Source organism: Python bivittatus, unplaced genomic scaffold (genome assembly GCF_059951505.1).
Source record: "Python bivittatus isolate LINGU-HERP-01145 unplaced genomic scaffold, Pbiv_v1 ctg000000_np1212, whole genome shotgun sequence".
Taxonomy (NCBI): Eukaryota; Metazoa; Chordata; class Lepidosauria; order Squamata; family Pythonidae; genus Python; species Python bivittatus.
The window spans coordinates 5245903-5299176 of NW_028277028.1; the positions used below are offsets into that span (position 1 = coordinate 5245903).

General features: G+C 38.6%; 1 protein-coding gene across 1 annotated transcript; it reads left to right on the plus strand.

Annotated features, from left to right (window-relative positions):
• The first annotated feature begins 7813 nt into the window (after positions 1-7813).
• AREG (amphiregulin) lies at positions 7814-22491 on the plus strand. Its single transcript, XM_007427609.3, has 6 exons — positions 7814-8038; positions 9514-9699; positions 16123-16309; positions 17269-17427; positions 19453-19552; positions 20835-22491. The coding sequence occupies exons 1-5, from the start codon at positions 7984-7986 to the stop codon at positions 19538-19540; spliced, it is 675 nt and encodes a 224-aa protein (XP_007427671.1). The 5' UTR covers positions 7814-7983; the 3' UTR covers positions 19541-19552; positions 20835-22491.
• The last annotated feature ends 30783 nt before the right edge of the window (positions 22492-53274 follow it).

Here is a 53274-nt window from a genome sequence, read left to right on the forward strand (position 1 = left end):
GTCTCATTTGGCTTTAACTGGAACACTGAGGAAAAATAACTCATGTTTGAACACTCAGGTCAATCATGTGCCACACCCTGAGGAACTTCAATTCTCATCTACATGATTAGACTAACTTATCTGTAGGCACTTGTTTCACTTCCTTTCACTTTATACATTCCTTTATAAACTGAATGATTAATAACCTCTTCATTTTTTATACAAAATAGTAAATAGTTTGGCATCAAGAATATATTCACTTTAGAACACCTGCATCATAGCAGAATACTGCCAAATGGATAAGATAATAAACTCTGAGATATCATGCAAGTTTATATTTTCAGAAACAATACAGTATTATAAGCAGCTCAGGAGAACTTTGATTTTTCAGTAAAAGAATTAGATAATAATTTTCTGGAATTTATCCTTGAGGACACTGGCTCCATTCATACATAATACTGAGTCAGGAGTTTTTAACCATGGTTTGTTATACGAGCCCTAGTGATCAAGTTGATGCACTGTGCCAAGACATAACAGGAGGATTCACATGTCATGCTGAGCCAAAACCCAATAAGCCATATTATGATTTAGTACTGGCAAAGCAAACCACTGAGTCTATGAGTCAGGTAACATCCTTGATAGTGCACTTTTCTACATTGAATTAAACAGGATTTACTCTTATGTAAACATCAATGGGATTTCATTTGAGTTGACTATCTCCATGAAACAGCCTTAAAGTAGCATGGAACTTCCACTGAATGTATTAGATACAAAATGTGGTGACAGATTTGAAAATAAATACCTCATTACTTAAAGAGATAGACACCTCTTTCTAATGGAAAGAGCTGGGTTTTTTCCATCTCTCAGATATATATGGCCTGAAAGACTGGCTTTAAAAAGCAAAAAGGGTGTGCAACAGAAATACGGCATCTCTACAAGCTTCTTGATGTTCCAAATGGTAACTTTCCTCCCACTGTAAACTGCAACTGTGGACAGTGGCCCCAATTTTACTTATAACTCTATTAAGGTTAAATTCTTTCTCCTCCCAGGTTCCAGACCTGGTCATATATATAAAAATATATATTTTTAAATTTATTTTATTATTTATACATCACATTTATATAGCTGCCCATCTCATACAAAGCGACTTGCTTTGCTCTGCTACGTTGCTTCCAGCACACCCAGGTCTCATTATGACCACCAAAATATGACAAACTTCACCTGGACTGCATGTATTCTAGACTGAGTCTTCAAGGTGAGCAATAGCAAAGTGTTTTACAGTAAGACAGGGAAACAATAGGAAATCAATACAATTTTGTCTGATGTATTACTAGGAGGCTGGGGATATAAGGAATCAAACAGAGATTAGATAGAAAATACTTAATAATAATTTTGAATGTCAAGTTCAATGTATGATCAGTTAATCAGTTATCCCTTTCCTGTTTGTTCAAACATTGATTCATAACAAATTGAAATCTATGTGGAATAGATAACAAAGTAACTTCCTAACAGAACAATCTTATTCAAGTTGCTAAACAATTCTGTAAGATAGAGTTAGGTTGAGGCAGGTTTTGCCCTCTGGTCCCTGGTTTACAGCTCTGACTGCAGGAATTTTCTCATGCAGAATTTTCCACTCTTCAAGGTGTCTCTCATATGGAGCCTTGCCAAGGGTCCTCAGTTCTGCCCAAGTGAGGCAGTCAGATCCTCTTCCACCACTGTTCTCAAAGGTATTTGTGAGTTCTGGATCTCTCTCTCCCTGCCTAGAATAAGCTGAATACCTGCTCTATCATCCTTTATTACTGGCCCAGTTGATCACTGATCAGTACTGCCTCAAGCTGTTGCCTAGCCATTTGGCAGAAGGGGAGACAACATTTGCAGAAGGAAAAAAGTAGGAGTCTGTTTCAAAAAATTAGGGAACAGATGCAGTCACAGATACAGAAGCCAAAGTATTCCATAACAAACTCAAGTCATACAAAATGTCCAAGTATTTTGGTTACCAGGGATAAATTGTATCTCAATGTTTATCACAGAGTCAGATTGGAGAGAAAAGGAGATAACAGAAGAAGAAAATTGTATTGATTCAGTTTAAATTTAAATATGCCCTGAGACCAGCATGCTTAGAAACAAAGAAAAAACAATTAGAAATCAAAATATTTAAAAACCTATATACCTAAACATTATGATATGTAATTATTAAAATGAGAATAGTAGTAATGATGAAAGGTAATGGAGAAAATCTATCTATGTGGTTGCTAAGAGTTGACACTGATTTGATGGCACATACAGTAATCAATCAATCAGTGATGAAAGGAAAGAAAAGGAATATATGTATGTTTGAGTGTGTGTGTATAAATGCATATGTATAGGTATACAGAGATTTACATAAAACTTTCAATAAAGGATCATCATATTTCATCCTAAGTGTCCATACATAGCCTATCTCTGTAAGCAGCAGCTCATTTATAAGTTACAAGTAATATCAGGTCTTCAGTCCACTAAGTAATTGAGGCCATAAACTTATTTTTCCAGTGTTGAGGAACAAGTCTCTTAGCCATAAGAAAGACACAAAGAATCCATTTATATTGTCTAGCCATCAATTTTAATGTCATAGATATGTAATTGAAAAGAATATGCACATACAAAAATATTAAAACCTGTCTCAAAATCAAATTAATATATGTAATAACTTTTTTCCAGAATATAAGATTTTTAGGATATCACAATAGCATGTATCTGAATGATGCATTATTCTCATTATATTTCCCATACAATGTTTTACTCATTCCTTTTCTGTGCAAATACAATAGGTTCCAATAAGTCCAAAAATTTTGTTGTTGTTGTTAAAAAAAGGTATAGTCTAGGATTGATTGAAAATTTTGATATGGAAACTAAGGCAGTGTCCCATTCTTTAGACAAAATATGGATGTTCAATTCCTTATTCCATTCTGACTTTAAAATCTACATGTCAAATTGATTTATCAACAAGTATATATAAAGTTTACCTTTAAGATAAGATAAAGACTGTCAAGATAAATAAATATTTATTTATTTATTCAATTTATATAGCAGATAGATAGATAGATAGATAGATAGATAGATAGATAGATAGATAGATAGATAATGAAAAGATTTTCAAAAGCTCAGTTCGGGGGGGTCTTAATCTTGAATTATGTCATTACGCATATCTTCAATCTAATACCAAATTCTGGACAGCTTCATTCAGTATAAATTCTCCTTCATGGAGCCTTTTAGAATATTCATTCATTGGATCTTTAATTAATTGGATAGTTTGGGGTTAAAAATATAATAGGTGAGACATACTCCTATTCCTATTACACTGATTCTAATATTGTGGTATAGCATTTATGAAAAACTGCTAAATTAATATTATGAGGTAAGCAGACTTTAAAATTGATTTAAAAAAAAGTTGTATGGAAAAATTGGATGGATGCTGAGATTTTTATTGTAGACAAATTAGTTTTATCATTTCCTATGTTCAAGGACAAATTTAATTTCCCTTTTGCTGTCTACTGGCAACATTTACAACTACAACATCTACTGACATTTGGATTTGACCAGAAGAATTTTCAGCTTCAGGGACACCTAAATTATTAGAAGTGATTAACAGATTAACAAATCTTATGAGATTAAAAATCCCACAATTAGTCTTGATAAAATTTATGAAACCTTAGTGGTGCTGGAGACACTGGATAAACACTGAGTTCATTTTAAAAAAATACGAAGGAAAAAAGTTTATTTCTGATGAGAATTGGAAGGGCATGTGATAATCATAATGAAAACAAATATTGGATGTAGACTATCCAGGGGAGCTAGAACCCCAATTAAGGCACAGATGACCTCGACAAATATTTCTTTCCACATATTTTTCTAGAGCAGATATTGAATATCCAGGAACAAGTTAAATTGGAGGAGCTCTCAGAAATTGCAGAAGAATGTCCTGCAGTTGCAATAGAGGAAGTTAGTAAATTTATCCACTATAGTAGTAAGAACATACCTGGCAAAGATTGCACATTCCAAAGGCCAATCTTTACAATCACTGAAGATTTAAAGTTTCTTGCTGTGAATACTATCACTAATGATATCAGTCTGAAAAAATTTAGATACATACCAGGCCATCACTTAACCACCAATTTAAGACCAGCCACCTAGTCAAGAGCTTGAAGCTGACCATAATATGATTTTCAGAAAGATTTTGACAATGGAATTGTAGAGTTATTAAAGAGGAGCTATGTGCCAATTGTTGTCCCTGGAACAAGCTACTATAATGCCGTATGGTGATAGTTAATAATCAGCAGTTTCTATTGTTCAGTTCTGAAGGGGAATGAGGCAGGGATGCCCCGTCATCCCTGCTGCTTGCCTCAGTCACCAAGTGTTTGACACAGAAAGAAGTCTTACATCAAAGAACTATACCGTAAGAATGCCAACCCTAAAGCAAACATTTGTACAGAGATTTTTACAGCAACAGCTCGACCACGGCCCCCTGACAGCTTTTAAGCTTACAAAAGAATATGAAGCCCCCTTGAAATATAACTGAAACTTGAACAAAAACAGAATCATATGATTATCATATGAATACTCAAAATCACTACCATTTGTTTCCTTGATTTAACAAAAATGAAGCCATTTAACAATACACAATTCTTCTGTTTTGCAACAGCGTAAACGTATACCTTTTTTTCTGATCTAATCCCCCTTAATTAATGTATCTAGACTGCAGCTAAGCCACCCTTTATTGAAGTAGCCTTGGCAATACGTACATGAAAAATATATCCTGCTTATCTTGTATTTCAGAGATATAGATTATTATTATACTAGAATTCTCTTTTTGTTCCAGATCTTAGCCACCTATCTAACTGACCAGGATCTGACCAAACAAAGGCTGTTACATGACTTTATTTGAGTATGCCAAAGCCCTAGGCTGAAAAGTAATAGGCTAAGATTGATAAATAAATGCAGCATACTCAATAACAAATATGGTATCACTTCATTCTAAATCTACTTTGACCCTCTTCCCTTCTCAAATTCTTTAGCTCCATTTACAGGCCAAGAAAGTGGGCAAACCCAACTGAGGATCTGGAGGAAAAGCTGTCCTGTATAAGTGAGGCTGCTGATTACTCTAAGTCAGTAGTGTCTACATTGGCTGGGCTTTCTAGAGTTACTGATATGAATCTTTCCCAGCTAGGAATGGAATTTAGACCATTCTGCATGCAAAATGCCTGCTCTAAGCCATGGCCCTTCCTATTTGGGAAGAAAAATGCCAGGCAATGCTCTACTGATAGCAGTGAAATATCTCTTTAACAATTGTAGGAATTAATGTCTAGTTATCTGGGAAAGAAACAGAAATAAAAAGTCTGCATTTGTTTTCCAATCTGAGTTCCACCGGTCATCTATCCCTGCAATATAAGAAATATAGACACAGCTTTTAAATGAAGACATGTAACAATTCAACTACCAATGACAAAGTGCCAGGCAGCATGCTAAAGACAGTGTTGATATATGATTCATTCTTGTTCCATGCATTCATTCAGTGCAGAAAACTGATAAGAGTCTCTAGCATGCTAAATCTCAGCAATGCCGTAGATACACGGTTATCAGCAAAGCATCTGACAAAGTACTGGTGCTGCAGACATCCCATGGTGAATGGGGGCTGGATGATTCTACTTTCAGTGAATTCAGTTTGAATCCTGAAAAATCTTGTTAAGAACTGCATGTTAACCTGAAGGAAAGGCGAAGGAAAGCAATAATTTCAAGAGCAATACAATAGGGCTTTCTTTTTGGAGTGGACTTTATGTCCATGTAGTCACCAGGAGTCCAGCCAAACTAAAGAGTTATTTGGAGACAAAAGCCAGGGCCCAGATGAAGGGATCCTAAATGACTATCAAAGAAACCGCAGATAATGGGAGCAATGTCAAATAAACCTGATCTTGGCACCTGGGTATGTTGCTGGATTCACTTGAGACTGATCATCTCAACATAGCATTGTTTCATCTCGGTTGTATAAAGAGTTATAACTAAGGAATGACCAGCCAGCATGTTCTTAGATGTAGTTGCTTATTTCTTATTTTCACTTTACTATTTTTACACACACACACATGTATATGTATTTCATATGTCTATGAAATAATAGTAAGTGGTGCTTATTTCCAAATAAAAATGTGTAAGAGCTGAGGAGTCAGGACAGCAAAAGCAAACTGCTAAGAGTCATGAGAGATGGAGGTATGTACTGTAAGCTAAATAAATACATCTTCCGGTAGTCAATGTACAGACTAGTAGCACTGGAAGCAGCTATTTAGGCAATTGTGTCTAACCACAGGGGCGTCCTTTGGGGAGGGGGTGTCAACAGCATCAAAACTGTGAGTGCACTTAGGTGATCAAAGCACTGCACTCATGTAAAAAGGGGCAGGACTTCAATTGCCTGGTCATGCCAGCCATTTTGACATTGTTGACCCCCCGCCCCCTTGACTCTGTAAGCCAACACACTTATTCAAGCTTAACCAAACAGTAATCTAATCAAACAGGCTGAGTTTGTCCAACACATCAGATTAAAATATGGTGGGTAGTTTGTGGTTCAGCATGTCAAGCTATCAGAGTAATTTGTGAACTCTAAATGTTAAATTGCACGTGTTCCAAATACTAACACTATGGGCCTTTTTCCTTTATCAAGTTATAGCGCTACCTACAGAACTGGCAAAAAATATACCAGAATGAAATGTGCTGGCCCCATTGTTGATTCCTATCTTGCTCAGTTCTCTCTTTCCAGTGTCTGTAGTTTCCTGACATTTCTCAAGGTCACCTATGACAAAACGTGACAGGTTTTACGCAGCTTCATTGCCGCTGGATAGTGTCAGAATATGGGGAAAACATTACTTTAATGCTGGTACAGCCAGGGATATCCCAGGGGGGTGGGGTGCGGAGACACAAAAACTCAAAATGGCAGCTGCAACCAGGCCATTTTTGACCCTCTCTTTTGGACACCCTTGGGACAGGTAAAGGCGACTGAAGCCTGTCTCATTCATGGGCTGGAGAGATGAGGGTAACGTCCTAAGGACAAGGCAGGCAATGATGTTGCCAGGTCATATCTGTACCATGGTTAGGTGCAACTCAGGACACAGCCTATGCTAGTATACTGTGGATGATGCAAAGTGCTGTGTGAGCCTCAACCTACTGCAGGATACTACTGTGCAGCTGCCTCACGCAGGGGAACGATGTGAAGATAGGCAACAGACAGCCCTTGGCCAGTGCAGCCCCCTTCTTACTGCCATTTCAGGCTTCTTCTGTTACAGTAGTGCATGCTGGCTGGGGAACTCTGAGAGTTGAAGTCCACACATCTTAAAGTTGCCAAGTTTGAAAAACACTGAGTTACTCTTTCCATAATGCTAGAGGGAAAATGCCTGGAAAGAAAAATATGACTGGAGCCTCCCCAAGTCTTGCATGGAGGGCCCGTGCAGTCCCCTTCTGAAGAGGAAACAGCTGGTGGACAGCCTTGCTCTCCATCTCCCTTTGGGGCAGCTCAAAGCACAATCTGGCCGGCCCAGGTGACCCCACCTGGCCCTCATCGAGTCGGTCTTCGGCTTCTTTAGACGTGAGGAGACGTCTGCAGCCGCTGGGGACTACGAGAAGAGAGCGTGACCACGGCTGAATCATCAGACGGCTTTCTACTTGCCGCGGCCGGTCCGCCTCCGCGACCTGCTAGCTCTTTGCGCCACACGCAGCTGGGTGGTGTCTCCCGACCGGAGGCGCACCTGTTCCCTTCCCCACCCGGCTGACGTCGAGCTTCATCCGACCGCCCTGCCTGACTGCCGGCCTCCCAGTGGTGGCGACGGCACCGCATATATATCCCTTGCTCGATGGGTATGGAGTGTCCTCGCCGCGCCGCGCTTAACATTCGCCAGGCACCGAGGGAGTCCTCCTGAGCCGCTTCAGCGCGCTTTCCGCTCCGTCTTCTCAGGCAAACCGGTCCCCGACGACGCTCCCTTCCCCTCAATGCGCGCCCTGCTCTTTCTCCTCCTCCTCCTCTTCCCGCTGCTCCGGAGTCCAGGTGAGTGGGCGGGCGGCGGGCCGGCGGGCCGGCGGTCGAGCTAGCGACGGACCCCGTCGAGGGGCGGGGCAGAGGGGCGCGCAGCCAAGCGCGCCCGAACTTGGGCTTTGAAGAGCGGCGGCGTTCCTGGGATTAAGATCGGAGCTCGCTGCAGTTTCCCGAGTGGGGCCTCGCGCTCCCCGATTTTTCTCACTCCTCCGGAAACATGGGCTGGAACTACACCGCTGTTTTGAAATAGGAGGCGCCTGAAAGGCTGGGGCAGCAGCTTGGCGGGGCGGGGGGGGGGTGCCTTCTGTGTCTCCCGCCCTCCCCTTCCCTCTTTCCCACTTCTCAATTTGTCCGTTTTGGGTATTTGAAAGGCACGCGGGCGTTCGATGCGGGCTCGCGGACCGAAACCATCCTCAAAATCTCGATAGTGTATCTGTTATTCAGCCTAGGAGTTCACCTCTACTTTCTTCTCCGTTTGTGTACTTCCTCTTTCTCTCTGTCTCTCTCTCGTTACAAGGACCCTGTTAAGAACAGCTTCACTAAGTCACACATTTAGTTACCTTTTTTGCTGGGTGGGGAACCCAGCTCTCCTTGCCTACCATTCCCTGCACCCTGGGAGCTCTTGAAATAACAGTGTTTTTTGCTGTGGATGCTCCTTGTTTAATTTCCACAACTCTGCAAGGGATTAGTTATTTTCCTATATTTTAGAGGGGTCAGGGTGAAGCAGGATTTGAATTAAGAAATGTTGTTTACACCCCACAGTGCTGAGTGGAGCTCAATTCAAAGTGATTCTTAGTAGGTTTTCAGGTTTTAAATGGTCATTTCTTTGCTGGAGGAGTTTTAAATACTCAGTAACTATGATTTTAGGAAAGGAGAAAGCATGCTGCAAACTTTAAATCAGAATGGCTGGGTATTTGTTCCTGTCAGTTGCTTGGTCAAAACCCATTGTACCTAATACAGCAGCATAACTTGCCCTTGGGAGATGCCTGTTTGACTGATTAATTTCCTTGGGGAAAATATTTATCTGAGGACATTAACGCAGAACTCGGCCAGCACTTCATATTTGCAAGATGGGAAAAATCGATGGATAACTGCTCTGGCAATCAGGATTACCACTCAGTCTTAATTCTATGTTCTCAGAAGCAGTTTTGATAGAAGTATTTTTCTTCTCCAAGTAAGTGACCTCCAGGTTAGCTCATGGACTTGTACCCACTGTAGGGGATCAATATTTGTTAAAGAATACTTGCTAGGATTCTGGTGATGGAATGCAATAACTTGGCACTTGGCCAGACAGTTTTAATACTCTGGGGCAATCTAAACAAATTCACATTAGAAAAACTGAGAGCTGTTTTTTGAATGACTCACTGTGGGAATAAGAGTCACTACATGTGCAATAGCTGCCTAGTGTAATTTTCAGGTAAACACCTCTCTGCTAGTTTTCTTGACTAGTAAGAATGGTGCCCATTTCTTTCATTTCTTTTCTACAGTCTACCAGCATGCTGCTGGATCAGAGCTAAATGTGACAAAAGATGAGCAAAACGTGCCCATCTTGAAGACGTTCAACACATCTTCCACTGATCTGTTATCAGCAGGAGTTGAGTATGAAGAGGCAGAAGAAGATAACGTGAAGGAAGTGAAAACATCTCAGTTCCTTGTGAGTGATGCAGAAAGAGGTAGGTTGAAATGTAGTGCTTGCCCATGATATTTCTCTCATTTGGGACTTTGAGGCACACAAGAGGAGCCTGGTATAATGATGCACTTTTCTGCAAAGAGTTGTTGCTTTGTCTCTCCCCAAAAGGCAGGTGTTACATTTAAATCCCAGTGCTTTCTTAGAATATATTCCAAGCATTGCAGAATCCTATTCTTTCTTTATTTTTATCCATGCTATCCGAAGACTTCAGCTGGATAAAAAGGGATATGTCTAAGAAGGTATTGAATAAACTTATATTTACACTACTGGTGTCTTTGTGAAAAATTCTGTATTTTTTGTTTTTCTTTCCTTTCTAAATAAATCAATAGTCACATGCTTGCTGTTAAACAATTATGATAATATTAATAGTCTGAATGATTGTGTAGCACTTTCCAAGTATCCCAAGATTATTCTGTAGCATGTATGTCATTGGCAAGGACTTCATGCTAGTAAGAAAGAAGTACATCTTGGACGTAAGTATGAAGTTGGCTTCGGAACACCAACCGTACCTCTACAATACAGATTTAAGCTAATGTTATAGTCAATCCATCTCTCCCAAGGAATCCTAGGAAATTTAGTGCTTGGTACTAACTATGTCTTTCAAGAAGCTCTGACAAAGTCTATCTTTCAAGAAACTTTGGTGAAGCTAGAAATCCCAGAGAGTTTTTTTTTTAAATAGTAGTTAATTGTATACAATTACTGTGTTCATACTATAGGTCTTCAGCTTATCACTGCAGTGAAAATCCCTTTCTTAACCAAAATGAAAATTATTTACTAAGGAAGAAATGAATGGATTTTACTATCTCTCTTAAAATTAAGTCTTCAAAAAATAGTGAAATACTGAAACATAATATAGGGAATTCTTCTGTTTTTAACTAGTCTTTATATTGTTGTAAATAGTTCAACCTGTAATCTAACAATGGTGTACTGTAAACATATTTTGTCCAAATCCCCACCAAGTGTGTGTTGGGGTGAGTGGAAATTTGAAGGCACAAAACTTGACTGTGGACTGTATTAAATCAACAGGCCTTTTTCCTTTAATATTACTATATTGTTTATTTTGATTGTTCAAAATCAGAAAGAGGTGAGCATCTTCTAGTATATCCAAGAGGTGTGCAGAGGATATGTCAGTCAAAAAGAGCAGCAGCAGCACCTTTAATTTTGTGACAAGTTCAAAGCTTGAACTATTTCCTCTGATTTAATATTAGGGGGAATTAACCTTCTTCTGATTTATGTTACTTTTGAAGTAGTCTGCTATTAGCCATTCGATTCTACATAATTTGGGCATTCATTTGTAATATTAAAAAGGAATTGATATTCATAATGAAATGCACATTTCTAGGCACATTTTCTGTTAAAATGTGTGTTTAACATTGATGGATACTTACGTGAATGACAAAATGTTGATTAGAATACTAAAGTTTAGAGATGAAAATCAGATTGGATAAGTTTATCAGAATTCAGTAAATGAGAAATTCAATCAAATATAATTTCTTAAGCATCTGAGTATTGCCATTAATCCTCATTTTTCCTGAGCCAATGCATTTAAGCTTTAAAGTATTTGGTTCATTAATATTTTCATTTTCTGATTGATTCAAGTTGAGCATCTTTCTTTTAAATATAATCATTTGGGTTAATAGTTGCAAATTTATGTTGGTTGTGCTACAGTAGTCTTGCCTGTTTCCAAAAAATTGTGGAATGGACTCAATGTCCATTATGGACAAAAAGGTATTCCAGTCAACTTTATTTGGTGAAGCTGCTGATGACCTCTACACAAAGTCAAAGTGAGCACAATTGCACAGTATGGCAAACCATAGTATAGTTTGGTTTACTGTGTAAGCCAAACTTTGGAACATAGTCGCTTCATAATTAGATAATAAATCATCAACTACAAAGGCAACCTTGGTTTGTCTTTGGTTAATAAGCAGCAGCCCTGGCTTAGTGTGTTATTTGAACCTAAATGAAAAAGCAGCCAGTAGTCCTCCAAGAAAACGATAGAGAAAGAAAGATCACTGAGCTGGTCCTGCAGCAGCATTTCCAACTGCTCCATTTTTGTTTTTTACCTCTGTTTTAGAGACAAAGGGAAGGATTAGCTTTACCCCACTCCATCCATAGATGCTCTATCATCACTGTTGATGGCAAAAATGGAAAGAGAAACAGGAAGTATCAGTTAGTTCAAAGATTGTTGAGATATCAACCAAAAAGGAGAGGAAGTGGCAAACCACAGATGGCCATGGTTTGCTGTTATTTGTTGTTCATTTGCTGGGTGAGTGCCATAAGCATCATTATTACTGCTCAGTCATGCTTAGTGTGTCTTTGAACATGTACAGAGAAAAAGGTAGTGTGAACACTCAGTGTTCTTTGGGATTTATCTACATCTCTAGCTTCTAAGCAGTTATTATATTGTAAATATTAATGTTGCCCAATAAGTGTTTGTCAGACAAAACATAAGAAAAAAACCCTATATAAATCTTAATGCTTACATTGCATTTTTTTAACCATGGACATTAACTCAAGTAAAGAACTTATTCATGTAGAATAAAGTTCTAACAAGGAATTAGTATCATATCTGTAATGTGTTCATTTATTTTAGAATGGCAAATTATATTATTTATATAGTATTACAAGTATATACCACATTTCTTCTAAGAGATCAAGATGGCACATATGGGAGTTTCCTGTCACGTTATCTTTACAATGTTTGGGCCAAGAGATAGAACTGTCCCCGAGTGAGCTCTGGATCAAATGAGGACTTAAACCTGATCTCTCCAGTTTTGGTTTTGTTATCCTAATTACATGGCATAAAACCAATTCTCAAGACTGTAATTAGGGCCTGCTATTTTAAAACAATATTCAGCATAAGCTGTTCTATGATCCATTCTGATGACTTGCTGCATAATATATAAAGCTTTCTGTAGGGTGACTAACCTGGATTATATTTGAAACTGAATGTAAGATAGAAGCAAATGTTTTGGAAGTTCTTTCATGCAAAATCAACTTTAAGTGATAACCTAATATTTGGGCTTGCTTGGAAATAATTCCTATAGTTTCTCACTTCAGTCGCATTGAGAAGCTATAGTTACTTAGAGATAGATGTTTCTGTCTTGTTTGGTTGTTTATGTAAAAGGAGCTAAGTGTCTCATTAATCTGGGATACGTTTGTTTAGATATAGTTACTGAATTTGCAGAGTAAGGAGATTTAGTCCACTCTGGATGCTTCAGAAGTTATAAATGTGTTGGCAAAGGTGCCATTATATACAAAATATGCATACAAATTCCCTTGTAGTTAATTTAAATTAATCAGGTTTAAGTAAAAATACATAGCTGAAATTATATACAGTAATTAATAGAAAGTTGCATTCCCCTTGCTCTGTGATGCTTGAATTTTGTAGTTTGTCTCACGGCCTTTTCTCACTAGTTATTTAATGCATAACCTAGCCCTCACTGCATTGGTGAAACTCATATGAAGTAGTTTTACTAACCAGATATACTGTTTACTGGCCTGTGATATATTAATGTTTATCCCACTGGCTAGTGATGTAAGCAGACTGGGGTGTCCATACCTTCCCAAGATGTATATCTGATCACAGATTAGCTGACTTTACCTTCCCATAAAGAGGTTATGAAGAGCGATGGTTCTTTCAGACCTAGTCGATGTGGCAATTTAAACAGGAAAAACAAATTCTTTTCTAGAACAAGAAGGATTGGCACAATCCCTTACATTTCTGGGCTAAAGTAAAATAAGCAGAGGACATATGACCAAGAGGAAACCCTTGGATTGCCAGTCCTGATCCTGACAAACTGCAACTAAAAAAATGCCTCATTCACAGAAAACATTTTTGAGACTCATTGGGCCAATCATGCTCTCTCAGTCTGATCTAATGTAAAGGGCTGCTGTGAGGATAAAAGAGAAAGAGAGTAAGTCCATATTATCCTGGGTCCCTTGGAAGAAGAATGGATTCAAACTTACAACGTTGTGATTATGCTCATATGCATTAATGAGGGAGACTTCTGGTATATAATTCATGAGTTCCCTGCTCATTCACTCTTGTTTAGATCCTCCTATCACAAAAAGGGCTAAACCAGCCTTCTCTGCCATATGCCCTCCAGATGAGTAAGAGCAAGTTCCCATCATTCCTCAGTGGTAACACTGGAATTATAGTTTAACACATCTTGAGGGTATTAGATTTGGGAAGGATGGGCTATAATAATTGAATAAAAAGTGACTAGGGTTTCTGACTCAATGTGCCCCTTCCAAGACAGAGTTGCATATCCTTGATTTATGTCTCATTGCTTGGTTGTGAATGATAAATCACAAGAACCAGTTCAGGCAACTTGGTAAGCCAGAGGAGACAATCTGGTGTCCCCAGATATTTTGAACTACAACTCTCATAATCCTTGCCTTTGGCCATGTAGGCTCGGCTTCTTGGGATTTCAAGTCCAAAACATCTGGAGGGCCCCCAGGTTGCTTGCCCTTGTGGCAAGTCTTTCCTTGTTCGTTTAGCTACTCCTGCTGATGGGAAAAGCCAAATGGGTACATATGGTACTAATAAATAATAGCCAAGAATCACCTGAATGCTAGCTTTCTGCTGCATGTGAACGTACCAAGTGTTGTGAATTGGCCCTAAAGCTTTGAATTTAAAGGCTGTTAAACAAAAATCAGAAGTTGTTTCATTATGTTTTCAAATCACCTTGGAGAAAGAGAATTCAAGATTCAGTTCTAAGATTGACTATAACCCACCCGTAAGTGGAGTCATGTTGGGGAGAGGTGAAGAATTCACTGAGACTGTTTTATGCTGATTAGCAATGAGAAGTTCATTTGCAAGCCATAATCTCAATTCCATAATATGCATTTTTGAATTGGCAGATTGTTGTGAAACCCTGACTAAAACCTCCTAATTATCTACTCTGTTATTTTAAACCCCTCTGAAATGCAAATATCTTTGGGATTTACTGTATTACCACACTTCATTAGAATTGCTAAACTTCTAAGAGAACACTATTTAATTTATCTTTAATGCTGAGCAGTAAAGCTTATGATATTCTGACTTTATTGCAGATAGAAATGAGAAAAGACTGATTATATTAAAATGCTTTGCACATTGGCTTTCTTTAATTACTTTTAGAAAAGCAGAACTAATTGCAGATCCCTTGTCTCTTTCCTGTTGTTTTTGAAATTCTTAAAAAAGAAAAGTGTAAAATAATTTTACCAAACCAAAACTTTACATACGTATTTTTATCAGCATCACCAGTGAATTACTTCTTATTCTCGTTCATTCCAGAGATGTAGTGAGCCCTTGTTTCTAAAGGTACAAGGTGGGAACATGATCTTTCTGCACCAGAAGATTTAACTGTCTAGAACAGTACACTGGCTTTAGAATGTAGAAAACTGCATTTTTTCTTGATTTTTTTTTTTACTTGTTGGAGTAGTAGAACTTGTTGGTCCTAGTTGCACAACATGCTTAACCCAGTTAACCCTTAGCAATGGTTCTGGCAACATGTGATCACATTAACGGGGTCAGAAGTCATCATTTTGGGAATACAGAGTCCCCGTCCATTTTCTTCAGGAAATGCCTGCTGATCTTTATCCAGCATCATGAGGGAGAAAACCAATAGCAAAGGAGACAGCCATCCCCAACCACAATGACTCAGTAGGCTTAAGACAAACTCTGTAGCTCCAAGTTGTGAGTTAAAGCTGGACAACTATTTTGACCAGGTTACAGTGTTTGCATAAAATAGCTAATGAGATTAATGGTTCATTAATGGATGATCAATACAAACTGGGGCTGTTTAAGGTTAATCCCAGAGTTGACTAAGGTTTAGAGATTCCCATGACAAGTGACCATCTCATATAAATGTAGCCATTGTGCATTTGTTGTGTATATAGGCTTGGTTGCCATTATGACAGCCCTTTGCTTTATCCTTGTTCTTGCAGTCAAAGTAGTGTACTGATCAGAGCAACAGGAATCTGAGGTTAAAATCCTTCTTCCATCACTGATCCAATCCAAGCCCCTTTCTTTGTGTAACCTGTCTAATAAGGCTAGTGGATGCGAGTCAAATGCTTCTAGTGAGCTCGCTGCATCTGCCAACGTAGGTCGTTGTTTTTCTTAGCATTTGTCCCTCATCATTGCAGGGCCCACTTGTTTTTGCACGGTGCTCACCTAGTTTTTACAATGAAGCTACCAGTGTGTGTTTGCGATGAGGGTTTTGATTATCAGCCAGCTTTGTGCAGAGCCTGATGCTCATTTGGGCAGAGAGACCCAAGGTCACTCAGGTGGCTTCTGTGCCTAAGGAGAGCTAGAACCTGGGTCTCCCTTCTCCTAGTCCAGCATCTTGACTACAATAGTGCACTGGCTCACTGCAGAGACTAATATAATTAACTTAAAATAAATATTTTTTTTTCCCAGAGAAATCACCCATTAAGAATCCAGCAAAACTAGATGGTGGGAAAAAGAACCCTAACAAATCCAAAAGAAAAGGAAATGAGAAGAAAACTAAAAGGAAAAATAAAACTCCATGCGAAGGAAAATTTAAAGGTTTCTGTGTTCATGGTGAATGCAGACATATCAAACAGTTCCCAGTACCTACATGCATGTAAGTTAAATTACAAATGTTGATTAAACTGTTGGTATCTCTATTTTGACAGCTAATATGTTGGTGTAGATGGCACTTTAAGGTATTATTCTCTCACAGAGTTATTAATGGGGTGATAAAGCAGAATATATGGATCTGCTAAAAAGAATAAATTAATTCCCCACCCATCAATAAATGGGTCCTGGCCATTATCTTGCCTCCATACACATTCTCCATTAATCCAGATAGGGTTCACAAGGTATAATTTGGTTGGTTGGTTGTGTACCAGGCATTTATGGCTGTAAACTATGGTTTATGACAGGGCAACAAATGAAACTCATCACTGAGTGAGTTGCAATGAAGGAATTTGGGAATGAGTGCTGCTAGATCTTTGCCCAGATAAATGGCATACCCCATGAAGTGAATTTCTGTGATTTTCACAGAACTTCTTGTCCCTCAAGGGCGAATCAAAGACTTCTAGAAGCCCAAAGAACTGTATGCCAGTGACAGAACTGGGTTTCCAGAAGGGAAAAAAAACCCTAATGTATGTGAGCTCCATGCACTATTCTGTGGGCTGAAACAGTCCTTTTTGTTATGTTATTATTCCTAATTCAACTAAAATGTCCTATGATGTATGGAGTGTGGAGTTGCTGTATTATGCTGCATTATGGCCACTGAATTCATAAAAAATGAGGGTGCCTTTCCTGGTGCTTTCCATCAAAATTATCAATAATTCAACCTATTGCTGGCAAAGTAACACAGAGGGAATTAAGCAGCAGAATACAGTGGATGTATCTGAAGCAGTGTTTCTCAGCCTCAGCAACTTTAAGACATGTGGAGTTCAACTCCCAGAATTTCCCAGCCAAGTTGAGAAACACTGATCTGGAGGTACTCCAATGTACGTCATTTTAGTGGTGTATATGTGTTTAGAATGACAGTGAATGCACAAATAATTGTGTATTTTCATGGTTTGCTTTCAGATGCCACCCAGATTACTTTGGTGAACGTTGCGTGGAACAGTTTTTGAAGACACGAAAGACCAATGATGAACCGAGTCTCTCAAAAACAGCACTTGGGGTGGTATCAGTTTTCTTCTCGCTCATCAGTTTTGCCATCATTGTCATTATCATCACTGAACGGTACGTCACAATCAGTATACTGTACTGCACTGAGCTTGTGTCACTTCCTTTCCCCAGCTACCTCCTTTCCTCAATCCTTTGTGGTAATGTTTCACTCAAACTGTGGGCTATTTCACAGGAATTTGTGGTTCACGCAGCAGTCTGGCCTCCACCCTATCCCTGCCCTGAATTACTTAAAGAGATTTGTATATCCATAATAATAATAATAATCAGCATCATCATCTAAATGCTTGCCTTGGGACTATATCATGTATGCAACACATTGCCTGACATGAAATTTAATAAATAATTCTGACTTGGGATCAGATGTAAACAGGTTATTAAATTTGGAAGCTTTGTTTCTATGCTGCTGGATGGCCCACCCATTGCCTAGTCAGCCAATGGGCCCCCCAAAGCTCCCAAGAGCGTAACAACAAATGTTGCCACTAAAATGGCTGAATTTCAGCAGCATGGGTTTTAAATAAAAATGTTAAAGATGGGGATGGGAATGTGAGGCCCTGGGGAACTGAAATGCTTCCACTCCCACCATTAAATCCCTTGAAGTCACCAAATCATGAAACATTGGAACAAAAAATGTTCTCCCCAGGAGATAGCAGTGTATCATTGCAAGGCTTTTTGGGGCCTATTGACCATTTGAAACCTAAACTACAGGGGCTTGGCCTGAAACCCGCTCCCCACTGTTCAGCTGGACATACCATTCTATTTATGCAGAAGTTCTGAAACTTTGATCTGCAGTATTTTAATTCTTGCAAATTGAATTTTTTGTTTGTTTGGGGTTTTTTAGAGGAAGAATGATCTATCTTTTGCCAGTTAAAGCCTGCTTTCAGCAGGGTGGGCATCTCATAGGCCATTTATCCACCCCACCCCACCCCCCAGCACTCTGAGATTTAATCCATTTTAAGGAGCTTGAAGGCTTCCATACTTGGTGATCTATCTACTAAATATAGCCTAGCCAGAGGGTCATTAACACCCCTACTCATTTTCTGTGCAGGCCTAGTAACAGTTCACAATAACAGTCTTTGGCTGATCTGCTAGTTTCAAACTTGTGCAGACCATGTATAAAAGTAGAAAACCCCCACCAATTTTAGAAAATTCTATCAAAGTTAATCCAGGTGAAGTGATTGATGGAACATTGTAAGCAGATGCTAAGCACTGCTTCCTAGGTGCACTTGAGAAATGGTGATAACACAATCTCACAAATGACTCCCAGTCATGATCTGCAATGGGGAGAGCATGACTCTTACGACTGATCAGTGAAAGCTCCAAAAGGTTCATAGAATGAATCTATTTGTACATAACTGGACTATGAATCACAGGATTTATATCCCCAAACTACCCAAGAGTATTTGTTGATAAGTGTATTTTGCCCTGAAAAAATCAGCCCATTTGGCAAGACTCCAACTGAACCTTTTTTAAAAAAATTCAACTATACAAAATTATTTCTTCTTTGTTTAGTTTCTGCTGTTATTAAATTAACTAAATGTTTACTAAATGTAGAAATGAATTGCTAATTTTAAGTTTTCTAGGAAAAGCAGATACATTTAAAAGAAAAAAAAAGTTTTATAAAATAGGTTTTTCAGGTAGATGCCAGTATTAGGACCACAGTGATTTGTCTTTAAGAGCAATACTGAGATGGGAAGAGCTCCAGCAAATTTCTCACTGGTTTACCCCCTTGGCCCAGAAACATCAGCCACAGTTCTTTTTATATAAGCCTTTGGACTAACATGCCAAACTTTTTTTTTCTTAATTTAAAGTAGAAGCACCCAAACTTTTAGGCTTTGGGGCACTTTTGAAATGTTGACAGCCCTGTGGTGATAACAGTGGTTGCATGGCTGGCTGGGTTTGCCCATTCACAAGCTTTGTGCCACCGTGGCTTGGCTACTCACAAAAGCAGCAAGGAACTGAATATGTCACCATTTTTCTATATCACGTCTATCATTTAAAATAATTTTGTACTTACGTTTGAACTACGTAAAAACAAAGTAATTCCACCAAGTGATGGAGATGGATGCTTTTATTATTCAGGGTAAGAAAAAAATGCACTAACTATAATGAAATAGAGGAAAGGGAAAATCTCCAACAAGAAAATGGAATTCCGAGCAGTAATGTCTAAAAAGAAATGAAGGTAAGTATTCTTTTGACTATGTCTGACAGTAAGCTTCCAACTCCAGAAGTTTATAGCTGTTTGTTTTTTCTCTTTCTCTATTGGGTCTCTGTCACATTATGATGGCTGCTCTGACTTACCAGCATTACAGCTGGATGAGTGACTGAAGTACAAATCAAGATGTCCAAAACTGAAATCTTGCTACTTTTTTAAACTCACCCAGTGGATTTAAGAAAGTCATTATCTTTTAGCCTCAGCCTGCTATTCCCTAATAGTATGGACATATTTCACAAAGTAGCTGTAACAAATTACAAGGTAAACTTATGCAAAGAATGCTATATGAAGTATTAAGTTATCACTGTTTAACTGCAGAGGTTTGTTGCTGGATAAAAGTTAAATTATAGCATCTGTTCCATTAGCTGGCTCAGTGAAGATAAGAATCATGTTTTTATTTTGTCAGCCTTTTGAGTCATGCTGCTTCCTTCTTTGGCTGGTGTTCTAAGCCTGCTTACATGGAAGTGAACTCCAATTCCTTTGATCCTAAAAAAATGTGCACAGACTTGAAAGAAATAGAAATATAGAAATATAGTCTTTTTATTACTTGCCTAGTATCCCTATCAGTTATTCCGCTTTCTTAGAAATGAGCTTCATAGAAATGTTGGACCTTACTTTGGATACAAATGGGTCTGTGCTGTATGTGTAATGTAGAGCATTTTCTGCAAAATTGTAGATACTAAGAAGCAGGCACTACAATTGCAGAGATTCTTTGGTAACCCATCAAATGTACAACTCTCACTGCAGACTAAAAGAAATAACTCTCCACCTAACTGACTGATAACTACATCCAGGAATTGCCTGTTTTGACTGCAGGAATTCTGAGAATTTGTGCAAAATGTTCTTGGTTGAGATGGATGGCCAGAAATTAGATCAGTTCAGACATAAATGACTTCTATAATTCAAGTTATAGCTCTATGCACATTTTCAGATAAACAGTGTGGAATGTTCAGAATAAACATACATAGGTTCATGTAAGATAAATACCATAATTTTTAGGGGTTTCACACAACTCACTGACTTGTTTATTTTATAATGATTTTACACAAAGAAAAAAACTGAGTTGTGGCAAGTTTATACTGTTGGTTGGTCCGAGATCTCTTTCAGTTTGTACATTCTCCTAAATCTTTGAGTTGTTCCCAAAGACCTGTTAAGAAAAACTAAGTTAGTACTGTATGCAGCAGTCTCCTTTGTTCAGCTTTCCAGAAATCTGTGTCTCATCTACTAATGCCATGTTTGCCTCTTCCAGAAAGTGAAGAAGCTAGTCCTGAAGCACATACTAATTCATGGAGGCATGTCTGAAAAAGTCAAATCGAGAAATCAGGGCAGTTAAGCTGAAACCTTATTTGCCACCAGCCCAGAGGGTGCTGCAAGAAGGGAGTGGTCCTCTGTCCTCCCCCTTGGCAATTGCCAGCATGCTACTGCACCTGCAGGAATGAACATCTCTGGTTTCACAGCAGCCAGCGCACCAGCCAGTGCTGCTCGGTCGTAGGAGAATAACGAATGGCTGCTGCCTTGTGTGCTTCTTTTTTGCACATGTTACCTTTTGGCAGAGATGAACTGATTGAGAGAGTATGTGAGAAAGCATGAATTTGAAAGCCACGTGTGACTGTATTCTTTGCTGTGTTCCACACACACCCATGAAGGTGAAAGGGGAACACGGAACTGGCTTTGAGTAAGTCTCTCACGCTGCTTAAAGAGCTCAGTGACTCCCAACTGGGACAAACGGTATAGGGTGTGCCTCTTTTCTCCCACACCTCCAACCCTGTCATCTAGAGGATTCCCGCTTGCTCGATGAAAATGTGCCAGGCCAGAAGTGCCAGTGTTGAATGCAGTTTTGTCTCACTGGAAAGTACATAAGCAATTGGAGCAGCTTCCAAGTTGCTGCTCTGGTTTTGAAAACATGTGTTTGGGGAGATGCAATCAGCTTGTAAAACTGCCAACCAACAGAATTGCTTGTTGGTGGCTTTGTTTCCTGAGATTAGTCTAGTCCCTAACATCTACAACGTTAATTCTTGAGAGTTCAATTTCCCCTTTAATATTGTAAGGTGGGGAGTGGGCTACTATTTCAGCAGTAAGAATCCTGGGATTTGGATAATATAAAGGCTTTACTTTAAGAAACGGCACTGTTTTGCCAACCCTGGTGTTTTCTCATGCTTGTTCCCTCTGGTTCTTATCCACTGCCATATCAATATACTAGTAATTTGCCTCACGTGTAACCAGCATCTGCATAGCCAACCTGTCTTCTCCTCCCTGCCCCCCTCCACCCTAATTTAAATCCTATATCAGTCTAGCCACCCTATGCATCTGATGAAGTGAACTGCAGCTCATGAACGCTTATGCCTGTTAATACAGTTTGTTAGTCGGAAAAAGTGTTACCAGACACCTGATTTCGTATCAAACAAAGAAGAACTATTTCTACCTAACTAGTGGGAACTGCTTTTCTACCATCCCCTCTGGAATGAACAAAGATTGCTCTGAGCCAAGCTTTTGCTGAAACTGGGTATATAGGAACAAGCAGTGAAGCAATATAGGTACAATATTTATTAAAACAAAACAAGAAAGATCAACCTGACACACTATTATCAACTTCCACAGGATTTTTACTTTAAAACATATTGAAGGGCAACATAAGGCACCTTGAATTAAGTTTGCAATCTTATTAACTTCAGTGTTTCCTGTACAGATGTAAATCACTTCCACAGAGAGACATCTTTAATTCAAGTTATAGTTCGATGCACATTTTCAGATAAACTATGAAATGTAATGGGATTTACATCAGAATAATCATACATAGGCTTGTGTTAGTTTACAGTAGCTTGTATGTAAGATGAAAAACAGTTTTTTAGATTTTTTTATGTAAATATGTAAGTATAGAGATTTTCTATTGCTGTAAATGTGTTCTTTATTTAATATGTTCACACAACTCAATGACTTATTTATTTTATAATTTTTTTACACAAATAAAAAAAACTGAGTTGTAATAAGTTTATATTGTTACTTGGTCCCAGTGCTCTTTGCATTTGTAGAGTCTCCCAAAGCAGTGCCTCACCCAGCAACACAATCAGCACAACTATTGATTTTCATATCAATTCATCTGTCACGAGTGTAATGCTTGGGACTATTAATTTGCAGAAAGTGCTAGAGTTGCCTGACTTACCACCATTTTTCTCCTGTCTCTGTTCCAGGTTCCAGGCATAGGAAAGAATAACTAAACCAGTTTAATGTATAATATAAGCATCCATGGGGACAAGGGGGAGGGGCAAATCACACCATGTGCACACCAGTAAATGACATCACTGACATACTTGCATCAGGTGTGGTAGTACAAATGTAACCTGTGTGATGATACGATCTACATGTCATCGTTTTCAGTCTTTGTAACTTGTAATGGAGGCCTCTATGTAGATATGCCCATAAATTAGTATTCTTAAAGAATGAAAGTCTTTGCTTGAAAGCCATAGAGAGGAGAAAGAGAGAACTCTAAACTATATTAAAATTTAGCAAACTCTAAAACAGTTAGATAGCCAAAGCATTTCTATTTCCTTAAATTTCTCATTAATTTTGCCAAGATTTCTAAAAAACAAACTGCTTTGAAGGTGGAACCCCAAGTTCTCATATTATCTGAAAGAGACTTCACAGCCCAATAACTTCTGGCATTGTTTTCTTCCCAAGCTCTTACACAGTTCTTGTTCATTGTAATGGAGCTTGTGGAAGAAAGTTTGCAGCCAGAAACCAGAGAGCAACTGGGAACAGGCCCCTGTTTTGAAGCATTTAAAACTTCAGAGATGGACAGTGACTGTGGTGAAACTTCCCCAGAGCTATTATTCTGATACCTGTAGTCTCGCTTGGTAGGCTCGCCCTGCGTCTCATCAGAATGACACCGTACTATGGGGCACCAGCCCTCTCTTGAAAGAGCAAGTAGAACAGGAAAAACAGAATGTGGGCTGCCAATTACAGTGTGTCAACAACTTTGTCTCAAGAAAGCCACAAATAGCATTTTGAATTAATGGTTGTCATCCTCCTTCAGCTTGTTTTGGACATATCATGCCACTGGCTGGAGATTGTCTCCTGCATAGAAAGCATGGCCTTGTTGAGGTAATAGACCATTTAAGGCTGAAAATCAGGGCTTATTTGCTTTCCGTTGATCCTAAAATAATGGATTTTCTGGTGCTAATCTTTTGGGGATTGTCTAATGAAATGAATGTTTCCACTCTTAATAAGAACAGGGTTGTTCTCTCTCCAGTACATTCCCAACAAGTGAGTCAGCTGATTTAAGATGAGTAGTACAGCAGAGTGCCATTTTCTTAACTCTTCAAAGGTGAATCCCAGAAATTAAGATTATTGAACCGGTGCCCAGTGAAGCAGGCAGGATGGAGGGTAGGCATCATAGTAAGCAGAGGGATCGACGTTGCAAACTAGTTGTAAAACATATTCTAACACCAAGTTTGGGCTGTTATTTTTAAAGACTTTATTTTCCAGTTAAAATAGTCACTTATTAAGCCATCAGCTAAAAGGCACTGATTAAAGAATGGATTTGTTTGTTTGGATGTTACAAAATAGTTTAAAATGTATCCATTGGTATTTATGCATATAGAAGAATCTCTTCATGGTACCCAATTGCCTGTTTCCAAGCATACATATAGATGTGTAAAAACACACAGTCCAATTCTGTAACCCATTCCTTGCATTTAGCTACCTCACATACAAATGCAAACTTTGAAAAAGAATTCTGTATTTGAACTGATCTCCATTAACTTCAGTCTCTCTCTTCACACCGTTGCTGCCTTTCTTCTCTGCTCTAAGAAACAAAATAAGTTTATTTTCAGTGTGCACACACCTGGAAACATCTGAAGGCTATGGAGATTTACCCAGGATGCTCTTGATTTCTTCACGGTCTCAGTTCATTAATCAGGTTATAGTGATTGAGAACACACCACAAGCCTCCAAAATGACATTCAGACAATTCACTCCTGTTCCAGTGCAAGGATCATATTCTGATCAGAAATAAAAACACCTGCCCAGAACGTCATGCAGGTTTAACAGTGCAGCATGACTGGGGCTGCAACAGAAAGAAACATGCTTTCTATAAAGAATTATATTTCTGGTAATGTAGCTTTGTCAGGATGAGCCCTATCTTAGAAGTTAAGACACAGTCCAACAATTTCCTTGCCAGTCCCCAGCAGGCTACCTAGCCCCAGCTGTAGATACAGTAGACTTGGAATCCTTCAGCAAAGTAATTTTAACATAAGGCAGCTATAATTTCTTTAACATCAACTACTGTACTCTGTTTCACTCTTAGTCTAAGTCTTGCTTCACAATGTGCACTACAGATGCTATCAAACACTAATCAAATACTAAACCATTAATCAAGCACTAAAACATCAGCCAAAGGTTTCCATATATCTACATGAAGACAGTTTTAAAAAACCCTGAATTTTACTAAAGTTCATTTTCTTAGAAAGGCAGTATTCTAAAACTCCTCTAGGAGGTATTGGTGATTTTTTTTTTTTTTGCACTAGTCTGTTGTCATACTCCAACCATTGCCTTTTCCCTGGTTCGCACTGCAATCAGCTACAGACTTGTAGAACCAGTTTCTTAGCATTCAGTCAGGGACAGAGAAGAATAGAAATTTGTATTGACTGTGCAAAATGGGCTTTTGAACCAGGGTCATATTTTTTAAAAAAAATATACCACGTTTATTTTATATTGCATGCCACATGGAAAAACTAATATCTTGAATAGAAATTCATTGCATAAATAAATTTTTGTGGACAAAAAAATGTTAGCATTCAGTAATTAAGTAATTCCATAAATAAGTGCCTGGGGAAATGCAAGACAGGATCAAAGGAGCAGCTTAGGCTGTTTGGCTCCCATAAGGAATGAATATTGGCCCAGTGGACTTTTACTTCTGAGCAACTGCTTCCTACTATTCATGAAAAATATAGTTTTAATTCGCAAGAATGTGGGGAGAAGGGTTCTCTTTAAGAAAAAAAAAAAAACAAGAACAGAAGTCACTAATTCTATCACTCACAGTTTCATATTAAAACAAGGAGCTGATTGAGGTTTTACTCAGTAATTTTAAACACCAGCAAATTTTTCATCTCTTCTCATCAAAGCAGCCACAACAAATTCTCTCCGTCCCTAGGTCACCTTTCTTTCTTAATTTTAAACATTTCCAGCAGTAGCATGGAATTAGGCCTCCAATAAGGGACACTTCTGATCCCAAGCCCCAAGGAAATAGCCATTTTTAACTATTTAACAATATCTAGGATGGTGAAGGGACAGTGATGGTCTGACTTATTTCTATCAAAGTCCTTTGAAAAATCCTGCAGAATGGAGGAAATGCTGGATAACCAGAGAAGACCAAATGTCCTTATTTTCAAAAAGAAAAAACTCAGAAAGTACTGATCAATCAGTTTTGAATTACTATCTGGAAAGATTCTACAGCAAAAAAACACTATTGATCTGTTAAACATTTTGAAAACAATGTGGTAATTATTAAAAAAAACATTGATTTGTTGAGAATACATCTTATCAGACTCATCTAGTTTCATTTTTCTTTACTAATTTCCTTAGTAGAATGTGGGAGTGCTTTGGAAGTACATAATATAACTTGACGTTGGTAAGCACTTGAGAAAGTACCATGTGGCATTCTGATAAGCAGGCTATTTAAGTATGAACTAGATAGCATTTCCATATTTAAATCCAGACTTATGAACATCAGTGGTTCCCCATAAGATTGGAGTAAGGTATCAAGTGTGATAAAATAGAGTTCAGTCTTGGGCTCAATACTCAACAATTTCATTAATTATTTGAAGATAAAGGTAGAATGAATGCTTATCTAATCTGCAGGTGACTCAGAACTGGGTGGGATAGCTAATTCAAAATGAGCTTGGTTAAGTTAGCAGGATAGGCTAGAAATAACAGAATGAAATTTGACAAAATGTAAAGTTCTTCACTTAGAAGAATAAAATCAAATGCACAGTTCTAAGATGGGAAATACTGTCTTTGAGCTATAGTAGATCACATGCTGAATCTAAACCGGCAGTATGACATCGATGTTAATGAAAGTTTTGAATACATCAATAGAAGGATAGTTTCTAAAACACAATAAATAATAACCCAAGCCTAGGGTCAAGTATAGGGTCCAGTTCTTGACCCTATACTTTAAGAAAGATTCAGAAAAATCTGGAATAGGTGCAAAGAGAGGTTAGGTCATTGACTGGCTGCCAGTTAAGGCTGCAAGGTGACACATAGTGCCTCAATGAAGTGAAATGTGATAGTCTCACACACTGCAATAGCTGCATCATTTCTTAAAATGCTCTGAACTTGTTTAATAGCCTTCCTGTTTAATTTAGTAGATTTTTCTCTTCTCTACTGTTCATCCTGCTAAAGTCCTTGTGAAAGAAAATGTTTCTTTCACTGTTCTTCTGCTAAGAAAAAGGCCTAACCATCTATCTTTTCCCTAGATTATCTCTAATTGCTTTTTTTTTATTTAAAACATTTTTACCCCACACTTCAGTTGAAAAGACTTACATAAGAATTATATAAGAATAATTAAAGCAACAATGAATAAGACAGTTTCTTCTGTCATTCTTTCAGAGAGTTATCTCTCCAGAACTTGCTTGTCTAAAATGGAGCGCAGGAGTCCGTGGGATCAAAATAATACTGCTGGGAATGCTTTGCCCAACATAATTTACAGTTATATCTGTCTTTTTTCTCAGCTAATCGTATTGCATGACATGACATGACATGACATGACATGATTGCCTTGAGCAATGAGCTATCATTTCCCATCTTCCTCCCCTCCCCCATCTTTCATACAGTAATGTTGGAATTTTGATACACAACTATATTAACTCCCATTTTGTCATGCTAGTTTCGTTCAATTTCTTTTCCGGTACATAAAGGCTAGAAGGTTATCCAGTTCCTCCTGTATAGCAATATAAGGATCTTCTGTTTTGATGGTATGTGCCAACTTTGTGGCAGCAAGAAATTTCATTAACATGCTCCAGTCTTTGATGCCAAGGCCATTAATTAAAATATTGTATAAGTTGGGTCTCATAATGAATTCCTGAGGAACCTGCCTAGTAACTTTTGTCTGGAGGGAGAATTCATCCTTCTGTTATTTAAAAAAGCTGTCATAGTCTCATCAGCCAATTCTTGCCTGCTCTTAAAATATTTTATCAATTTTTATGTTCATAGTTAAGTATATGTTGATGTTCTTTTATTTGTTGAATTCTAGACAGGAATAGCTATCATTGTTGGTCTCCTGGAAAGGATAGCATGATAAATATGTTCAGCTACTTAGTGAGCAGTGTACTTACCTGGGGTGTTTTAGGATTACCTGATACAAACAGAGTAGTACAGTATTCCAGCAATGCAATCTTATCTCACAATGACATCTGTAAAAATGAAGAAGTGCAAGGCAAGCACCATGCTAGTATTTCAGAGCATATATGTCACACAAGGACACTATTATAGGCAGAATAGGCAACAACATTACCCATGTCACTTTAAGTTGCATTAGAGCAATTTAGCTAATTGGTGGCATAATCATGCACTTAACATTTAGTTTCTGAAGTACTTGTAACTGGGCAGGATTTGGAAATAATCCATCTCAGGTTTTGCAAGCAGTAGTAATGTGTTAGATAAAGTAGTAGGAGAGCAGACTAGGCCTCAGCTATGAAAGGCTGATGTTGTTGCTGTTAATTCAACTTTTGCTCAAGAACTCTTATAGGCACCTTCTTTTTCTATGGTAAAAGCAGGCCCAAAATTTACTATAGAAGATCCCAGGATTAACTGCAGATACACACTCAAGGATGTGTGTCATGGAAGACGTGTTCCAAAATGGAGCCATGCTACTCTGGAGATATAGGCAGGTATCTGTATCAGTGTGCTATGTTCCAGTGCAGAAAAATATGCCAGAATAAATTGCATTACCCTGACTGCTGAGCCCTATTGTGTTGCTCCAGTTTTAATGTGGGACCAGTTAAGGAAAGCAGTTGGTGGATTCCCCTAGATTGGTTTCCCCCATGAGCGTCACCTACTGGTGAGAAAACCAGCCACCATTCACTCTTCTTACACATTTTGGGCAGGATTGGATAAATGGAGATGGGTGCCTGGGAGTGGAATGGGAGAAGAGTCTTCTTCTTCTTAGAAACTCCAAATAAATAACAAATTACTTAAACTGGGGTTCTCCAGTCAGATACACCTGGAACAAGTTCAGGCAATGGTAGCTCTTAAACAAAGAATTCTTGACAAATGGAATATATCAAGGTGTCATGGAGAGCTCAATTGGGGCACAGCAAATTCCATTTTAAACCAGCTTTATATCTGGTCCAACTTAAAATTAACAAACTTTGGAGGCCCCTTACACTTTCACAGTTTGACATCTTACTATCAGCAGGTAATGAAGGGTAAATACTGCAAAATCTGCTATGCTGAAACGTCTCTTTCCCTGCATAGATGGGAACACTAAATCATGGAATCATATCTTGCTGTACTGTAATTTTTACCAAGACACCTGTGGTGAGTTACTAACACATCGTTGCCCATTTCCAGATCAGACAGAAGAATTCTATGTGCAGCTTCTTTTGGCAAATAAAGAACTCAATTCTTGCTGTTGCAAAGTGTATAGTCTGTAGAATTTGTTGACAGCAAAGTAGGCTATGCACAACTACAAGCCTTTTTATCATGCATGCTATATCGTAATTTGTATAACATACTGTATTTTTTTTAATGAAGTCTGGCCCCGTGATCTGCAATATAGTTTGAATGAATTGATTAAGTGTGCTAAATCATGTTGATAGCAAAAATTGTGTTGGGAAATGAGGGAAAACTTACTTTAAAACTGGAACAGCTAACAATTTTAACCTATTTTAGCTATGAGTTGGATAAGACTCAGGCAACATCACGGAGATGTGTCATATAAAAATGCTTGGAACATATTCATGCCATGGTTAGAGGAATGTTGGGATGAGCTTCAAGGTAGCAAAACATTTGTGTCTGTTTTCACATGGTTGCTGTCTGTGCAAAAATCTCCAGGTTACCATCAGGTGGCTAACAAAAAGAAATGCACCCATGTTTTCTTTCCGCAGATTCAGTGTAGAGGCAGATGTATCAGGGACATGGAAGTGTATTACCTGACTTATCTGGAGGAGTCAAACTTGCTTCCTGATCTTTCAGGCTTTGCCTCTTGAACCTTGATCTTCTTTGCCCTGGTTCTCAGCCGACAAGCTCTTGACCATCCAATTTTTCTTGTAGGAGTGGTTTGGCAAGAGCTATATTTTAAGAAGGGGATGAGTCACAATTAAGATGAAAAATGCATGGCAGCAAAACTTTTGTGGTCTTCAGCCAGCTTCATTAGATGCTTATTGCTCAGACTGGATTAAAAACATGTTGAAGAATCAGGTTACATTAGAATTGACACCAAATTTCATGCAAAGCAAAGTTCTCAGGCGGTCTGGCTGAAAAGTGCTGATGGCAATGAAAATGAGTTTGGTAAGATTGGATGATTCTGTAGATCACTTACATGAAGATCTAAATATAGCTCTAAAAATGGACATATCTGTATCAGACCAAATATTTCAATAACAAGTATTAAAATACCTGCGTTTTTAATAAAGTCTCAAATGTTCAGATGTTGGAAGTTTTAGGTTCTGTGGAAAAATAATGTATACCTTTACATCTCAATCCAATTAATATTTTCAGACAAGCCAGCCTTATTGAGCTCAATGGGGCTTCTTTCTTAGTACAGTAAGCATGCTGAGGACTGCTGTTGGGCAAAGCAACCCTAAATTAAAATCAGAGGACTCAGGAACTGGGACATCATAACATGTCCCAAACTCTACTGAAAACAGAGTCATAGGAAAAGCAGTTTTAACAACAGGTTTCTCCCTCAGTTCAGCTTAGAACCTTAACCAATAAAAGAAGACTAACATTTCCAGCAGAATACCATATCTTATCAAATCTTGTAGGGAAGATGATAGATAGATAGATAGATAGATAGATAGATAGATAGATAGATAGATAGATAGATAGATAGATAGATATCCATAAATCCAATAAACTAATAGCAAACATCACCAAATGATGATCTCTATCTAGATCTTCTTGATGTGTCTATCTATTCTTCACACATGTACCACCTCCTATTCCTTCCTCTCCACATACACAACACACATTTACAAGACAGAGGTGCCAGAAGGTTTAGGAGATCTCAGGTTTTCCAAAATTCTCCCCCACCCCCATCACCACAAAAAAAATCTGTTGAAGAAAAACTCTAAAGGGAGAGAGATTCAAAATAGGCTGAAATGAGAGTATGCTTAGTAATTGTGAGGACTGGACCCACTCCAAACAACAATTGGTCTTTGACAGAAATAAATTTTGGATTGAATTGAACAAGATCATTCACTTGTAAATGTGAACTTAGAAGCACCTAAATTTATGGGGGTAGGGGATATTGAGGTGTTTGCTAAATAGATAGACACATCATTGATTAGTTTTGCTGACTTCAGATTGGCCAATCATTGACAGTCTTTCACTGGTCATTTCCCCACTACATCTGGGTGTACACAGATCTTGAATGAATCTTTTGCCCACCCCAACCACTAAAAAGAATTGCTAGCAGTCCCCAGTCCCTTCCACAATCCATCTATTGATTTATTACACATTTGGAACTTTGAGAGAGTATTGTAGGTTTTCCCAGGCAGGGTTGTGATGAGTTTTTTTGCCATTCACAAAATGACTATCATGGAGGTCACTACTTGATATGAAACACCTCTTTGCACAATGCTATATGCCTTCCTCCTACAGGACTTTCCCTATTCCTGTTTATTTCTATTCTTTTTTTCTAGACAGATAACCATACTTTCATAAGAAACACTGGCTGCAGCCGTCCAGCATATTTATGTGCTAAGGAAGGGTTCTTAGAAATGGAGAACAGGTTAGAGCTGATATAACTTTGGAATTATTCTCCCATGATAACAACATTATAAGATAAATGCGGTGCACCCTTTTCTTTAGAATTTAAAAGAATGTTTTAATATAGAAGATGTCCCAATAGGAAAGAAATCCTGGTGTGCACCATTGGAAATATTTGTGGTGCCACTTTAGATATCCAACATAGGTTACGAAAACTTTGGAATCATTCTCCCATGATAACAACATAAGATAAATGGAGTGCACCCTTTACTAAAGCTGGGATAAAGCAATAATCAGGAAAAGCTCTTACTGTCAGAGGGATGAATGAACCAGCAGTAAAGAACAGGCTAGTTATATTCAGGTTTAAAGGGATTTTTTTTTTAATTAAGTTTGAAAACCTGGAAAAAAGGAAGATCTTTATCAGACACCAGAACCAAAGAAGACATGCTGGGTAAATTTCTCTGTGGCCGATGCTGTCATCTGCTTCCCAGGATCCTTTTCATTTCACCAGCCTGGGACCAAATGCATTTTCTTCTATAACTAAATCACCAATATTCTCATCCAAATTAAATGGTTTAAGTGGTCCTTCCTCTGTCCCAAAGTCTGCTTGAGCTTTGGCATTCCTCTCTTTTCTTATGTTTTCTACTGTCCTAGCTTCTGATTTGTCATCTGATCTAGACTGCTTTTTGGCACCAACTCGGGTTGTTACTAGTCCTAATTCCAGATTTGTTCTTTAGAACAGATACCTGGAGTTTGTCTTACTGCTGATAGCTGCCCATAAACAACATTAATAAAAGCTGCTGAGTGGTCTATACAGGTAGCATAGAAATGACGGGGAGGAGTAACTGAGATGGAATAGTGCCATATGGAAGGCAGTATATTAACTACAAAATGTAAGTGGAGCATCCTCCCCCACAGAATTCCTGTGTAATTATTTCCCAAATCCCAAGAAATAATTTAATTAAGATATCTTGTAAATACCATGAGTAATTTACAGGTGAAGAAAGGAACTTGGAAGGCATACCACAAAGCTTGATAATAATGTGTAATTTCAATTATCATAAAGACTGAGTAAAGAAATAATTGGATTATCACAAAGATATAGTTATAGAACTCCTAAATGAGTATTTTGTGACCTGATTGATCTTATGACATCATCTGTTTGGGGAGTTGAGTCAGTGTGTTCCTGACTGTGCTCTGGCTCATTAGACAGTGCTGCAGAAAGGTCCTTTTCTTTTGATTGCTGCAACTCTGTAATCGGATGGCAACCCGTTCTATCACTGATGGAAACTCTTGCTTCATCACACCTGCCAGCTTCTAGGTGCAAGTTAATTATGAATCCCTCTCCCTCCCCATGCCCCCCCCCCTTAAAGAACTTCAATGAACATTCTGAAGCTGATCATTTCCTTGTCACAGCATGACTGAAGGCTCTTTTACAGCTGGGGGGTTATGTCTTTAAGCAGGACAATTGCATCATGGAGATAGAGACGATGGAGGCTTTTTTGTTTCTTTTACTATGTATATTTACAGGAATTAGGGAACAAACTTCTCAGTCTCTCACTTTCTCTACTTCTCTTCCAGAGCGCACATTATTTACAGCCTAGCCCTCCCCAGCCACAATAGCAACTATGCAATTTTTTTGTCACAGCTGTTGGAAAAATGCTGGTTGCAGATATGAGGGAGCAGTACAAAAAAGTGCATTGAGGTGGTTAGGTCATGTAGAAAGGAAGAAATGAGAATCAAACTGCAAAACAAATATAGGAAGGAATACAAACAGGTCAAGAGAAAGGGAAGATCAAAAAGGTTGTGGTTGAATGACGTTGATTTGATCCTTTAAAAAAAAGGTGAAAAGTTTAAGGAACAAAAAGATGTGGTGTATGAAGAGATGTAAATATGGATTGTTTGGAAGGATAGAAATGTAGATACAATATACTATATTCAGGTATAGTGAATGCTGTTAGTGTAAACTAGAATTAACTAGGTTTCCTCTTCTTGTCTCTTATCTCCTGATATTAATTACTTTTATTTACTCCTTACTCTTTTTCTGCACTTTGCATAATGTTGCATACCTCAAAAGGTAATAGCTGCAAAATAACTTAGATGCTTTTGTTCTACCTTCACAACTCACTGGGGCTTTTTGGCATTGTATCAAAACAATGACAGCTGTATTGTCTAAGGGTCTAACCTGTGTCTCATTCATATGATCTGGCTTGATATTTGTTTTGGATTTCAGAAATCTACATTATAGTTGTATCCCTCCATTTGTTTTCTTTTTCCTGAGAACCCCAAACAATTTTGACAGGCTCTTTCCAACCCTCTGTTTCTCCTTAAAAACAAATTGTGCATGAGCATTACCACACTCTGAAGGAATGAATGATTAAAGAGAACAAAACAATGTGCCTGCTTTTAGGCATTGTTACCACCTAGGCTATGAATACACACCCAGCCATTAACCCTTTAGCAAAGAGAATAGACTACCGTCAGCACTATGGAGGCTTAACTTCATTACATATCTAAACACAAGAAGACTCTGTTATGTGCTACCTATAAGCAAAACAAGGGTAAACCATCAACTTAGCAATGTTTAGACCAGTTAATCTTCCTTCTTTCTTATGCCTCTATTTTATTTAAAGTTAACTATAATTTTCTTCTTACAAATAAAACTACTAATCAAACAGTTCTTTCATGTTTGGCCCTGAAATAGCACTGGAAACATTTTGTAATTTTAAAAAGTTATTTGAGGGAGTATATTTAATATAGTGGCTGTTATCAAACCAGCCTAAGAAACATTCATGTATTTTGGCTACCTGTTTAACTGTTCAACTGTTGACAATTCTCCTGTAATCTCTACTAATTTAGGCTATTTAAAGCTTTTGTAAACTAACCAAATAACAGGTAGGATTCTTCTTTTCTTTCCCTGAAGAGGCCATTAAAATTAGTTAATTTTTATTTGAATAGGAAGGAAGGTAAAAGGACCCCTCTTTTCCCAACACCATCCCACATGAATTCCTTAGGAAGCTCACCTCCTGCAGCTTACTTTTTCCTAAAGGATCCCTAGAAAAGACAGAGCTGCTTGCAGGAGTTGCCAGTGGGGACTAGGGGAGCACCCCATTTTTTCCCATTGAGCTTGAAGTGCTGCATACCTTCATGCTTAGCTCCATTTTCTGCTTCATGTGATAGTAGAATACAGTTTGGCCTGCTGGAATCAGACCAATGGCCTTCCTACTCTAAACTCTTTTCAATTTATGGATCAGCTAGTGCAGTGTTGTCCAAACTTGGCCACTTTAAGATGAGTGGACTTCAACTCCCAGAATTCCCCAGCCAGCCATGGGGAATTCTGGGAGTTGAAGTCCACTCATCTTAAAGTGGCCAGGTTTGGACAACACTGAGCTAGTGCCTCTGAAAAGTTTCCAAACAGGACAGGCGCAATTGCATCCTCCATGTTTTCCAAAAATTTAGATATAGGGGTCAACTGCCCCTGATCTTGAAATTAATATGTTACTATCATGCCCAGAAGCCCTTAATAAGCCCTTCATGAATCTGGCTTTCATTTAAAGCCCCCTAGAGGCCCGTAAACACACTTCATTTGCATCAGTGCAGTATCACCTCTGCACTGCTATGTTAAGAACATAGAACATATGAAAAGCCCTGCTGGAAGCTTCAGACCATAGATCCATCTAATCCAGCCTTCTTGTGTCCCACAGTGGCCCACTAGATGCTTTCAGTGGTTCATAACCCTGAACTAGCCCTTCTTTGGTCATAAGCAGCCATCCATATTAATAAACATTGGATAGCTAATGCTCCACAAATACATTTTTCCTCTTAAAACCATCCAGATTGGCTGCCATTAGCACATCTGCTGGCAGCAAATTCCACAGTTTAACTATGCACTGAAAAAAGGATTTCCTTTTGCCAGTACTAGATCTCTCTACATTTATTTTCAATAGATGACCTTGAGTTATCACACTGTGAGACAGGGAGAAAAACGTTTCTCTCTCCATTTTATATATGCTGTGGATGATTTTATATATCAATATCTTATCTCCCTTAACCTACAGCCCCAATTATTCTAATGTCTCCTTTAGCGGAGCTGCAGGTAACCCAAGGCATGAAGGTCATTGTGCAGGAGGAGAAAAACAATTATTTTAAAAATAAGGTAAGTTAATTTCCCTGTCAACTTCTGTTATGCTGCCCATCATGGTGGTGATGGGGAACATTCCTAAGATGGATGAGCAAAGAATGTCAGGAGCAAACATCAAGAGTATTTACTCCCAGCAAGTCACCCAAAGCATGAAGGTCATCCCAGCATCCCAGCTAAAGCAAGCAGGCACTTATATTGGGCAGCAGCAATATAGGAAGATGCTGGAGGTAGAAGATCACTTTAGGGGCAATGGCAAAGGCATCATTTTATACCATGCAGGAGAAGACAATGGTAAACCACACCTGTATTTTACCAACACGCACACACACACACACACACAGATAGACAAGATAAAGTGGTTAACAATATATTGCCAAATGATGAGACCCTCAGGTCAGATAGTACTCAAGATGCTACTGAGCTGAGGATCTTTCAGAGTATTAATAGTGTTAATGACGTGGCTAGATTAAAGCCTTCAGGACACCTAGTTGCTGATGTTGCTATGCAGGGGAAAAAATCCAAAGCTTCAACAGAATTGCACTGGAAACATGGAATACTATGAGCATGAACATGGGAAAGCTCAACACAGTGAAAGATGAAATGAATCAACCCTACATGGACATCTTAGATATCAGCAAATTGAAATGGACAGGAATTGGACACTTTCAGTCAGAAGATCATACTGTTTATTACTCAGGACATGAAAATCAACCAAGGAATGGTACGGTTTTCATAGTTAGGAAGAATATAGCAAAGATATATATTTAGGTAGTATTTGGGTACAGTGCAGTCAATGACCAAATAATATGTTAGCCTTTGCAGACAACCCTTTAATATAATGATTATCCAAGTTTGTGCTCCAACCATTGATGTAGAAGAAAAGGACGTTGACAAGTTTTATGGTCAAGCTTAATCAGAAATCGACAAATATGAAACAGGTTGTGCTGCTTGTGGTTGGAGACTGGAATGCTGAAGTTGGAAATATTAAGGAGGAAAATGTAGTTGGACTATATGGCCTAGAATATCAAACTAAAACAGGAGAATGACTGGTTAATTTCTGCCAATACAGTGATTTCTTAATTGCCATGATAGACTTTAAGCAAACAAAATGATGCCTATATACATAGACATCACCAGACAGAGCACCCAGAAATCAAATAGATTATATTATTGGCACAAGGAGGTAGAATAGCTCAGTTACCACAGCAAAGATGTGGCCAGAGGCTAACTATGGAACAAATCATGATCAGCTCATGTGCAAGTTCCCAAGTCTAACTAAAGGGAAAGAACAAACCCAATCAGTTTCCCAATATGTTCTTGAACATATACCTACCATTTCCAAGGAACACATGAGGAATTGCTTTGAAATACTGAGCCTGATTGATAGGAAACCAGAGGAACTGTGAAATAAAATCAAATATGTTGTTAAGGATGAATGTGAAAAGAGACTGCCAAAGACCAAGAAACAGAAGAAAACAAACTGGATGTTGGGACACACAGTGGAAATTGTCAAGAGGAGATGAGAGGTCAAAGCCAAGAAAGACAAAGATCTCAGGAAAGAACTGAACAAAGAATTTCAGAGAGCTGTTAGAAGAGACAAGAATCAGTATTGCAGTGATATCTGTAAAGACATCAAAGATGGAAACAGACATGGAAAAACAAGGAAAATCTTCCAAAAGATCTCCAGATTCAGGAGGCTCCAACCTTAAGCTGGTATGCTATAGGACACCAGTGGACAGTTAAAACTGCTTCAAAGAAAACAAAACGAAGATGGAAGGAGTATGCCAAAACATTGTACAGAAGAAATGTCAACATCCAAGATACCTTATAATATACTTCCTATTTGCAAGAACCTCTAGTAATAAAACATGAAGTTAGATCAGCACTTCCCCAGTCAGAAGGCTACAAGAATTGATGGCATATCAAAAGAAATATGGCAAGCAATGGAAGAAGAATCAGTAAAGGTTCTAACCAAAATCTGCCAGCAAATCTGAAGAATGACACAGTGGCCAACCGATTGGAAGAGGTCAGTCTATATTCCAATACCAAAGAAAGGAGATTTAATAGAGTATGCAAATGATTGTACAATATCCACAATTTCACATGCTAGCAAAATAACGCCTAGGATTATCCAACACAGATTAGAACCCTACATGGAAAGGGAGAGGCCAGATGTTCAAGCTGGCTTTAGAAAAGGCCAAGGAAGAAGAGACATTATTGCAAATGCATACTAAATAATTGAAAAAGTCAAAGATAGTATTCAAGAAGTCAATATGTGCTTAATTGACTATGGAAAGACTTTTGATTGTGTCAGCCATGTGAAGCTATGGAATGTTATGAGGAAAATCGGAATCCCAGAACATCTCATTGTTCTCATGCAAAATCTATATACAGGATAAAATAGGAAGCCACAATCTGGACAGAAAATGGCAAAACAGATTAGCTCCAAATTGACAAAGGAATAAGACAAAGCTGTGTACCTTCCCCTAATTTATTCAGCCTACATGCTGAATATATATTGAGGGAGACTAAATTGGAAAAGGATCAGTGTGGCTTTAAAATTGGAGGAAGAAACATCAATAACCTGCACTATGCTGATGACACTACACTGATAGCTGAAAATGCAGATGATATGTAAACTCTAATAATGAAATCAAGGACCATAGTGAAAAATGGGACTTGGATTAAATATAAAGAAGACCAAACTAATGACAATAGGTGCAGCAACCAGCCTTAGAACTGACAGTGGAGGTGGTGGATAATTTCTTATGAATGATTATCAAGAGTAAAACAACTAAACTATTAAGAAATACACCACAGATTAGTATTTGGTAGGATAGCCATGGAAAAGATATTCAGATGCCATGATGTGTCTATACTTTCAAAGATCAGAATCATGTATGTGATGATTTTCCTCATGATACTCTATGGAAGTAAAAATTGCACTTTGAAGAAGCAGAACTGAAACATTATTGATTTTTTTGAAATTTGGTGTTGAAGAGAACTCAAGAATACCATGGATAACCAAGAAAACAAGCAAATGGATCATAGAACAAATCAATCAAAAGGTTTAACTTGATTCTAATCATCATATTTTGGACACATTATGTGAAGACCTAACTCTCTTGAGAAGTCTATAATACTGGGAAAGAGAAGAGGACAAGTGGCAGCAACATGGATGGACCTGATTATCATGGTTATGGGTATCCTTTTGGAAGAAGTTAAGTGTCAGGTTGGGGATGAGATCATCCTGGAGTTGTTGAGTTGGCATTTTCATGAAAATCCCTTTCATGGCCAGTCACAGCTAGTTCAGATCCTATTAATGCATATGTGAAGTTTGGAATTGTATTGGTGCCAAATTGTATCAAGTTATACTTTTTTTCATTTACATTGCACTTGCCATTTTGAAGTCATTCACCTCATTTGGAGATATCCTTTTGGAGCATTTCAAAATCCCTTTTTGATTTCACCATCCTGAACAGTTGGGTATTACCCCAAACAATGCAACCTACTCCTAATTGCAAATCCTATCTATCTATCTATCTATCTATCTATCTATCTATCTATCTATCTATCTATCTATCTATCTATCTTAAACCCCCTCAGCCAGATAATCACAAGGTCTGGATATGGGTACAAGTTCAAGAGTGGAATCACCATCAGCCACCTTCTCTACATGGATGACATCAAGCTGTATGCTAACAGTGAATGAGACACTGACTCGCTGATTCACCTGACACAGATCTACATTGAGATGTCATTTGGACTGGAGAAGTGTGGCCGGATAGTAGTAAAGAGAGGGAAGGTAGTTAAGACTGATGGGGTGGAACTACCAGTGGGCCACACAGCAGACATAGAGACCAGCTACAGATATCTTGGTATCCCACAGTCACATGGGAACCATGAGCAGGAGGCAAGGAAGACGGCAACATCCAAGTACCACCAAAGGATAAGATAGGTCCTGAAGAGACAGCTCAATGGGAAGAACAAGATCCACACCATCAACACGTATGCCCTGCCAGTCATCAGATACCCTGCTGGTATAGTGAGTTGGCCAAAGGAGGACAGGGAGGTTGCTGATGTGAAGACCTAGAAGCTCCTCACAATATACAGAGGTTTCCACCCTAAGTCCAACACCCAGAGATTGTACACTAACCGCAGAGAGGGCAGCCGGGGTCTAATGAGTGTCAAAGCCACTGTCCTGGATGAAACCTGGAGCATCCAAAAGTATATCACCCTTAGGGTGCCACCCTAAGATGGCACCCAAAGATGAGCCGCTGAGGGAATGCCTGAGGCAGCAGCAGACATGAGAGGAAGTTCAAGTGGAGGAAGTATCATGGCAAGACAAGCCCCTGCATGGTATGTACCATTGACAGATAGCTGAAGTGGCTGACATTGGGAAATCCTATCAGTGGCTGGAAAGGGCTGGACTAAAAGACAGCACTGAGGCACTGATCATGGCAACACAAGAACAGGCACCAAGCACCAGATCCATAGAAGCAGGGGTCTACCAGACTAGATAGGACCCAAGGGGCAGATTGTGCAAAGAGGCCTCAGAGACAGTCCAACACATAGTAGCAGGGTGTAAGTTGCAGTCAGGAACAGCATATACTGAATGGCACAACCAGGTAGCTGACACTGGGTATAGGAACATCTGAATGGTGTATGAGCTAAATCCTCCCAAGTCCAGATGGGAGATTCCACAGAAGGTTGTGGAGAATAACAGGGCTAAGATCTTGTGGGACTTCCAGATCCAGACAGACAGGCAGGTACTGGCCACTCAACCAGACATCGTGGTAGTAGACAAAGACCAGAAGACAGCGGTAGTGATAGATGTAGCAGTGCCAAGTGACAGCAACATCAGGAAGAAGGAGTATGAGAAACTGGAGAAGTACCAGGGCCTGAAGGAGGAACTAGAGAGGATGTGGAAAGTAAAGGCCAAAGTGGTCCAGTGGTGGTAGGAGCACTCGGGGGTGTGACTCCTAAGCTGGGAGAGTGGCTCCAACAGATCCCAGGAACAACATCAGAGCTCTCTGTCCAGAAGAGTGCAGTGCTAGGAACAGCTAAGATACTGCACAGAACCCTCAAACTCCCAGGCCTCTGGTAGAGGACCTGAGCTTGAGGAAGACCTATACCACCCATAAGGGTGAGAAGGGAATTTTTATACATACATTACAAAGCAACAGTTTCACTGTTTACCTCTGTAAGGAATGCTCCTTTATCCCTTCTTTCTTTCCTACTTTTTAACCAGTTGCCAATCCATGTTCCTTTATTCCATGACAACCGAGTTTCCTTAGCAGACTTTGGAGGCAGACTTTGTCAAAGGCTTTTGAAAATAGTACCTGTTGGGTCACCATTCTCTACCTGCTTGCTGTTGTTCCCATGATGTAATGCTTCTTGGACGGCTGAGCCTATTTTCTTCTGGCTCTACTGGGATTTGCAATGCTGCTGGATCTCCACAAGGCTTGGGGTGGACTCTTTTCCCATTTGCATGAACTCTTTCTTTGTCCTGCCTCCTGAACTCAGAGCTCTCTAGTAGATTTCACAAGCAAATTATCACTGATCCAAATCTCATTCCTTTTAATTTACCAATCAGTGTTGTAATGCCTTTTAAAAACACGACCTGGCTTGATTTTTCCCTTGATTTATCTTGCCTCTCATCTTTTGGGCTCAAGAAAGCCATCCCTCCCCCCCCCACCCCCCCACTCTAGTCCATGTTTGCACATGGAGAGAAGCTCTACAGTGCAATTTACAAGTAGGTGTGAAGCTCTTGGGAAAAGGACCTGAATGCAAAACGATGGTGCCACGCTGTTATCGCAGCTTTCAACAGAAATCTACTGTATGTGCAGGAAGAATGGCATTTTAATGACCAGGTAGCTTTCCCTTCATTCCAACCATTCAGATTATTTGCAAATCAGCTGAATAAATGCCCAATAAATTGAAAGGAGCCCTTTATTTTTTCCTCTTCCTGTGTGCAGTGGGGATGAGATGTTTGAAACTCCAGATGCTGCAATAACTCCTGAAGCTGCAGTAAATGCCCTGTCCCCCAACTCACAATGTGTTCTTTTCCTATTGAACAGCTGAAAGGAGCCCAGATTGGCTCATGGTATTCCATGCCTCTTTACAAGTTTCCAAGTCTGGCTGGGGTGAAAACCATTGCATTGCTCACTACAAATGTCTTGGAGGGTTTGCAGAATGGAAATGGTAAAGAAGTGCCCAAAATTTCAGGCTACCTCTACATCTTCTGGTAGCCAAACCCATAATTTAAATACGTTGTATGAAGTCATGCTTCCTTTTATCTGTCATGACTCTCCTGCCTTTCACTTCACTAGATGACACCAAACAGCACAACCCAAATTTGCATGCATAATTTTATACACCTCTATCATGTTGTCCCCTTTTCACCTTGGTTTTAAGAAAGGAAAAACCCAAGTGATGTAATATTTCCTCATAGCAAAGTTGTCCCATCCCCTTAACTATCTAGACTGCCTTTTCCCAGCATTTTGTTTAACCTCTTGATGTGACACCAGAACTATACCCAACTTTCTAAGTATGGTTCCAGTCCTTTCTGAATGATTTTAATATGAAGTTTGCCATTTTCACAGCAGCCACACACAGTTTTCAGTGAGATATCCCCTAAAATCTTAAGATCCTTTTCCTAGTTAATGTTCATATTAGAGTATATGTGAAATTAGGATATTATTATTGTTGGTCACACAGTCAGCTAGATGTTTAGACTGGATTTGGCATTTTTGTCCACCTATTGAGTCCTTCCCAAGGACCTGGGATAGGCAGATGTTGTTGTTTGATAGTGTTAAAGGTATCATCACAGGATATAAGCTGTTCCAAGTAAAGCTGCCTTTTGCAATTGACTGGTGGTGATTTTGTCAATGCTGATGGTGTTCAAGTGGTGCTCCAGATGTTTTGGGATTGCAGCCAAGGCACCTATTACTACTGGTACTAACTTTGCTTTCCTTTGCCACAGTCATTCTACTTCTAATTGCAGGTCTTTGTATTTTGTGATTTTCTCCAGTTCTTTCTCTTCTATTCTGCTATCTCCAGGTATTGCAATGTCCACTATCCAGACTTTTTTGTCTTTCTTATCAACAATTGTTAAGTCTGGGGTGTTGTGTGGTAAATGCTTGTCTGTCTGAATTCTAAAGTCCCAGAGCACTTTAGCTTCCTCATTTTCTATTACTTCACCTGTTTGGTGGTCCCACCAGTATTGTTGACAGAGGAATCAATGCAATGACAAACAGTAGTAGTGATAGTGAGTCTCCTTGTAAGATTCCTCTTTTGATGTTAATCTCTCCCAGTCTATCACCGTTGACCAGCAACTGTGTCTTCCATTTTGCCACTGATCTTTGCACAAAGCTTCTGATGTTTCCACTGACTCCTGTTATTTCTAGGCACTTGCTTATCCAGTCATGTGGCAGGGAGTTGAATGCCTTCTTATAATCATCCCAAGCTACATTCAAGTTGGTCTTCCTTCTCTTACAGTTTTCCAAAATTATCTTGTCAATTAGGAGCTGATCTTTTGTCCCTTTGCTGTTTAGCTGGTTTCCTTTCTGCTCAGATGGAAAGAGCTTGTTTTCAACTAGATGCTGTTGGACTGCATCAGCTACCATACCAGTTAGCAATTTGAAAATTGTTGGCAAGCAAATGATTGGCCTGGAGTTGCCTGGTGCTGCCCCTTTTGCATTATGGGTTTGGCTACCAGAAGATGTAGAGGTAGCCTGAAATTTTTGATCTTTCATTATCAGGTAGGTTTTGCCAGATGTTAAGCAATCTTCAATTTCATATCTTTGTAGTATGTTGTTAAACTGCTTGGCAATGAGTGGGTGCAGACCAGTCAGATGTTTCAAGCAAAAACCATGCAGTTCATCTTCACCTGGTGCCAACCAATTCTTGATCTTCCTTGCCCTTTTCTCCACCATTTCTCTGTTATTACAAGTTCTTTCATTTCAGCTTCTTTTTTATTCTTATCCACCTCCTTTATCCAAGCTGCATTCTTGTTGTATTTCTTTGGGTTATCCCACAGCTGCGCCCAGAACTGCACTGTTTCTTCTTTGTCAAGTGTTGACTGGTTCATTGCAGTCTCTCCATTGATGGATTGGTAGAAAGATTTCTGATTCGACTGAAATTGGAGATTCTGTCTATATTGTGCAATTTGGGCTTCGTATCTGCTGATCTTGGCTATGGCTGTTATTTGCTGCTTTATTCTTTCTAATGCTTCCTTGATCTTCCTTGTTTCTAGGTGATATTTCTTGATTAGGTATTCTTTGGTCTTCTTGTTTTTCAGCTTCTTTTCTTTCATCTGTTCTAGCTTGCTTGCATCTTATCTTAGCACGCTGATCTTATTTTCCAACCTGATCTTCCATTTTGGTGGTGCACTGTTTGGCTTTTTTTCTTGTTTGTTGATTCTGCATCCAAGGTATTCAGTTATAACTGCAGCCGTGCTGTACATCAGTTAGTTTGTTTCTTGCAGTGAGCTGGTGCTTATATGTGATATTACACTATTGGCATCGTTTTATACTTGTGCTAGCTGTTTTTTTGTAACAAGCTTCAATGCAGGCAACCTTATTCTGTTGTTTTTGTGCTGTTCCAGATGCTCAGTTATTCTTTGTTTCAATTCCTCTTGTTTTTTAGTTAGAGGGCTTTGTTCATTCTGAAGAGAAGGCTCTAATGTCTGAGCTACTTCTGGCAAGGCTTTGATTTCTTTGCCCCAGGTAGATCTTTGCAGGTCTTCCAATTCTATCTCTGTGAATTCTTTATTTCATGTTATAAATCAACGTTGATCTTCTAGCCTCTGTTCTGTTATTTCTGATTCTGGATGTTGTTCTTTCCAGAAGTGGTGCATTCTTTTCAGATATCCTCTTCTCGTTGGACTTGATTTGTAATAGCAGATTATTTTTTTGTTTTTAGTCTTTGTATATTTGTGACAGGTAAACAACTTTTCTTCCAGTAGTTCTGCAGAAGCTGGCTCTGGTTGCTCAGCCAACAGTCCTGAATCCTGTAGCCCACTTGTCACCAGATGTCCAGGAACTAGAACACCTAGCGCGGTCCTTGTTGACCCGATCCAGTATGGGTTTCTGTAAATTACACCTCACCATACTGTTTATGGGAGAGACACTCTTCATCTGGCTCCTCTGATGAGACCTGTCCAGTATGGTTGAATCTCTGGTATAGCTCTCGTCCTCCTTGGAGCACACAAGCCCCACAACTACGTCAAGGTAATGCCTCACTTGTTGTTGTTGTTGTTATTTTGCATTCAGCATTGCTTACACTTATTGAAACTGATCCTACCCAACTTGCTATTTCAAAGAGATCCTTTTGAAGCATTTTGTCTCTCTTTTTTAAATACTTCAATAATTTGGTGTTGCCAACAGTGTTAATCTTCTCAGTGCCAATCCAATTTCAAACAATTTATGAATATCAAAAACTACCAGTCCCAACAACATAGATCCCTGTGAGGCACTAGAGATTACATTTCTCCAAAGCAAAAACTTTTCATTTCTTTCTACTGGCTGCATCTCCCATTGTTACTTGCATTTCACTAGGAAATGTTGCTTTTCATGATCTTTCTTTCCAGTAATACTTCTTCTGGTTCTAAATTTTCTGAATAAGATGAGGGATTTGGAGCCAAATCAGTTTTGACATGAAATCTGGATTATCACCATAGGGAGAGTGGGCCAAAGATGGGAGCCAGTAGATCATCCTGAAGATCTCAGAAGCAATACAGTGTCAAATCCAAGTATTTTTCTGAAACACTTGACAAAATAAAAGAATGGAATTTGCTTTAAAGTTTGGTGCACAGCTAACTGGAAACTGGACAAAAACTGGACTTAAAAGGAGAGAAGAAACAGGGTCATTTGAAAATATTTGTGTTTTAAATAATTGATTACAAGGCCAAAAGTGTATTCTGAGACACCTTCCAGTATCTCAGTCAAAATTCTGGAAGTTTTTCTTGTATTCCATACTTAGGTGAGCTGATGTAATTCTGTGCTGTGTTGTTTTATTTTTAATTGGTTGTAAGACTGCAAGAGGACGAAAACAATTATTTTAAAAATAAGGTAAGTTAATATCCCCATCAAATTCTGTTATGCTGACCATCATGGCGCTGGTGGGGAACATTCCTGGGATGGATGAGCAAAGAATGTCAGGAGCAAACATCAAGAGTATTTACTCCCAGCAAGCCACCCAAAGCATGAAGGTCATCCCAGCAGCCCAGCTAAAGCAAGCAGGCATTTTTATTGGGCAGTAGCAATATAGGAAGATGCTGGAAGCAGATGATCACTTTAGTGACAATGGCAAAAGCATCGTTTCATACTGCAGGAGAAGACAATGGTAAACCACACCTGTATTTTACCAATAAAACCACATGGATGGATAAGATAAAGTGATTGACAATACAATGCCAAATGATGGGCCTCTCAGGTCAGATAGCACTCAATATGCTACTAAGGAATAGCTGAGGATCTTTTGAGTAGTAATGGTGTTTATGACATGGCTAAATTAAAGCCTACAGGACATCCAGTTGCTGATGTTGCCATGCGGGAAAAAAAATCCAAAACTTCAAGACAGAATTACACTGGGAACATGGAATGTAAGAAACATGAAAGCTCAAAACGGTGAAAGACTAAATGAATTGACTATACGCTGACATCAGTGAATTGAAACGGAGTGGAAATGTTTATTATTCAGGGCACAAATACCAAAAAATAATCAGTGTTCTTTCACAGACAAGGATATAGCAAACAGCTACAATGCAATCAATGACTGAATAATATCAATTAAATGTTGCAGACAACTCTTTAATATGATGATTTATCCAGTTTGTGCTCCAACTACTAATACCGAAGAAGATGTTGCTGACTTTTATAGTCAAATCCAGTCTGAAACCAACAGAACATACAAGTAAGATGTGCTGCTTGTGGTTAGAAAGTGAAATGCCAAAGTTGGAAATATTAAGGAGGAAAATGTAATTGGATTGTATGGCCTAGAAAATTAAAATGAAGCAGAAGGAAGACAACAATTTCTGCCAAACCAATGTCTTCTTCAGTGCTAACCCAGTTCTCCAAAAACCAAAATGATACCTATATGCATGGAGAAGACCAGGTGAAGTGCACAGAAATCAAATTGATGATATTATTGGTACAGGAAGGTGGAAAATCTCAGGTATTACAGAAAAGATATGGCCAGGCCTGACTGTGGGACAGATCACAAACTGTTCATGTACGAGTTCCATGTCAAGTTGTGGCAGAAGAACAAAGACAACAGTTTCCACAATATGATCTTGAGCATACACCCACAATTTTCAAGTATGATCAAACAAGATGGAAGGAGTACACTGTAATTCTGTAGAGGAGTCAACATCCAAGATATCTTACACAAAATTCCCTATTTACAAGAAACTCTAGTACTAGAAGATGAAGTTAGATCAGAACTCAAGTCATTACCAAATCAGGTTACAGGAACTGATGGAATCAATATCAATCAATTGTAGTTTAGTAGAAAAGGCCTTGGAAAGGATATTCAGACACCATGAAATGTCTATAACTACAGAAATCAGAATCTCGCAGAAAATGGTTTCCATTACGCACTATAGAAGTGAAAGTTGGACTTTGGAGAAAGAGGATAGAAAGAGTATTGACATTTTTGTACTTTGATGTTGGAGAAGACTCTTGGAAATACTGTGGAAAGCCAACCCCCCCCCAAGCCAACCCCCCCCCCCAAATTAATCCAAAGTTCTCACTTGAGGCACAAATAACAGGCTCTAATATTATATTTTGGACATATTATATGAAAATCTAACTCTCTTGAGAACTCTATAATACTGAGAAAGCTAGAAGGGAAGAGAAGAAGAGGACAGACAGAAGCAAGGTGGACAAACTTAATTATACCAGTAACAACAACACTGTTGGAACACCTGAAGGGCCAGGTTGTGAACAGATCATCCCAGAGAAGATCCATCAATGTAGTTGCTAAGAACTGATGCTGACTTAATAGCACATAATTAATTTTTAGGAAGAAACAGACTTGTAACCAGGGTGTCTCCTGTCACTGCTATTATATGCTCAGAAGATAAGCAGGGTGACTTTTATCTTTCAGCTTAAGGAATTATAGTAATTTATTGAGATGAAACAGGTGGCCAAATTCATGCCTTTAGTAATATTTGACCTGGGCTACTATAATACACTCTATGTATACTGCTTTAAAAATGCTCATAAATTTCCATTGTTCTAGAAACTAGCAGCCATAGTTTTGATGACTAGCTATCAGATTTTTTTCCAGTCCAATTTGAAATGCTAAATTTTATTCAAATGATTTGGGATAAATGATCCCAGGCCCCAATATCAGAGATAGTTATTGTTCGAATTTGATGGAAGGGCATTGCGTATCTCTTTTCTGTGTGTAAGCCATTCTTTCTTCTCCCGCCCCCCCCAACATCCTTCCCCCCCCCCCTCTCATTCTCTCACATACATGAAACTAGGCTGGGGCCATTGAATCAAGATCAGGTTTTCAGATTCTTCATCCCAGATTTACAGCAACATCAAAGAGATGGAATCTTTCCGGCTACAGTGCCACCATGGTGGTCCACTATCCCCAAAGACAGTCAATGCTGGCCTGGCCACTGCTGCCTATATACCATGTTGCAAACACATGGCTCTTCTGCAGAGCATTTATATGAGAAGTAGGAGGGTATAAGCTATTGAATAACAGACTTTTATATTTTATCTCTTATCTAGAAGACTACTCTGACTGAAATTTGATTTGCTGTACTGTAATGCTTTTACCAATACAGATTAATTTGCCTTTTTAAAGAACTTTTTAACAGAGAAAAGCAATATATGTTTTTTGTATAACTATTCTTTACTATCCAAGATGATTTAAGAGGAAAATGTATATCTAAAACATATTAATGGACATAGAAATTCATCAAATCCAGCCTGATAATTTGTATTATATTTAATAAAAAGTGAAAATATTTCAGAAAACATTAGCTATAAAAGGGGGGAGAGAGAGATAGTATACCTTTTCTTAGATTTTGTTTATATTACATAAAGATATGTGCACCATTAATTGTTTTCTTAACATGCTGATTCCTTGTATACTTCTAAAATGTTCAAATAAAATTAAACCCAAAAGCAAATGAAAGCAAACTACATAAACAGAAGGGTGATGCTCACAACGGTAAACATTATTAGAATTGTATTTCCCCTTGTAACAATTTCCTGAGCTTCTTGGGCTAACCTACATTGTAAAAATCATGAGTAATAATTGTTATAGTCATCGATATGAAATCTATCATGTATATATTTACCTATTAGAAAAACAAGCATGCAATAGATGAAATACTGCCTTGAGGACACATCAAGGCAGTAACAAAATACAGTTAGAACAAAATACATCAGCATTAGAAACCTGACGTTCCACTTGTAAAGTAACTGATTGTCAGAGTGTGTCAACCAAACTTTACAAACACACATTTTCCTTTAAGAAAAATCAGTTGTAGTAATAGAACTCTGTATGCATGATTGTATTATCATTAATGTTAACATAATGCAAACACACAAGGCAGGAACATACAGTATGTATTAGAACAGTATATGTTGATCCATGAAATTGAATATATTGAAAGCCAAAACAATAATGTAATATGTACATTATTTCAAATTAATCTTGATACTTAATTAACCTATGAATTAAGAAGTAATTACATATGATTCAGATCAATATTTGTCCCCAAATATTGGGAATATGACAACTGATATACAAGCAAAGACTCTCAAATTGAGAGTTTCAAATGGAATCTTCATAGCAGAATTTTAGAAAATGTAATTAAGATCCAAGAATTAGCCACTTATAAAGTTTACTCTCCTACTTCAGACCTAAATGTGTATTGCTTAGGCTCTTTATTCTTCATGTTTTAGATTTTTCAATGAAACTACATGAACATTTCAGAAGTCTTGGAGACTTGCAGATAGTAATATTAATGATTAGGATGTTACAATATTAACAATTCTAAATAGAATGTCAGGAATCCGTGCAACACTCCTAATAAAGTAGGCCAAGGATATATTGCTAGTGTCAGGCTGACGTTAATAGCTGGCTTGCCTATGGCCAACATTCAGTTTCGCAGATCATCCATCAACACCTCAAAGTAGATATCAATGCTCCAGTCACTCTACAATTAAATTAGGATTAATTTATCTGAAACCTTTCAAAGTATTTATGATGCTCTTGTACATTACAGTAAGGTTGTTTTTCTTCCAAAGAGTGAAAATAAAACTCAGGGAAATTAATATTTCTTACTTTTGTACATAACTATTTCATATGTCAGTGCGAGATTCATTCACTTTCTTCCTTCCAGCTTGATTCATGGTTTTTTTTTTGTTCTTTTTCTAAGTAATCATAATAATTCTTTTCCTTCTTTTGATATAGTAATAGATACTACTTCCATTATGACACTGAATGAGCTGTTCTTGTGATCTCTCCCTTTATTGTCACACTCCTTTAATAAGCAACCTTAAAAAGCTGCCAAGCTGTTATACTGAAACATTTGCATAGACAATTTTAAGCCAGAAAAACCCAAGGAAAGCAAATTGCTTAAGTTCTATTAATGTAAACATTCCTTAACATGAATACTGATGCTCCTGCATTCTCCTCTCTCACTCATTTACTTTAATAACCACTGCAAAAGGAAAAATCAAAGGGCAGCCGTCCCTCAGGTCTACGCACACACTCTGGCTTCCTTGGGCATTGCCACCAGCCATCCTGAGCAGGCAACTGATCTTGATCCCACCGTGCTGAAGGTCGCATCACCTCTTTGCTGGGAGGCTAGTTTCACCACTAGAGCTAGACAAGGGGAAGGGTCTTCCCTCATTGTTCCCCGTCTGTTTGGTTTCCTCCCCGTTGTATTGTTAGTTAAATGAGTTTCTGTGTTTAAGAGGCAAGGGAAGTCCCCCTCCCCCTCTTTTTTCCCTTTGATTACATTATCAAATGTGATACATTATATTGTTTGAAAACACTGATATTTGAATATGTAAATATGATAAATAAATAAATTTGTATAGTATTAATTACAGTTATTGACATTCTATTATTTAGATAACTTGGAGGTTTGGAAAGATATGTTCTGTCAATATTAATTACAAGTTAGGATATCAATGTTACAAGCATAAAGTTATTGGACTTTTTCATACAAAGTTGAGTATAACATTAGAAAGCATACACACACACAGAGACACACACACACACATATAATCCCCTCTCACCTCCTATGGGTGGTATGTTTTTTTATTATTATTTTTGATTACAAAAAGAAGAAAAAATACATAAAAGTGGTTTAACAGAAAAGTGAAAAAATACAACAAAGATTTAAAAATTGTTAATATCAATAGAAGAGAATATATGTAGCTCACGGTTGAACTGTGGAGTCCTTGGGGTTCTCTGAGCTTGGCTGTTTTCTTGCAAATGTTTCATTGCCCAGCTAGGTAACATCTTCAGTGCTAGAATGGAATGGGGGGTTGCTCTCTTTTTTATACAGTGGCATGCCATGCCCATGTTGGTGAGGGTGGGATTTTTTTTCTTTTTCTTTTTTTTCTTTTCCTTGGTAGTTCCTTGATTAGGGTATTGTTTACTGCTTGATTGTATGTCTGGTGATAGTCTTGGTGTTAATCTCAGCTTATCTGGGTGATGATTGCTGGTGAGATGTTCTGGTCTTTTGTTTTCCTTTTTATTGTCTCTCTTGAATAGCGTGTAGATGTTGTTTATCTCTATGTGCCTGTTGATGGCTGACTTGTCTGAATACCAAGCTTCCAAGAATTCCCTCGCATTTTTGGATTTAGCTTGGCCTAAGATGCTGACAGTTTCCCAGTTGAAACTATGGTTAAGTCTGTCTGTGTGTTTGAGATTAAGAAGTTTTCATCATGTCCTCTGACTGCTAGTTGATGTTCATGGATGTGCTCTGCTAGCCTCCTGACTGTCTGTCCTACTTATGCTTTAAAGAGGCATTGTCCTAATTACATCTCCAACAAAATACTGTTTTTGACAATCCTTTTCTATACAGACATACTGGAGTCCGATAAATTCTAAATATTATTTTTTGTTGTATAAGTCATAGTTTAAGGTAGAACTGCTGTGGGAATGCATCAAAGCCCCATGTTGGCACCCTTTGTGTGGCCAACTCTCTGTGCTGGAGCATGCACATGCTTGCAGAAAACACTTTGATTCCTCTTAGAGTCTAAGTATATGCTGTATCTCTCTCCATCCATCCATCCATCCATCCATCCATCCATCCATCCATCCATCCACATTTCAGGGAAGCTGTTCTTTCCTGACCTGAAAGAAAAACCTGCTTAAGCACAACAATCCAAGGAAGTCATCACCTCGAGTACTCACCGGGAAAGAGGAGATATACTCCCTATAGTGCAGCATGGGTATGTGTTCCTAAAGGCTGTTTCTACTTTCCCAGGCATTCTTCTGGAGTCAGCTGACCAATCAGGATCCAAACTATGATCCAGAAAAAGAATCTACTTGTTAGTGGTGAGGCCCTGAGGCAGTCAATAGGCTTCATGGATGAAACAAGTGATATGTCAGCCTTCGTGGAGCCATTCATTATATTTAACCAAGCAGAGAAGACAGCCAGAGAAACTGGATGACTCCATCGAGACTGATGTATTGGTGAAACATTAGCCAAATTAATTTTGAAGCAAACAGGCTTATTAGTGACTGGAACCCCCTTATGGACTTTTTGCTGAAAAAAGAGAAAAATGGACTTGTGATTTATGGGGTTGAAGATTAGAAAGGGTAGCTTATGGAAAGAACAAAATTATGATGTAACCTTAGAGAGAGAAGGCAGAATATAAATGTATCTATAAACCGCTTCTTTATAATCCTTCTTTTCCTTTTCTTTCTTTTCCCTTTCCTTTTCCTTTTCCTTTTCTATTTCTTTTTCTATTTTCTTTTCTCACGATTTACTATTTTTCTTTATCATTATTTTCTCTTATAGTTTTTCCTTTGTTAAACATTTCTTCAATAAAAATTATTTTAAAAAGGGGGGGGGGATAGGCTCCCCTGTCTTCTATTTCATGGCCTGCCACAGAATGCTGCTTCTTCCCCACTTCCCCAACAGCAGTGAGGTAATTGCTGTTTTGACAGGGTCCTGGGGGGCAGGGGAGAATACCATCTCTGCCACCCGCCAGCTTTGAAAAACTGGCTAAATATTGCTAATCTCACCTTCCAAGACAATAAAAAACTAGCAACCTTTAGCAGAGGCACACGTAAAATGGAGTAAGCCTTCTACCTTTCCCAGTGACTCTGCTCAGAATTACTGCTAGATTTCTAAGAAGGAGGGAGATGAATGGGTTGTCTGTATGCACATAGAGATTGCTCTTGACCCAGCACATCTCAGGTCTGCATATCAAAAATGCCCCAGAGGCATCACTTGAAGTAAAAAAGCTCACTTCAAGTGCATGCATTGATATTGTGTCATAAGATATTGGCCCCTTGGGTTTCAGAGTTGAGGCTCCTGACCTTCCAGGCATGTGCCATCGGAAAAGGACACTTCCGAGCAACTTGACAATATAAGGGCACAAACCCAGAAGGGTAACAGCAT

Bases quoted from the DNA above. Each gene is read 5' to 3' on its own strand.
- AREG (XM_007427609.3), top strand. From the start codon at position 7,984: ATGCGCGCCCTGCTCTTTCTCCTCCTCCTCCTCTTCCCGCTGCTCCGG. The intron at 8,039-9,513 runs GTGAGTGGGCGG...TCTTTTCTACAG, and splicing joins CCCGCTGCTCCGGAGTCCAG to TCTACCAGCATGCTGCTGGA. The intron at 17,428-19,452 runs GTACGTCACAAT...TTTATTATTCAG, and splicing joins GTCATTATCATCACTGAACG to GGTAAGAAAAAAATGCACTA.